The following is a 63,702-nucleotide window of genomic DNA, read 5'->3' as shown; positions in this document are numbered from 1 at the left end:
TCACGACCGCCACATGGATAGCCATTCACTAACCAAGTCTTGGTATAAGCATCAAACCCTCTTTTGTTGTTAGCCCATTCCACGGTACAATCGAAGTTTGTCTCAAAAACATTCACACAAAATTGGAAGTTATAGTCTTGGCCCGGAACGAGTGTGTGGAATCCGAGATTGTTGTCTTTAGACTTGCAATGCACCACTATGTTGTCGGGGGTTCTATTCATAACGTGAATCACTTTCTCTAACTTGCTCTCTAAACAGGCGTTGCTCAAAGAGACAACACACATAGTGAAGACAAGAAAGAGGAATTGATGTTTGGACATGTTTGCAATGGTATGATAGAATGAGATTGATTTGTGTGTTTTATTTTTTGTTTGTTTCTACTCCTTTTTATAGAATATGTTTGATTGAAATGATTATTGCATTATTGGGATTAATAAAGGGAATCTGTACTTATTTGGTAAAAATTATGAAAATGTGATATGCATCGTTGGAAAGAAATCAGAAATCAAGGAATTAAAATTATAAATTGATCCTAATTAATTATAATCTACCAAAAATAGAGTCAAGATCTTTTGTAATTAGTCTGCCGGAAGAATAAAACTAATAAATGTGTGATTTATTGTTATAATTAATCTCTAATTAAGATATGTTTGGAATACTAAACAATCTTCATGATTTGTGATATAAAAGACATATATAGAATCATAGTATATATATGCTCCATATAAATATATAGAATAAATGTAAAACAACTAATGTAGCAATACTCCACTAAATCATGAATCGGAATCTACTTAATAAAACTAATATATAGTTTTATATGGAGTATATTCCACTAAATCATGAATCGAAATCCACTATTAATTTTAAATTGTATATTCTCCAAATCATCTGAAGATTTTGTTATAATTATCAAAAGGATGGTATATAATCCATAAAACTGAAATGATTTGAATCATAATATATTTTGCAAAGATAATTAAAATTTAAAGTCTTGGCATAAAATATTACACAGAAATGTTATACATATGTGCATACGCAAATAAAAAAAAACCGAGTTCCACATGTCTATAGTATAAAGGAATACTAGTATTACTTTAAATTTTATTCATCAAGTATACACATTTTGTGACATAAAATGAATTACATAAATCATACTTAGTATATAAAATCATCAAAATTGGTCAAGACGCTAATATATTTGTTAGAAGGAACAACATCTAAAAAGAATGGAGAAGAAAAATCCGACGGAGCAAGACGCTAGCCTTCTCCACCGTTGCGTATCTAAGCCCTGAATTTGCTAACTATTTTTAACTCAGGGAATTTGTACATAATTTTGGATTCAATTTGTTCAAACTCATATCTTTAAATAGAGATTTGTTGAGGCATTTTAGGCCAATTCTGAATATTCCTTATTCAATTCATCTTCCAATATCTTTATAATAATATCTATATCTAAAACCTGGCTCACAGAGCTTGATGGCTCTATGAAATCTTTCAAATGGCTCCACTAAGGTTTCCTCATCAATCCTACACACGTAAAATTAAGATGTCAATCCACTATCTAGTCGTAAAGTCGATAAAATAAAATGTTTAAACTGATCGAATAGGGAGTCAATCGTATCTAGAGCATAAAACATCAACATAAATAAATTCGTGCACGGGCCATATTCATCAAGAGGCGCATCAAAGTCATAGCTGGTAGCTATAAACGGACCACCAATAGTCCAAGTAATTTATCATGAGTTTCATATATAGTCAGCATGTTTAAAGAAAAAAACAATTTACTACCATATAACAATTTAAGAGCCTCCTTTTCTAACATCTTTGGCAATGGAAAAGGCCAGGTCTTCAGACTTCATATGGTCGGTATGGAACCGGACCTCCGAATTCAGTAAACATGTAGAACAATATGCAAGACATTATTTCTAATTTCTAAAATACAACCCCATTATATACATGTTTGTGTGTACATTTATGATAGGAGAATTAATTGGGAGCGGGGCCGGGCATTAAAAGACAAAGGAGAATTTGAAAAAGTCTCATATTTTAGCTAATCAATAACAATTAAATCAAATATTAATTTATGGTTTAATTAGCAAATATGAATATGCGTTTCAAGTTAGCAGTCAATATAGAAATCGTGTGCAATCATTCCACCCGGCAATATTAAATGGCCATAAGTATCATTATGAATTGTGTAATTATTTATTAATATTGTAAAATAGAAGGCAATGAACCGTTTTTTCTAACATTCCATTTTCTATATTGATGATGACATATCTTTTAAATATTAAAATTCATCCCCTAACTTGTAAATATTTTAAAATAAAGTCAAAACTCGCCTTTTATATAGATGTATAGATGGATAGATATATGTTGGTCAAAGATAGAGATATTTCATTAACACTGTTTCAACTAATTTTTTCTTTATTAACAAGTGATTCTTTTCTTTATTAACAAGTGATTCGTGAAATTAAGGTGTTGGATTCGAGTAAGAAATTAATCTTCGGATTATGTTATCAAAGTAACATATGAAATTCGAAATGATCAAAGGACAATCACCCAGACAAGAAAAAAATAATTCCTTGTTGAACATGATCGAATCTCTGAGTAAAGAATGGAGGTGAGAATGAAAACCCCTTGTTTCGATCTTACGTTTTATAAATTAGTCTACAGGTTAATTTATAACTCCAATAATTATTACAATAAGACTAAAAGGAGACGTAGAAGAAAATAGAATGCATGTCATCAAATTCAAGTTAGTATCTTTCGAGACCCACGAGGAGAGTAACTTTAAGAAATGAAGAATGATTTCCGAAATTCTTGGAAAGCAATAGAGGTGAATTTTCTTATCCTACATGCTACTGTGGATAAAAATTACTCCCTTCGTTCCGTTTAAGATGACACGCTTTATTTAAAACTAATATATACAAGTGGGATTCCTATTCCTCTAACTTTTTTCCACTCACTTTTTTTAACATTTCTTAAAACCCGTGCCAGCCATAAATGAGACTCCTAATGGGGAACGAAGGGAGTAACTATGAAACGACTTACTGGACCGTGCGAATTTCAAGTCACCTCGGTTAAGCACACCCCTACCTATGATACCGTGTGAATTTCAAGTTATTCTTTCACAAACGCGCAGTGCATTTTAAAAACACATAAATTATCAAATTTATCAATATTACATAAGACAAGTTTTTGTTCTTCTCAATTAAAATTTATCAAATTGCAACTACAATGTCATTTCTCTTTTTTCTTAACATTTCTTAAATGAGACTCCTAATGGGGGACGGAGGGAGTAACTATGAAACGACTTATTGGACCATGCGAATTTTAAGTCACCTCGGTTAAGCACACCCCTACCTATGATACCGTGCGAATTTCAAGTTATTCTTTCACAAACGCAGTGCATTTTAAAAATACATAAATTATCAAATTTATCAATATTATATAAGACGAGTTTTTGTTCTTCTCAATTAAAATTTATCAAATTGCAGCGTTTCATTTTTTAGTTTTTTTAATAGTTTAATTAAGTTTTTAATTGTAATAAGGGAGGGATTTCTTAATGGTCTAATTATCATTAAAACCCCTAATTATTTCCTGAAAAGGAAATGACTTTAGTCAAGTGTGAAAACTTACCCTGCTCACGCGATGGATCAGTTGTTTGGCCGAGGTGCCGAAGAAGATGAAGATTAGACAAGTTGTGGCAACGGCCCAGACGGGGGTTAACAGGAGGGCCCGTTCTTCGTTATCGCCGGCCAATAAATTGACTCTAAATCACATAGAGACGTGCATTTCAGTTTTTCTAATTTATAGTAATAAAAACTTAAATATAAAATAAAATACACAATTTTAGAATTAATTTTGAATTGTTTTAGTTAACTCATACATCGTCGCAAATGCATTGTTTTATGCTTATATTCACATATATAGCTTAACTCTATGAAAACTCAACTCTGATTGCAACTTAAAAAACACTAATTATTGAAAACATGACATGTTTAAGAATAAATTTTAAATATGTTGCTTCCTGTTATGATTATAATATTTTAGATAAACGCTAATAAATTAAATAATTAATGTGTAGTATTTAATTTGCATTGTGTTCGTGAAAAATTGACTTGAAATTTGCTAGGTGCGTGACTTGAAATTTGCCTGACTTGAAATTTGCACGGTGCGTGACTTGAAATTTGCACGACTTGAAATCTGCACGGTACGTGACTTGAAATTTGCACGGTACGTGACTTGAAATCTGCACGGTACCATATGTATAAGGTTAAACCCTAGTAATTGAATAATTGAATAATACACGAGATAAGTGGAGCTCAATATCTTTTCTCTCACAACTACATCTCTCTCCCTGTTTCTTCTTCCTACAAACACAAGTCACAATTCTTACAACAAACTCCAATAGTTCATTTAATAGCCAAATACAATGTTATAAACCACATTTGTAGTTGACAGAATATGACAAAAAACGTCTTACATGTGTATATATAACATCAAATCACTTTTCATCAAGGCTTCGCCATTTTCGAAAATTCTAATCAGTCAAACATCTACAAAATCAAAAAGCCGTTCATCTCTATGAGATCTATTGTTGGTGATTGCTATTATTGCAGATAGACTTGGTGATGTTTGTTTAGACCGTTTTCTTTTGCTCAATTAATCTGTTCAGTTGTCGGATATCTATTTTTTGGGGAGTAAGGCTATATTTAGAATTGTTTATTGTCGATGTATAGCCTTGATGTTGTTACTTAAGCATGCCAAGATGAGAGGCTAACTAGTATATATTCCATAAACCAAAAGTCACTATGACAACTCAAATCTATCAAATGTACAAAATCTAACAACAAAACACGCTCAAGCAACAAAACTAAACTTCGCTCAATGCCGAGTCTCCCGGACTGACGCTTTGGGCGTCCAGCTGGTCTCCTAGACTGACGCTTTGGGCGTCCGACTTCGTCCCTGAGCTAGCATCTTCGCCGGTCTCTTCTAGAACCGGCAACACCTCCACATATTCCTCTTCAACTGTGATCTCTACCTCCGCATCTTCTTCAACTGTGATCTCTACCTCCGCATCCTCTTCAACCGTGATCTCTACCTCCGCATCCTCTGGTGGTGTGTCACTGATGAGATGTGGAGGCATAGACACCGTAGGCGGTGACTGATGGGACGTGGAGGCATCCGCAGTCCCTCACATCGTATTTCAACTATCTCTTCATCACTATGTACAACCTCCGTACAAGTGGGCGGGGGCAGTGATTGTTGCAACGTGGGGGCATCTGTTGGCTCTTCAAGCACTGTGCTTTTATGCTTTGACCCCATCTGCAAATTCATTAAAGACCGCATTAGATAAAGATTTACGGTAGGTCAGTAGCAGTATTAGTTACAAAACTGAAAGTGATTGCAAAACCTGAATAACAAGGGCATAGAAGGGAAGAGTGTTGTAGCTGCCAAGGACTTGTACTATCACCCTGCATTAAATTCATTGAACACGTTACTTAAATTCATAGAAGGGAAGAGTGTTAAAAATATGTTAGATGATGTAGAAATGCTAATAACTATATTATATATACTTACGCTACAATAATCCTGATAATAAACCCAACGTCATACGGTACAAGAACACAGTTATCGATCCCATATTTGCCACTGCAAAAATACGAAACGTTATTATTTCAATTAAATAATTTGTTGTCAGAAAAGGAAAAAGTATAGTAGTAATGAATTAGTAGACGATTACTTACTATGACCCATATTGTGAAAGATATATTAAAGGTGTTCTGTCATAAAAACAATAATCAATTAAGTATTAATCAACCTCTAATAATTACTACTATTAGTTAAGAAACTTGAAGCTATATTTACCGTAAATAGGATGAAACGGAGAAATGTCATCACGAGCTGGGGGCGATTGAACCAGAAGAGTTGGTTGATTGTTGAAGAGTCAAGATGGCCTGAAGCCACTTTTTCCACTATGGTTTCCACTTTTGCTCCGACAATCAGCATTGCCTGCATTATTACAAACATAATACTAATATTAGTACTTGTCATCATTTCTATTCCTAAAATAGAAAATTGTTTTTGAGAAAATTAATAATATACTCACAAGTAGAGGTAGAAATGGGAACTCTGCCATATGAAGAAACACCCTCCTATAACAATTAGTAATTAGATTAACTAATGATATACTACTCATTTAAATCATAAATAATGTACTATTGAACTTACCAAGTAGATTACCAAACATGAATATGACCACCAGCATATACATGATTGGGCTGTTAACAAATAAATAAAATATTATTAGTAAATCAAAAAGGAAATTAATTATATAGTATATTTTAATGGTGATTAATATGATTTCCTTGACTTACTGTATACCGATGACTGCTTTGAAATCATCTTCAAGTGATTGTTGAACATGCTTCTGAAAATTGGCTGAGTCATCTGCTGCCTGCCACAATCAAAATTAGGTAAATTATAGTACTCCATGCATTCCATGCATTTATTATCTGTTACACAATCACGAAAAGAAGCAAATACGTAAAATAATCAATTGCGTTAGTATATAAATTGACTCTAAATCACATAGAGACGAGCATTTCAGTTTTTCTAATTTATAGTAATAAAAACTTAAATATAAAATAAAATACACAATTTTAGAATTAATATTGAATTGTTTTAGTTAACTCATACATCGTCGCAAATGCATTGTTTTGTGTTTATATTCACATATATAGCTTAACTCTATAAAAACTCAACTCTGATTGCAATTTAAAAAACACTAATTATTGAAAACATGACATGTTTAAGAATAAATTTTAAATATGTTGCTTCCTGTTATGATTATAATATTTTAGATAAACGCTAATAATTAAATAATTAATGTGTAGTATTTAATTTGCATTGCGTTCGTGAAAAAATGACTTGAAATTTGCACGGTGCGTGACTTGAAATTTGCACGACTTGAAATTTGCACGGTGCGTGACTTGAAATTTGCACGACTTGAAATCTGCACGGTACGTGACTTGAAATTTGCACGGTACCATATGTATAAGGTTAAACCCTAGTAATTGAATAATTGAATAATACACGAGATAAGTGGAGCTCAATATCTTTTCTCTCACAACTACATCTCTCTCCCTGTTTCTTCTTCCTACAAACACAAGTCACAATTCTAGCAACAAACTCCAATAGTTCATTTAATAGCCAAATACAATGTTATAAACCACATTTGTAGTTGACAGAATATGACAAAAAGCGTCTTACATGTGTATATATAACATCAAATCACTTTTCATCAAGGCTTCGCCATTTTCGAAAATTCTAATCAACCAAACGTCTACAAAATCAAAAAGCCATTCATCTCTACCGCTCTCAGGAAGTCTATCAACATCAGGGATGACAAATATCTTTGTCCAACTGTGCTCATCTTCCATCAACCTGATTATAATGCACCCATTGGTGGTTGAAATATCGCTTATACAAAGGCTATCCCGCAAAACACAGAGTGACCTACTAAAGTAAATCCCACAATCCCGCAAAACACAGAGGACCCACAAAGGCAATCCTGTAGTAGTAGGAGGAGGTGCAGGGAAGGTGCTAAAAAGTTCCGTTTCAAGATCAAAGCAACGAATCCATATGCCAGAGCCTCTTCTTGTTTCCTTGACGGTCCAACAAAGATTCCCATTCACGAGTACCCCTCCAACATCGTTATATAACTTGAGCGAGCCACCAAAGGGAACTTTCACTCATATTATACGCTTATGTGACATTTTTAATGCATTAAAAGAGTTGATGTGTAATTGTAAATATACTACCACACTTTAATAAGTGTTTTCGTTGTTGATGTCACAAACATGTAAATCAATAAATGGAAGTGTCATGTACAAACGTAAGATTAAGATAATTTATTGTCAATTTAGGGATGATTTCTTTTGCGGCCTAAATTTTTCAAAATTGTGATATATGTTTTCATTTATGTTATAAGTTTACTATAGTATGGTGAAATGTATATTAAACTACAAGTTAGTGTATTTTTTTAATATAAAGTGTGTTTAATACTCCTCCGTCCAATTAAATATGAAACATTTGAGAATCGACATAAGATTTTATGTAGTGTTATTTTGTGAGAGTAGAGTAAGAGAGATGAAAAAGTAGAGATAGAGTTGTTTCTATTTTAGGAAATGTTTCATTTTTAACGGGACAATAAAAAAACGAAAACGTTCCATTTTTAACTGGACAGATAAAGTATATAATAAGAAAAACTATTTAGTTAATAAATTTAATTTAAATTATTGATATAATGTTGTGTGATTTATGTGTAATTTAAATAAATATGTAGGTGTAATTGAAAAGGTATAAAAAGTAGGTGGATATGAAATATTCTTTTAGATTTGAGTTTGGTGTAAATGAATAGAGTAAAATTACTTTTGCTATTAACATATGGAGGTGGATCCTCTGTAAATAACAGATGATGTTGTGCTTGAAACCCTAACACAGCAGATGATGTTGTGCTTGAAACGCATCATAAAACGAATGGAACGCATACAATGCATATTTTAGTTTTATTTCCTTTTCCCCTTTATTCACCTGAAGCAAAACTAAATCAAATCACACCGCCTGGGCCCGCTCTCTCACATACAATAAAAATCACCCCTACGCAGACCACCGCTGGGCCAATACTAAAATTACATAAAACTAAGTATTATTGATATAAAAATATATTATCATAACAAATATTATGAAAAGAATTTTATTCAGCATAAAGATCAACAATGAATATTTATTAAGTTGAAAAATAGAACTCCCCCTTCCCCAAAAAGTTGAAAAGTTATAAATAGTACGAATTTTAATATGCAATTGGTGAAATGAGTATTGGTAGATTGTGGAATCCATATTATAAATGATGTATATGATTATTATTTTGAAAACTTTCCATATTTAGACTTTATATAATTTTAGAGGACGACCCAAAATGATTAAACTAGTCTATTTTATTGAAACGGGTGAAGTATAAGGGTTAGTTGATTTATAGAAATTAAGATATGACTATTTTAGAAAAAATATTCAAAGTTTAAATGAAAAAACTAGAATAGATTATTTTATCTTTCTGAATATTATACGGAGTAAAATATGTTGGCAATTGAAACTAAAAATATAACACATAACTGTCCCACATCGGTGTTAAGAGAAAACTGAAACTAGTGTATAAATCTCATGGGCTCCTCCTCCTACCACCAATTGGTTTTAGGATATAACCCATGGATTTCTATCATGGTATCTGAGCGGGTCGCCGACTGTGGGTCAAATTTAACTGACCCAGGCAGTATATCTGGGCCGAAATCGAAAAAATGACTGACCCAACAGGTATATCTGGACTTTATAATTTGGGCCAAGTGGTCCAACCGATTTTAAAAAAATTTGGCCAATTGTTCAATCGATTAGAAAAAAAGTCTAACACCTCCAAGGTTCACCTTGAAGGGTTTGAGGAAGGGTGTTGACAATTGAAACTAAAAATATAACATATAACTGTCTCACATCGGTATCAAGAGAAAACTTCCTCCTATCACTAATTGGTTTTCGGTTTCTATCAAAATAGATAAAATAGATAAAAAAAAAACATCCTCCTATCACTAATTGATTTTAGGTTTCTATCAAAATAGATAAAATAGATAAGAAAAAACTTCCTCCTATCACTGATTGATTTTAGGTTTCTATCAAAATAGATAAAATAGATATATGTATAACTAGGGGCGAACTCACGTTTGGGGGCACGGGTTTCCATGGAACCCCCAACCATTTGAAATAAGACTATATATATTATATGCATTTGCAAGTTAATAAAGTAACATGTAGCGGATCTAGTCTCCATAGGCGGCTTTTATCCTACAGATCGGCGGTTATATCCCCGTGGCAGCGTTTTTTAGTGGTGTTTGTTTGGTGATTATTTTTGCGTTTTATGGTGTTTGTTTGGTGATTAATTATTAATTTCTTTTAGTTCTTTTTTGAATTTCTTTTAGTTCTTTTTTGCATTATATGGTGTTTGTTTGGTGATTAATTATTAATTTTTCACACTAATCATATGTATTGTAATTAAGTCTCGCATAGCTACTTTTGTTTGATAATTAAAATTTTAATTTCTCACATGAGTAGAATCATTTGCCTAGTTATTAAAGCCATAAATTTTTTGCATAGATACAACATTTGTTTTGTAATTTGTTTATATACGTATATATTTTTAATTTCTCACACAGTCATGATAATAGATTTTATTATAGATAAATTAACTTATTTATCCAATGCTCATATTTAATTCATTTATAGAGTATAATTTTTTGGTTTTTTACCCTAGTAAATTTGAATAAATTTTATTTTATTTCTAATCTGTGTAAATCTTGTTATTGTATGATCATAATTATGCTCCATATACATAATCCTTTTCTCTCAAATTTCATCGCATGTATCTTTAATTTATACTTACTATTGTCCATTCTCAAATTATTCGTTATACACGTAGTGTTTATGTCAGGATTGTTTAGGGTGCATTGACACTAAAAACATGTAGTAGTTGGATCTCCCCATATAAAAATTCTGCGTCCACCATTGTGTATAACGTGATAGTAAATTTGGATATATACTATTACAAATTTTTAATCCATGCACCTGAATTTTGAATTTCATATACCATGGTCCATGATAATGGAGTACTGAAGTAGTACTTGTTTTTACATAATATATTCAAATATTATTGTATGTGAGATACTTGTTTTTACATAATATATTCAAATATTATTGTATGTGAGAGAGCGGGGCCAGGCGGTGGTGTGATATGATTTAGTTTTGCTTCAGGTAAATAGAGGGGAAAAGGAAATAAAACTAAAATATGCATTGTCTGCGTTTCATTCGTTTTATGCTGCGTTTCAAGCACATCATCCTCTGCTGTGTTATTTACCACAGCACAGGATCCACCTCCATTATACCTAAAAATGAGTTTGAGTTTAGTGAGATGACCTTAGAATTATGTTCAATTAAGCATTAAAAATCAATAAATGGTTTTTTTTCCCCTCTATAATTAAATCAATGGGATGAATTCTTGAATCATCTCACCAGCTCTCCGAATTGCAACATGTTCAACATTTACCTAGTTGTTTTTGAATAGCAATGAATTGGAGCCTACAATAAACATGCGATTCTTACTTACAAAAATGAATTGGACATTGGAAATGGAACATTGATTCATCTAGGGCTCATCTTCCCCGATACTTTTAATCCTATATTTTATTACATCAACGCACACGAGAGTAGCTATTGTTCAATAAACCACACAAATTTTGCACACGGACAAGTATTTATATTTAACAAATATTTGTAATTTGAATGTCACTATAATAGTATACGTATTATTAATGTCACTATAATATTCTCCATATTTTGCAAAAAAAGAACAGAAAATAAGCAGGGCCGTATCTATTTAAAGTCATCACTATCATCTTTTTAGTTGAGCTCAAAACGACATCATTTTTTTCATTTAATCCTTGTTTCATTTATAGTCGAGCAAGAGAAATTTCTTTTGCATTTGGACTTGTCTATTTTAAATGATAGACTCCAAATCGAATAACGATCTTTTGGGAACTAACAATTATTTTATATTCCCTCCGTTCCAACTAAGTTGAGACAAAATTTTTGGACACGGATATTAAGAAATTGTATTGAAAAGTAAGAGAGAAGAATAAAGCAGGAGAAATAAAGAGAGAGTAAAGTAGGTGATGGAATAAAGTAAGAGTGATTAGATGTTTTGTTTTTTATTAAAAAGGAAAATGACTTAATTTAGTTGGAACATCACAAAAAAGAATACGATTCAACTTCGTTGGGATGAATGGAGTATATTTTTTTACTCACTTTAATCCAATTATTTCTTGAGGAAGCTATTTAATTGAGCCCAGTTGAATTAATGCAATTCATATTCTATTTGAGCCCAAGAACAATTTTGGAGCCCAATAAATCAAATAAATTTTGTTGAGCCCAAATCCTCATTTTTCTCCAAGAGTTTTCAGAAATAGAGTGAAGTTGGGGGAGAATTAGCATGCCTTCACGAACCGTTGAACAATTCAAACGAGTTGGACTCAATTTAATGGAAGGGTTATCTCCATGGAAATATTTAAATGCGAAGTAAGAAATTTAAGTTCAGAAAATTAAGCTATTGAGATGGGCTTTTTCAACTAAAGTATTTTCATGTATTTGATTTAATATAGGTATTTAATTTCCAACTTATAGTATTAAAAATTCAAATCAATAAGATGATTGCAAAAAGTACTATATGATTGGTTATTTTAAAAATAAAATTGACCAGTTTTTTTTTCAAACAATCTACACTCTAAACAAATAGAAAGTGTTATAGTACTTGTTTGATAGTTTTTCAAGATTAAAATTGAGATTAGAATCGTGACAAAATTAAGACAAAAGACAAAATAAATTAACATTCTATTTTTTTATTTGATCAAAATATTAAAAGTAAGATAATTTTATTAAAACATTAAATTATAGGTTTAACATAAGTACTACTATCAATCTACCAACCGCAACCTCAATATTAATATAACAATTCTATAGAAATATCCATATTCTACACATGTACCTTTATTAGGATTACCCAAACAAAATTAGGGTTTGGAAACTAATTAGGCCATGCTTGGTATAATGGAATGGAATTAGGCCATGTGTTTTTGTGTGTATGTTCTGTGTGAGTGTGTTGCTATGTGTTTAGGGGTGGGTCGATACGATATATCGTATCGAAAACGTTGTATCGTGTATCGTATCGAAAATATCGATATGAAATAATTTCATATCGTTATCGTATCGATATTTCGATATATCGTATCGAAATTCGATATATCGTTAAATATCGATATATATCGAAAATTTCAATATATATCGATATATATCGAAAATATAATATCGATATATATCGAAAATATCGATATATCGAAAATTTTCGATATATATCGTATTTTCGATATAAAACGATATATCGCGATATAAGGAAATTCATATCGTTATCGTATCGAAAGTTTTCGATACAATATCGTATCGTATCGAAAATTACGATATATCGAAAATTCGATAATTTTTCGATATTTTTCAATACGATACGAGCGATATATCATTTTTTCGGTATTTTTCTCCAGCCCTAGTCTCAGTTGCGCCAAATCCGACCAAAAAAGTAAGTTAGCTTAACTGAGAATACTATCAATATTATTAATTGGACAATCAAAATTTAAATAATTAACCAAACTAAATTTATCTCACGCTTTCTTTTTTTATGATAGATGATGTTAAATTTCTAATATCTTGTCCCACATCGGCTTGGTGATGATCCTATCTCTTCTATATAAGTATGGATAACCCTCCCTCTTATAAGGCCTTTTAAGGGGTGAGTGGCCCATTTCTAATATGGTATCAGAGCAGGGCCCAAGTCGATGATGGTTTATCTCTTATTCTCTTCTCTTGCCTACCCACGTGATGGAAGTCCGATGTGTCATTCCGGCCCACACGTGAGGGGGCGTGTTAAATTTCTAATATCTTGTCCCACATCGGCTTGGTGATGATCCTATCTCTTCTATATAAGTATGGATAACCCCCCCTTATAAGGCCTTTTAAGGGGTGAGTGACCCATTTCTAATAGATGATGTGAGTAATATAGTAAGTATCCAAATTTGTATTGAATTAATGTGAAACCAGATTTATTACCATCTACATATTTAAAAATGTGACGATTTTTAAATCAATAACTTATTTTCGTCTATTTAACAAAGCCAATAGGGTGAATTATTGAATCATATCACCCTATCTGAAATCTAAACATGTCGAAGATTTATTTGGTTGTGTTTGTAATAACAAACATTTTGAGGTCATTTGTTGTTCATGGCTGCGCCTTCAGTACTAAGAAGCGCCACGTTCATATCATAAATCTTCTCCCACAAAATTCCTTGCCTCTGACGGTGCATTGTAAATCTCGTGATGACGATTTTTGGTATCACAATATTACTGAAGGTCAAGACTATAACTGGAGTTTCTGCCCTAATATTTGGGGTACCACTTTCTTTCTTTGTGATTTTTGGTGGGCTCCGAAGCAATTTTCTCTCTATGTTTTTAAAGGTGATCAGTATCATCTTCAAAAATCATTAAATGTGTGGGTGGCAAAGAGTGATGGTATTTACTTTGCAAATGATCTCTTAGAGTCGTCTTTGAAGCAATATGTTTCGTGGTAGCTTTACTAGTGATTAAATTGTATTCCAATTTATCTTATACGCATTACTGTTATTAATCTTGAGATTTTTTGAGATTCAAATTAAATTACTCCACAGTTAAATACTCCATCTTTTTAATTTCTCACTCTTTTATCTTTTTTCTAATCTATAACCGTCCAACGGAAGAATACAGTTGTATGCAATTATCTCAATTAACGTCCAATGAAGATTTTCATTAAAGAGTACACCCCATTTAAGGTTGTCAAAATACCTTAAATGGGTCGATACAATCGATACAAACATGGGTCGCGTCCCGACCCATAGCCACCTAACCTGGCTCTGATACAGTTTTTTATGACAGAATAGGGCAATTGTGAATCGAGAAACAAAAGAACGTAAATGGACACAGATTTACGTGGTTCAGATATTATTCAGAGTGTTTTCGGATTATGGCTACAGATTGGATCTGATTGGATTTCAGATCACAAAATTATGTGCTCTACTCCCATATAAATAGGCACACATGACAGACTGGGCCTAGGAAACATAATCCTATCCCAATTAGGAAACCTAATCCTATACAGATTCAAGGCATACTAACAAGAGGGACTGTTTTCCACGTGTCGGTCCCAACGGTGCATACTTGGCACTCATATTGGCACGATGGTAATGGATTCTTTTTGTACTCGTCAACGAAGTGGTTTTTTGACGCGAACCCTAACCACCTTACATCGGTCAGTCGTTCCGCTCACACTAAATCCAAAATTCTCAACTGCAAGATGATCTTTTAAGGTAGTTTGTCGAGGAGAAGGGAGCATGATATAGTTACGTGTGACTGGATTGCACAAGATAAGATCATCATGATTGACGCCACGTAGAATTGCAGCATCCGCATTCGAACATAAACGGTAAAATTTAAAGATTGTACCATGATAAACTTGATCATAATAACTTAGATATCCCACATTAATCACCATATCGCTAGACAACACACATTAGAGAAACTCATTTTATAAACATACTAATAATTAATTCATCAATCTGTTTTTCATCAGAAAGTATATAGCAAGAAAAGCTACACCAAGTCATAAATAAAACCCAAGAACTACAAATAATATCTAAGCAAAAGAGGTATACTCTCTCAAGTTCCTCACCATTTATGCATTTCACAATCAAACATGAAAGAAACTACAAAGTCACAACTCAAAACGAGCTTACATTCTCCATTGCAAAACTCTTGAGAGAGACAAAGCTCGGGGCATACACGATTGTAGAGGGGAACATTAGAAGATCCTCTCGAGACACAATGTCGTAGTCAAAAGTTTTCATCTTATTGGAATAGCAGAATAGCGTGCCATCCTCCCATTCCATCAAGGCGTCGCCATTTTCGAATATTCTAATCGGCCAAACATCAACAAAACCAAAAAGCCATTCATCTCTACCGCTCTCACAAAGTCTATCAACATCAGGGATGACAAATATCTTTGTCCAATTGTGCTCGTATTCCTCCATCAACCAGATTATAATGCACCCATCAGTGGTTGAAATATCGATTACGCAAAGGCAATCCCGCAAAATAAGATCTACAAGAAGCATGGATACTATAGTCTTACAACAGTGTGAAAAAATGATAAAATAAGCATCAATTTACTGCGAAATAAGTTAGCACAATATTTTATTCTTGAGTATTGGTCGGGCTGACCCAAGAAAGAAGCAAGCCCGATCCAGAATTTTGTTCACACATTCGATTTCATGTTGGGCCATGACGGCTCAATTATACTCATTGGGCCGGACCAACACTTCTTCATGTAAAGCCCATTTATTAGGATCAAGTCATACTACTAAATTCAATTTTTCATAAAATTTATACTATATATTAAATAAAAAATAAAAATTATTGTAAACCAAAATTTAGAATATGTGTATTTATGGATGAAAATATAAAATAAATAAAATTGGTCGAGCACGTCGGTTGGTCTCAGTTGGGCCAAATCAAAAATTTGTTATTCGCAAATTTTGATCGACTAGCTTAATTGATCAGAAAACTATCAATATTATTAATTGTACAATCAAAATTAAATAATTAACAAAACAAGCAAACTAAATTTATCTCAAGTTTCCTTTTTTCTCATCTGATACCTTATGCTGAGTTGGGACATTTAATGATAGAAGATGGGATAATACTTTCTCCAAATTTGTATTGAATTAATGTGAAACAAGATTTTTTAGCATCTAAATATTTCGAATTATGATAAATTTTAGTAATAAATAACTCATTTTCTCCTATATAATGAAGCCAATAGGGTGAATTATTGAATCGTCTCACCCTATCAGAATTTGAACATGTTGAAGATTTATTTTGTAGTGTTTTGTAATAGCAAACGTTTTGCAGCCATTTGGTTCATGGTTGCATCTTCCGTACTAAGAAGCGCAATCTTAAATCTTCTCCCGAAAAATTCCCTATCTCTGGCGGCATTGTGCATCTCACGATGACGATTTTTGTGATTCAAATTAAATTACTCCACAATTAGATACTCCATCTTTATAATTTCTCACTCTTTTTTCGTTTTGCTCATATATAACCGTCCAAAGGAAAAATGCAGTTGTATGCAATATCTTAATTAACGTCCAATGAAGATTTCCATTAAAGAGTACACCCCTTTAAGGTCGTCGAAAAACCTTAGTGGGCCCAGAGGGAACTTTTCTCCACGTGTCAATCCCAACGGTGCATACTTGGCACTCATATTGGCACGATGGTAATGGATTTTTCTTGTACCCGTCAATGAAGTGGTTTTTTGATGAAAACCCTAACCACCTTATATAGGCCGACGTTCCGCTCACACCAAATCCAAAATTCTCAACTGCAAGCTAATCTTTTGAGGTAATTTGTCGAGGAGAAGGGAGCTTGATATATATAGTCACATGTGACTGGATTGCAAAGGATAAGATCACCATGATTGCCGCCACGTAGAAAGATAAAACCATTAGCTGAACTACGAATTGACTCACCAAAGGGGAGTTCGAAGTCGAACACTACATCCTCATCAGAATTGCAGCATCCGTATTCGAACATGAACGGCAAAATTTAAAGATTGTACCATGATAAACTTGATCGTAACAACTTAGATATCCGACATTAATCACCATACCGCTAGACAACACACATTAGTGAAACTAATTTAATAAACATACTAATAATATATTCATCGATCTGTTTTTCATCAGAATGTATATAGGAAGAAAAGCTACACCAGATCATAAATAAAACCCAAGAATCTACAAATAGTATCTTAGCAAAAGAGGTACAATCTCTCAAGTTTCTCACCGTTTATGCATTTCACAATCAGACAAGAAAGAAACTACAGAATCACAACTCAAAATGAGCATGCATTTTCCATAGCAAAACTCTTGAGAGAGACAAAGCTCGGGGCATACACGAATGTAGAGGGGAACGGTGCACGATCCTCTTGAGACACAATGTCGTAGTCAAAAGTTTTCGTTTCAATGGAATAGCAGAATAGCGTGCCATCCTTGCATTCCATCAAGACGTCGCCATTTTCGAAAATTCTGATCGGCCAAACATCAACATCAGGGATGACAAATATCTTTGTCCAACCATGCTCGTATTCCTCCATCAACCAGATTATAATGCACCCATCAGTGGTTGAAATATCAGTTACACAAAGGCAATCCCGCAAAACACAGAGTGACCTACTGGAGTAAACACCTGTACTACTAGGAAGAGGAGGTGCGGGGAAGGTGCTAAAAAGTTCCGTTTCAAGATCAAAGCAACAAATCCATTCACCAGAGCCTCTTCTTGTTTCCTCGACGATCCAATGAAGATTCCCATTCACAAGTACCCCTCCAACATCTTCCCATAACCTGAGCGAGTCACCAAAGGGAACTTTTCTCCACGATCCAGTTCCAACAGTGTATACTTGGCACTCATAATTGCACTCCTCCTCCGATGATTTTTCAACGAAAATCCTGACCACCTTATATTGGCCGGTCATTCTGCTCACTCCAAATCCAAAATTTTCCATGTCAATCTGGACATCTGGGGTGGTTTGTCGTGGACAAGGGAGCATGATATAGTCAGATGTGATCGGATTGCACAGGATAAGATCACCAAAAGCAAAGTCTTTTAGAAAGAACAAACCATTGACTGAACTATGAATCATTTCATCGAAAGGGAGTTCGAAGCTGAAGGTCACGTCCCACTCTTGCTCCTCATCAAGCTCTTCCACAATTTCAACCATTTTGAATGACCGTGGTTGTGTTTCAACTGCAAACCCCGGGACTGATCTCGATATGTGTGCATTCACAAATTCAGGAGTAGCGAGCAGACCGAGCCATGGCTTACAAACACACTTGCACGCCATAACATCTAGAGTGGGGACTCTTGAGAGGATATCTAATACGATTTCTGATGGAAGATATTTGAAGAAATCTTCGCCCATTTTGGAATTACCCGCAATTTTCTTCATCTCAAAGCTCAATAACACCTTCATCATTAAAATTGAATTTAGTATATTTGGTTTGTGGCTGATAACAAATTTGAAACAGAATTACAAATCGATTTTAAGTTATAATTATACATACACAAAAATCTGCAGCAACATAATCTTAAAATCACAGCATCAAAATGCAGGATTACAACAAAATTGAACATAAGCCTAAAACCCTAATTTAACAAGACTGAATTCTTCAAAATCATTAAGGCCTAAAACAAGATCTATAAGAAACAAAACATATGGATGCTATATTCTAACAAAGCCACCAAAAAATGCATCAATTTACAGCGAAATCTTTAACAAGACAGAATTCATCAAAATCATTAAGGCCTGAAAAAGCAAAACAATTTACGGAGAAATCTTAAAAAACAAGGGCATGCAGCTAGAAAACGAGCCAAAATAGAGAGATTGAAAAATGTTGAGTGATGAATAAGAAAGTTCATTTACCTTCCGGTGGAAATGCGGTGGAGACGGCGAATCTTCAGAGTGGCGTCGCTGAGGTCTAAATGTGTTTTGAGATTTGAAATAATAAAAGTGTTAAGAAAGTGATTGTATTTATAAGTGGTTTTTTTTCCAGAGAATCAATAGTGGACCCACTCAAAAACCTGACATGTTTGGTCGGAAGGAAACCTTTTTTAACAACCTGATTCAGAGAAGTTTAGAAATACATAATAAAATTAGAGAGATTAAAATAACCTTGTTCTCAAGGTTGATGACTTGTAGTGTTATATCTAAGACAACAAAGGAAAATGCATTGTTGATGGAATACCGGTTGTAGGAATACGACAAGAAGCATCTGCATTCGAGACTAGATCATCAGGTATGTGCGTCATAGACTCATAGACGCCGATATAGTAAGTTGGAGGAACATCAAGCCACCTGTCACATATTATGTACTCATAATAATAATGACTATTCGCCGGTCTTTTAACTGCAACATTAAATTTAAAGGTTATATTATTTTGACGGACTCGATCGTAATAACTTAGATATCTGATATTACCTACCATATCGCGCGATAGACCAACACGCGTAATTCTTTTCAATTGATGATGTTCATACCTCTACTACACGGTACTATTATATGCTAGCAAAGGATAATATGCCTGGGCGTAGCTCAGTTGGTTCCGAAAGGTTAGATTTGCCCAAATTTAAAAAAGGATAAAATATTAATAGCAACATTCCATATATGATATTTCTTTGCATCACATATGGGTGCAATTAATTTAGTCCTAATCCCCAATCCATTCAACAAAATATAATTTGGTAAATTAGGTATGGCTAATAAATTTTTTTGGCAAAGTACTAAATCATTTTAGGTTATACATATACAAAATTTTGCAGCAATAAAATATTTACTACATTATACTATCAAAATATAGAGAAAAATGAAAGTCCAATCTGGAATTTTGTTCATACAGGGGAGTGCTCAAATCCATAACCCAATTTATGTCAAATATCCATTTTGATCTCATCCCTTTATTTTATCAATCTAACGGCCAAGACACATGCTCCTTTTATTAATAAAACTATTATTTTAATTCAAGAAAGGGTAGATTTGGTATGAGAAATTTAGTTAGTTTCCTTCCATGATTTACGTTATATATGCTTCCTAAATTCAAGGCTACCAAGATTTGATTTTCTTAATTAATTATCTTAATCTAAACCACATCTTTCTACAATAAAATTGTTATTGCATTTATAATTGAAAGCTTAGAAAATTTTATTTTTTAAGATATACTACTTACTTTTTTTAATTTAGCAATTCATACATCAAAGCTGTGACGACTTACATTATTGATAACATAAGTTTACATTATTTAAGATAACAAACTGTAATACATGATGAATACATTATAATGTAACATAATCTGTTAAATAATGTACCATGTTCCACAAATAATGTCAACACAGAAAACAATATCTACATTACATTTGCAATACTAAACACAGTACAAAATCATGCTACACTGTTCATGTTCTCCTAAAATAGAGTACATCATCCCTATTTCGACGACCTTCGTCCCCTACATCTTCTATATTCATCTCTTCAAAGTAATCATCAAAGTTATCTTCATAATCTACTCTTGTCCTCTTCCATCCTCTTCCATCCTGTTCATGTTCTCCTAAAATAGAGTACATCATCCCTATTTCGACGACCTTCGTCCCCTACATCTTCTATATTCATCTCTTCAAAGTAATCATCAAAGTTATCTTCATAATCTACTCTTGTCCTCTTCCATCCTGTTCAAAAGTTAATAATAAAAGTGAGACTATTATCGCATATTGAACAATGTACGTCATATATGTGTTAAAATAAAGACATGCTGAAAATGAATCTGTATTAATGTATCAAACTGGGGTAAATAATGTAAATTATAGACTTAAAAAATGAACACAACAATTCACAATAATGTAGTACAAACATGGCGACTAATGTACGCACCCCGTTTACATTATTGCTATTAATAGTATACATTAGTGTATAAAGACTGCTGTAATGTACTAATTGTGGGTAATAATGTAATGTGCAACACAAACACTTTGCATAACATAACTCATACGCATGATTACAGTGTTGATAAACATGCAATACATTATTATCGGTTGTCTATTGGATAATGTATCGAACGGTGGTTAATAATGAAACAAAGGGCATGCAGAGAATGTCAACACACAACTTAATCCAGGGCGCATCCTAAGTTACATTACTAACAACGATACGATACATTATTTCATGCTTTCTAGTTGATAATGTAACTCATTCTTGTTGATAATGTAACACACGATATTAATTTTGCTCTAAATACATAACTCCCACCAAACAGACAATACACAATTAAACAAAACACCACAACTCATGCCCACCGTCACTTCACAACATCAAAACCATGGACTAGTTCAAACAAATAACCAAAAGCAAACAAACAAACAAAAGCTACCCAAAGTTATATTGAATAATGTAAATTACCTTATTCCCGACAAAAACCAAAGCTTTAACTACAAAATTATTAATTTTCACGAAAATTCTAGAATTCGTAATCAATTTAAATATAAAATTGAACCCTTCAATTCGGGCAATCTATACAATAATGTATACGGGAGTTGGTTGATAGAATCAAGTGTGTATATTACCTTAAAATCGCCGTACTGTGCAATCCCGAAATGTAGATTTCTGGGCAACGACAGTCGCAGAAGTCAATTGATATTGCCGCCGCCGTGTTTAGAGGATTGCTACACTTTGCCGGTCGTCGAAAGGTTTTTTTTCCGATTTCAATGACCGAATGCCGCCTCCAGATTTTCAGAAGACGAAGAGTCGACGGAACTAGGGTTGAAAATCGAGAGAGAATGTTGAAATTAGGTTTTCTTCGATTGTGAAAAATGTGATACAGAAATCAGGAGAGAGAGTGGTATGTGGAATGTTGATTGATATGAACGTGTAAATTAAATGGCGAAAATGTCTCTCCTTCCGTTATTAAACTGAATTATGATTATGATGTTCCAATTTTACCCTCATAATGTAGCCAGAGCCTCTTAATAATGTAACACGGAGTATGACCTGTAGAATACATCTCATCCGCCCATAATCTTGATCTAAAGGTTATTATTAAATTTGAACTTAACACTAAGGAGCCATTAGGACCATAGTGTACCCTACATTCGAATTATACTCATTGGGCCAGACCAACACTTATTCATGTAATGCCCATTTATTAGGATCAAGTCATACTACTAAATTCAAGTTTTCTTAAAATTTATACTAAGTATATATTAAATAAAAATAAAAATAATTGAAAAAACATGTAGAATATGTGTATTTATAGATGAAAATACAAAATAAATAAAATTGGTCGAGCACGTCGGTTGGTCTCAGTTGGGCCAAATCCAAAATTTTTGCGAATAACAAATTTTGATCGACTAGCTTAATTGAGAAAATTATCAATATTACTAATTGTACAATCAAAATTTAAATAATTAACAAAACAAGCAAACTAAATTTATCTCAATTTTCCTTTTTCTCATCTGATACCTTATGCTGACTTGGGACATTTAATGATAGATGATGGGATAATACAGTATCCAAATTTGTATTGATTTAATGTGAAATAAGATTTTTGTAGCATCTAAATATTTCGAACTGTGATAAATTTTAGTAATAAATAACTAATTTTCGCCTATATAATGAATCCAATAGTGTGAATTATTTAATCATCCCACCCTATCTAATTTTAACATGTTGAAGATTTATTTTGTTGTTTTTGTAATAGCAAACATTTTTCAGCCATTTGATGTTCATGGTTGCATCTTCCGTACTAAGAAGCGCAACGTTCATGTCTTAAATCTTCTCCCGAAAAATTCCCTTCCTCTGACGGTGCATTGTGCATCTCACGATGACGATTTTTGTGATTCAAATTAAATTACTCCACAATTAAATAATCCATCTTCATATTTCTCACTCTTTTATCATTTTCTCATCTATAACCGTCCAAAGGAAAAATGCAGTTGTATGCAATATCTCAATTAACGCCCAATGAAGATTTCCATTAAAGAGTACACCCCCTTTAAGGTCATCGAAAAACCTTAGTGGGCCCGGAGGGAAGTTTTCTCCACGTGTCAATCCCAACGGTGCATACTTGGCACTCATATTGGCACGATGGTAATGGATTCATTTTGTACTCGTCAACGAAGTGGTTTTCTTATGAAAACCCTAACCACCTTTGATAGGCAGTCGTTCCGCTCACACTAAATCCAAAATTCCTAACTGCAAGTTGATCTTTTAAGGTAGTTTGCCGAGGAGAAGGGAGCATGATATAGTTACGTGTGACTGGATTGCACAAGATAAGATCATCATGATTGATGCCACGTAGAAAGATCAAACCATTAGTTGAATGATGGATTGACTCATCAAAGGGGAGTTCGAAGTTGAACACTACGTCCTCATCAAAATTGCAGCATCCGCATTCGAACATGATCGGTTAAATTTAAAGATAGTACCATGATAAACTCGATCATAATAACTTAGATTAGGGATGGCAATTTTTGATCCGACACTAATCCGCACGAAGACGAAGTTAACCCGACACGAACCGCACATTTAGAATTTGGGTCCTTATAAGGTCGACCCAGTAAGAACCCGAAAATTTTGGGTTGGGTTAGGTCGGATTTGGGTCGGGTTGGATTATCCGTTAAGAAAAAAAAATTATTTTAATTATTTTTATTAATTAAAATAATATATTAAATTTTAATTTTAATTATTTTTATTAATTAAAAAATATTTTATTTTAATTTTATTAATAAAAATATGATTAATACTATTATTAATTATTTTTTTATGATAAAAAAATATTACTGCATACTTAAATTTTTTTTAAAAATAATTATTTAAATTATTTTAACTTTTTATTTAGGTTCAATTTTAATATACTTCAATTTTATTATTTGGACTAAAAAATTATTTAAACTAATTATTTTAATTTTGTAATATCTTATTTTACCGTGTAATATCAAATTTTAATTATATAATATCATATGTCGATTGTTATCGTATAGCGTTGAACTATATTGTAATTTACTATCATTAAAAGATGACCGATATTTTTTTGGATGACACGAAATCCGCACGAATCCAACACGAATCTGTTGGGTTGTACCTGATAAGAACCAGGATGATTTCGGGTTAGGTTGGGTTGGGACCCGATATGGTTGGGTCGATATTGGGTTGACCCGATAGCGACCCAATCCGCACGATTTGCTAGCTCTAACTTAGATGTACGACATTAATTACCATATCGCTAGACAACATACATTAGCGCAACTAATTTAATAAACATACTAATAATTTATTCATCAATTTGTTTTTCATCAGAATATAGCAAGAAAATTAAAGCGACACCAGATCATAAATAAAACCAAGAAGCTACAAATAATATATTAGTATAAGAGGTACACTCTCTCAAGTTCCTCTCCATTTATGCATTTCACAATCAGACATGAAAGAAACTACAAAGTCAAAACTCAAAATGACCATGCATTCTCCATAGCAAAACTCTTGAGAGAGACAAAGCTCGGGGCATACACGAATGTAGAGGGGAACGGTGCACGATACTCTTGAGACACAATGTCGTAGTCAAAAGTTTTTGTTTTATTGGAATAGCAGAATAGCGTGCCATCCTCGCATTCCATCAAGACGTCGCCATTTTCGAAAATTCTAATCGGCCAAACTTCAACAATAGGAAGCCTATCAACATCAGGGATGACAAATATCTTTGTCCAACCGTGCTCATTTTCCTCCATCAACCAGATTATAATGCACCCATCAGTGTTTGAAATATCGCTTACACAAAGGCAATCACGCAAAACACACAGTGACCTACCTGTACTACTAGAAAGAGGAGGTGCAGGGAAGTTGCTAAAAAGTTCCGTTTCAAGATCAAAGCAACAAATCCATTCACCAGAGCCTCTTCTTGTTTCCTTGGCGGTCCAATGAAGATTCCCATTCACAAGTACCCCTCCAACATCGTCACATAACCTGAGCGAGTCACCAAAGGGAACTTTTCTCCACGATCCAGTTCCAACCGTGTATACTTGGCACCCATATTTGCACTCCTCCTCCAATGATTTTTCACCGAAAATCCTAACCACCTTATATTTTCTGGTCATTCTACTCACTCCAAATCCAAAATTCTCGATGTTAATCTTGACATTTAGGGTGGTTTGTCGTGGACAAGGGAGCATGATATAGTCACGTGTGATCGGATTGCACAGGATAAGATCACCAAAAGCAAATTCTTTTAGAAAGAACAAACTATTGACTGAACTACGAATTATTTCATCAAAAAATTATGTAGTGTGTGCGGTACAAGGAATTGGAATTAGAATTCTACGGAATTGAATTTGAAAGATTTGAATTATAATTCAATTCCAAATCTTTTGTTCGGTAAAATGATAATTGATGAGAAATTGAATACAAAAAAAATATGTAGTATGTGTATGTGTGTGTGTGTCTGTGATGGTATGTGTTATGTGTGTGGGCAGGTGTGTGTGTGGGCGATGCGTGTATGTGTGGGGGCTGCTGTGTATATGTGCAGGAATGTGTAGGTGTGTATCGTTTGTGTGTGTATTTGCAGGTGTGTGTGTGTGTGTGTGTGACTGTGTGTGCAGTGTGTGTGTGTGTGTGTGTGTGCAGGTGTAAGTGTGTGTGGTGTGTGTGTATGTGTGAGTGTGTGTGTGTGTGTATGTGCAGGTGTGTGTGTGTGTGTCTGTGTGTGTGTTTGTGTGTGTGTGTGTGCAGGGGTGTGTGTGTGCAGGTGTGAGTGTGTGTGTGTGTGTGTGCAGGTGTGAGTGTGTGTGTGTGTGTGTGCAGGTGTGAGTGTGTGTGTGTGTGTCTGTGCAGGTGTGTGTGTGTGTGCGCGCAGGGGTGTGTGTGTATGTGCAGGGGTGTGTGTGTATGTAGCAGTGTGAAAGTGCAATTTTATTACTAATTGAAATTCCAATTGTCTACTCCTCATTTGGAATTCAAATTGTGGATTTGAGCGGAATTGAAATTGTAATTCAATTCCAAATCCAAATATTTTGTGGTACCGAACATTGGATTTGGAATTAGAAGCTCCAATTCCAATTCCGCATGTTCAATTCCGTAATACCAACGGAGCCTAACACATTCCACAAGATTGAATTCATCAAAATCATTATGGCCTAAAACAAGATCTACCAGAAGCAAAATGAATGGATACTATAATCTTACAACAATGCGAAAAATTGATAAATTAAGCATCAATTTACTGCCAAATAAGTTAGCACAATATTTTATTCTTAGTATCGGTCGGGCTGACCTGAGAAAAAACAAGCCCAATCCGGAATTTTGTTCACACATTCGAATTATACTCATTGGACCGGACCAACACTTCATGTGAAGCCCATTTATTAGGATCAAATCATACTACAAAATTCAATTTTTCTTAAAATTTATACTAAGTATACACTCCTATTAAATAAAAAAATAAAAATAATGGAAGAACAAAATTTAGAATATGTGTATTTATAGATGAAAATATTAAATAAATAAAATTGGTCGAGCACGTCGGTTGGTCTCAATTGGGCCAAATCCAAAATTTGCGAATAACAAATTTTGATCGACTAGCTTAATTGAGAAAACTATCAATATTATTAATTGTACAATCAAAATTTAAATATTTAACAAAACAAGCAAACTAAATTTATCTCAAGTTTCCTTTTTTTCTCATCTGATACCTTATGCTGAGTTGGGACATTTAATGATAGATGATGTGATAATACAGTATCCAAGTTTCTATTGAATTAATGAAAATAAGATTTTTTTAGCATCTAAATATTTCAAATTGTGATAAATTTTAGTAATAAATAACTCATTTTCGCCTATATAATGAATCCAATAGGGTGAATTATTATTGAATCATCTCACCCTATCTGAATTTGAACATGTTGAAGATTTATTAACTGTGAAGTATCGGTCGAGCTTCGCAAGCCAACTAAGAGCATCCGTGTCGTAAAAATGAAAGTTTAAGGCATTATTGATGAAATATAGTTGTAGGAATAAGACCGGAGGCATCTGAAGCTCAATGCCCGCATAGAACAAGTTCAAAACAACCGTGAATTCTTTCATCAAGAGCCGAATCCAACGAGCAGACATGAGCAATAGGCTTCGCCACTGCCTTCTCCAAACTATTGACACGCAAGAGTATGGTACGAAGGAACGTGTCAATCCCTAAACGATGGTAATGGATTCTTTTTGTACTCGTCAATGAAGTGGTTTTATGATGAAAACCCTAACCACCTTATATAGGCCGTTGTTCCGTTCACACTAAATCCAAAATTCTCAATTGCAAGTTGATCTTTTAAGGTAGTTTGTCGAGGAGAAGAGAGCTTGATATAGTCACGTGTGACTGGATTGCAAAGTTTAAGACCACCATGATTGGCGCCACGTAGAAAGATAAAACCATTAGCTACATCAAAGGGGAGTTAGAAGTCGAACGCTACATTCTCATCAGAATTGCAGCATCCGCATTCAAACATGAACGGTTAAATTTAAAGATTATACCATGATAAACTCAATCATAATAACTTAAATATCCGACATTAATCACCATATTGCTAGACAACACACACTAATTTAATAAACATACTAATAATACTATATTCATCAATCTGTTTTTCATCAGAATATAGCAAGAAAATTAAAGCTACACCAGATCATAAATAAAACCCAAGAAGTTACAAATAATATCTTAGCAAAAGAGGTACAATCTCTCAAGTTCCTCTCCGTTTATGCATTTCACAATCAGACATGAAAGAAACTACAAAGTCACAACTCAGAACGAGCTTACATTCTCCATCGCAAAACTCTTGAGAGAGACAAAGCTCGGGGCATACACGATTGTAGAGGGGAAAATTAGACGATCCTCTCGAGACACAATGCCGTAGTCAAAAGTTTTCGTCTTATTGGAATAGCAGAATAGCGTGCCATTCTCCCATTGCATCAAGACGTCGCCATTTTCGAAAATTATAATCGGCCAAACATCAACTAATCCAAAAAGCCGTTCCTCTCTCTCAGGAAGCCTATCAACATCAGGGATGACAAATATCTTTGTCCAACTCTGCTCATCTTCCATCAACCAGATTATAATGCGCCCATTGGTGGTTGAAATATCGCTTACACAAAGGCAATCCCACAAAACACAGAGTGACCTACTCGAGTAAAAACCTGAACTACTAGGAAGAGGAGGTGTTGGGAAGGTGCGAAAAAGCTCTGCTTCAATATCAAAGCAACAAATCCATACACCAGAGCCTCTTCTTGTTTCCTTGACGGTCCAATGAAGATTCCCATTCACAAGCACCCCTCCAACATCGTCACATAACCTGAGGGAGTCACTAAAGGGAACTTTTCTCCACGATCCAGTTCCAACAGTGTATACTTGGCACTCATATTCGTACTCCTCTGCTGGTTTTTCACCGAAAATCCTAACCACCTTATATTGGCCGGTCATTCTGCTCACCCAGAATCCAAAATTCTCCATGTCAATCTCAACTTTTAGGGAGGTTCGTCGCGGAGAAGGGAGCTTGATATAGTCACGTGTGATCGGATTGCACAGGATTAGATCACCACGAGCAAAGTCTTTTAGAAAGATCAAACCATTAGTTGAACTATGTATTTCATCAAAAGGGAGCTTGAAGTTGAAGGTCACGTCCCAACGATGCTCCTCATCCACAAATTCAACCATTTTGTATGACTGTGCGCGTGTTTCAACTGCAATCCCCGGGACTGATCTCGACATGTGTGAATTCACAAATTCCGGAGAAGCGAGCAGACCGAGCCAAGGCTTACAAACACACTTGCACGCCATAGCTTCTCGAGTCGGGACTCTTGAGAGGATATCTAATACGATTTCTGATGGAAGATATTTGAAGAAATTTTCGCCCATTTTGGAATTACCCGCAGTTTTCATCATCTCTCAGCTTAATAACACCTTCATCATTAACAAAAATATTAATCTTAAACTCCTATTGCTATAAAATTGAATTTAGTAAATTTGGTTTGGCTGTTAAAAAATTTGAAACAAATTACAAATCGGTTTTAAGTTATAATTATATATACACAAAAATCTGCAGCAACATAATCTTAATATCGCAGCATCAAAATGCAGGATTACAACAAAATTGAATATAAGCCTAAAACCCTAATTTAACAAAACTGAATTCATCAAAATCATTAAGGCCTAAAACAAGATCTACAGGAAGGAAAACATATGGATGCTATATTCTAACAACGCCGCCAAAAAAAGCATCAATTTACGGAGAAGTCTCAAAAACAATGGCATGCTGCTAGAAATCGAGCTAAAATAGAGAGATTGAAAAATGTAGAGTGATGAATAAGAAAGTTCATTTACCTTCCGATGGAAATGCGGTGGAGACGGCGGATCTTCAGAGTGGCGCCGCTGAGGTCGAAATGAGTTTTGAGATTTGAAACATTAAATGAGTCTGACGATGTTAAGAAAGTGATTGTATTTATAAGTGGTTTTTTTTTTCAGAGAATACACAGTGGACCCACTCAAACCCTGACATGTTTGGTCGGAAGGAAACATTTTTTAACAACCTAATTAAGAGAAGTTTAGAAATACATAATAAAATTAGAGAGATTAAAATAACCTTGAGGCAAGGTTGATGACTTTAGTGTTTTTGGAGGACGGTGACGAGTAGGGTTATACCTAAGACATCAACGGAAATACTTTCCTGCAACCAAATGCTACTTGTACTCGTCATGTGGATCGTATGAATCCAGTAGCGTTTTTATCTCACGAGAGCGAAGGGTATCATTGTTTGAGAGTTTGAATCCACATAGGGTTTGGACCAAATAAGGCAATTATGGTGAAATCCATATTATTGATCATGAAGTATTTGTGGGCCCTCACAAGCCAATCAAGGGAATTTGTATCGTCGAACAAAGAAAAATGCATTGTTGATGGAATACCGGTTGTGGGAATACGACAGGAAGCATCTGCATTCGAGACTAGATTAGCAGGTATGTGCGTCATAGACTATTCAATGTCGGTGTAGTCTCCTCAAGTTGGAGGAAGATCAAGCCAACACACGTAATTATTTTCAATTGATGGTGTTCATACTTCTACTACACGGTACTATTATATGTTAGCAAAGGATAATGCCAGGGTGTAGCTCAGTTGGTTCCGGAAGGTTAGATTTGCCCCAATTTAAACAAAGCATAAAAATATTAATAGTAACATTCCATATATGATAATTTCTTTGCATCACATATGGGTGTAATTAATCTAGTCCTAATCCCCAGTCCATTCCACAAAATATAATTTGTTAAAACTGGTATGGCTAATAACAATTTTTGCAAAGTACTAAATCATTTTAGATTTATACATATACAAAATTTTGCAGCAATAAATTATTTACTACATTATACTTTCAAAATATAGAAACACAAATCCTAACATTATACTATCAAAATATAGAAACACAAATCCTAATGACATTACAAAATCGAATATAAGCCTAAAACCCTAACGCATTCCAAAAGACTGAATTCATCAAAATCATTACTCCCTCCGTCCCAGATAATTCGGGACACTTTGACCCGGCACGAGTTTTAAGAAATCTAATGGAATGTGAGTAGGAATGAGTTAGTGGAATATGAGGTCCACTACTAAAAATGGTAAAAGTGAAGTGGGACAAATTATGTAGGACGGCCCGAAATGGAATACTGAGTCGAATTATCTGGGACGGAGGGAGTATGTCCTAAAACAAGATCTACAAGAAGCAAAATGCATGGATACTATAGTCTTACGACAGTGCGAAAAAAAATGATAAAATAAGCATCAATTTACTGCGAAATAAGTTAGCACAGTATTTTATTCTTGAGTATCGGTCAGGCTGACACGAGAAAGAAGCAAGCCAGATCCGGAATTTTGTTGGGCCATGACGGCTTAATTATACTCATTGGGCCGGACCAGCACTTATTCATGTAAAGCCCATTTATTAGGATCAAGGCATACTACTAAATTCAAATTTCCTTAAAATTTATACTATATATTAAATAAAAAATAAAAATAATTGACAAACAAAATGTAGAGTATGTGTATTTATACATGAAAATATAAAATAAATAAAATTGGTCGAGCACGTCGGTTGGTCTCAGTTGGGCCAAATCCAAAATTTGCGAATAACAAATTTTGATCGACTAGCTTAATTGAGAAAACTATCAATATTATTAATTGTACAATCAAAATTTAAATAATTAACAAAACAAGCAAACTAAATTTATCTCAAGTTTCCTTTTTTCTCATCTGATACCTTGCTGAGTTGGGACATTTAATGATAGATGATGGGATAATACAGTATCCAAATTTGTATTGAATTAATGTAAATAAGATTTTTTAGCATCTAAATATTTCAAATTGTGATAAATTTTAGTAATAAATTAATAACTCATTTTCGCCTATATAAGAATCCAATAGGGTGAATTATTATTGAATCATCTCACCCTATCTGAATTTGAACATGTTGAAGATTTATTTAGTTGTGTTTGTAATAGCAAACATTTGGCAGCCATTTGATGTTCATGGTTGCATCTTCAACGTTCATGTCTTAAATCTTCTCCCGAAACATTCCCTACCTCTGACGGTGCATTGTGCATCTCACGATGACGATTTTTGTGATTCAAATTAAATTACTCCACAATTAAATAATCCATCTTCATAATTTCTCACTCTTTTATCTTTTTGCTCATCTATAACGGTCCAAAGGAAAAATGCAGTTGTATGCAATATCTCAATTAACGTCCAATGAAGATTTCCATTAAAGAGTATACCCCCTTTAAGGTCGTCGAAAAATCTTAGTGGGCCCAGAGGGAACTTTTCTCCACGTGTCAATCCCAACGGTGCATGCTTGGCACTCATATTGGCACGATGGTAATGGATTTTTTTGTACTCGTCAATGAAGTTGTTTTTACCCTAACCACCTTATATTGGCCGGTCGTTCCGCTGACACCAAATCCAAAATTCTCAACTGCAAGCTAATCTTTTGAGGTAATTTGTGGAGGAGAAAGGATCTTGATATAGTCACGTGTGACTGGATTGCAAAGGATAAGATCACCATGATTGACGCCACGTAGAAAGATAAAACCATTCGCTGAATTACGGATTGACTCACCAAAGGGGAGTTCGAAGTTGAACGCTACATCCTCATCAGAATTGCAGCATCCGCATTCGAACATGAACGGTTAAATTTAAAGATTGTATCATGATAAACTCGATCGTAACAACTTAGATATCCGACATTAATCACCATATCTCTAGACTAGACAATACACATTAGTGAAACTAATGTAATAAACATACTAATAATATATTCGTCGATCAGTTTTTCATCAGAATGTATATAGCAAGAAAAGCTACACCAGATCATAAATAAAACCCAAGAAGTTACAAATAATATCTTAGCAAAGTTCCTCACCCGTTTATGCATTTTACAATCAGACTAGAAAGAAACTACAAAGTCACAACTCAAAATGAGCATGCATTCTCCATAGCAAAACTCTTGAGAGAGACAAAGCTCGGGGCATACACGAATGTAGAGGGGAACGGTGCACGATCCTCTTGAGACACAATGTCGTAGTCAAAAGTTTTCGTTTCAATGGAATAGCAGAATAGCGTGCCATCCTTGCATTCCATCAAGACGTCGCCATTTTCGAAAATTCTAATCGGCCAAACATCAACATCAGGAAGCCTATCAACATCAGGGATGACAAATATCTTTGTCCAACTGTGCTCGTATTCCTCCATCAACCAGATTATAATGCACCCATCAGTGGTTGAAATATCGGTTACACAAAGGCAATCCCGCAAAACACAGAGTGACCTACTGGAGTAAACACCTGTACTACTAGGAAGAGGAGGTGCGGGGAAGGTGCTAAAAAGTTCCGTTTCAAGATCAAAGCAACAAATCCATTCACCAGAGCCTCTTCTTGTTTCCTCGACGGTCCAATGAAGATTCCCATTCACAAGTACCCCTCCAACATCTTCACATAACCTGAGCGAGTCACCAAAGGGAACTTTTCTCCACGATCCAGTTCCAACAGTGTATACTTGGCACTCATAATTGCACTCCTCCTCCGATGATTTTTCAACGAAAATCCTGACCACCTTATATTGGCCGGTCATTCTGCTCACTCCAAATCCAAAATTCTCCATGTCAATCTGGACATCTGGGGTGGTTTGTCGTGGACAAGGGAGCATGATATAGTCAGATGTGATCGGATTGCACAGGATAAGATCACCAAAAGCAAAGTCTTTTAGAAAGAACAAACCATTGACTGAACTGTGAATCATTTCATCGAAAGGGAGTTCGAAGCTGAAGGTCACGTCCCACTCTTGCTCCTCATCAAGCTCTTCCACAATTTCAACCATTTTGAATGACCGTGGTTGTGTTTCAACTGCAAACCCCGGGACTGATCTCGATATGTGTGCATTCACAAATTCAGGAGTAGCGAGCAGACCGAGCCATGGCTTACAAACACACTTGCACGCCATAACATCTAGAGTGGGGACTCTTGAGAGGATATCTAATACGACTTCTGATGGAAGATATTTGAAGAAATCTTCACCCATTTTGGAATTACCCGCAATTTTCTTCATCTCAAAGCTCAATAACACCTTCATCATTAAAATTGAATTTAGTATATTTGGTTTGTGGCTGATAACAAATTTGAAACAGAATTACAAATCGATTTTAATTTATAATTATATATACACAAAAATCTCCAGCATCAAAATGCAGGATTACAACAAAATTGAATATAAGCTTAAAACCCTAATTTAACAAGACTGAATTCATCAAAATCATTAAGGCCTAAAACAAGATCTACAAGAAGCAAAACATATGGATGCTATATTCTAACAACGCCACCAAAAAAACATCTATTTACAGCGAAAACTTTAACAAGACAGAATTCATCAAAAATCAATAAGGCCTAAAAAAGCAAAACAATTTACAGCGAAATCTAAAAAAACAAGGGCATGTAGCTAGAAAACGAGCTAAAATAGAGAGATTGAAAAAATGTTGAGTGATGAATAAGAAAGTTCATTTACCTTCCGGTGGAAATGCGGTGGAGACGGCGAATCTTCAAGTGGCGCCGCAGAGGTCTAAATATGGTTTGAGATTTGCAATAATAAATGTTTCTGACGATGTTAAGAAAGTGATTTTATATATAAGTGTTTTTCTTTTCAGAGAATCCATAGTGGACCCACTCAAATGTCAAACCCTTCACATGTTTGGTCCGAAAGAAACATTTTTTACCAACTTAATTAAGAGAAGTTTAGAAATACTATAATAAAATTAGAGAGATTAAAATAACCTTGTCCTCAAGGTTGATGACTTGTAGTGTTTTTGGAGGACCGTGACAAGTAGGGTTATATCTAAGACTGTAATGGAAATACTTTTCCTGCAACCAAATGCAACTTGTACTCGTCATATGTGATCGTACGAATCCGGTAGCGATTTTATCTCACGAGAGCGAAGGGTATCATTGTTTGAGAGTTTGAATCTACATAAGGTTTGGACCAAATAAGGCATGATGGTGAAATCCACATTATAGATCATGAAGTATATGTAGGCCCTCACAAGCATTGTTGATGGAATACCGGTTGTGGGAATACGACAGGAAGCATCTGCATTCGTTCGAGACTAGATCACCAGGTATGTGCGTTATAGACTCTTAGATGTCGGTGTAGTCTCCTCAAGTTGGAGGAAGATCAAGCCAACACACGTAATTATTTTCAATTGATGATGTTCATACTTCTACTACACGGTACTATTACATGTTAGCAAAGGATAATGCCAGGGTGTAGCTCAGTTGGTTCCGGAAGGTTAGATTTGCCCCACTGTAAACAAAGGATAAAATATTAATAGTAACATTCCATATATGATATTTCTTTGCATCACATATGAGTGTAATTAATTTAGTCCTAATCCCAAATCCATTCCACAAAATATAATTTGGTAAATTAAGAATGGCTAATAACAATTTTTGCAAAGTACTAAATCATTTTAGGTTATACATATACAAAATTTTGTAGCAATAAAATATTTACTATACATTGTACTATCAAAATATAGAAACACGAATCCTAATGATACTATTACAAAATCGAATATAAGCCTAAAACCCTAACGCATTCCACAAGATTAAATTCATCAAAATCATTATGGCCTAAAAAAAGATCTACAAAAAGCAAAATGCGTGGATACTATAATCTTACAAGTTACAACAATGCGAAAAAATGATAAAATAAACATCAATTTACTGCGAAATATTTTATTCTGAGTATCGGTCGGGCTGACCCGATAAAAAAGAAAGTCCAATCCAGAATTTTGTTCACACATTCGATTTCATGTTGGGCCATGGCGGCTCAATTATACTAATTGGGCCGGACCAATACTTATTCACGTAAAGTCCATTTAGTAGGATCAAGGCATACTGATAAATTCAATTTTTCTTAAAATTTATACTATAGTATTAAATAAAAAATAAAAATAATTGAAAAACAAAATGTGGAATACATGTATTTATAGATGAAAATATAAAATAAATAAAATTGGTCGAGAACATCGCGTCGGTTGGTCTAAGTTGGGCCGAATCCAAAATTTGCGAATAACAAATTTTGATCGACTAGCTTAATTGACAAAACTATCAATATTATTAATTGTACAATCAAAATTTAAATAATTAACAAAACAAGCAAACTAAATTTATCTCAAAATTTTCCTTTTTTCTCATCTGATACCTTATGCTGAGTTGGGACATTTAATGATAAGATGATGGGAGTAATACAATATCCAGATTTGTATTGAATTAATGTGAAATTAGATTTTTTAGCATCTAAATATTTCGAATTGTGATAAATTTTAGTTATAAATAACTAATTTTCGCCTATATAATGAAGCCAATAGGGTGAATTATTGAATCATTTCACCCTATCTAAATTTGAACATGTTGAAGATATATTTTGTTGTGTTTGTAATAGCAAACATTTTGCAGCCATTTGATGTTCATGGTTGCATCTTCCGTACTAAGAAGCGCAACATTCATGTCTTAAATCTTCTCCCGAAAAATTCCCTTCCTCTGACGGTGCATTGTGCATCTCACGATGACGATTTTGGCTTTCATAATATTACTGAAGGTCAAGACTATCACTGGAGTTTCTGCCCTAATATTTGGGGTACTACTTTTTTTAATTGTCAGTTTTCGTGGGCTCCGAAGCAAATTTCTCTCTATGTTTATAAGAGTGACCAGTCCACTCTTAAAAAATCACTAAATGTATGGGCGGCAAAGAGTGATGGTATTTACTTTGCAAACGATCTCTCACCGTCGTCTTTGAAGCAATATGTCACATGGTAGCTTTACTAGTGATTAATTTGTATTCTAATCAATCTTATACTATTATTCATCTTAGATTTTTAGTACTTATTTGAATACACATTAACGAGAGTTTATTTAGCATTATTTGCCGTATTACTAGCGATTAATTTGTATTCCAGTATATCTTGTTTCTTGCTCAACACATCTGAATACTCCATTAATATTAATTATTTTGTTTGAGGCTTTGCATAGCCTTCTTGATAAAGATATGAAGAAGAAGAAGAAGAAAAAGAAGAAAATAAAAAGGCTTATATAGCAAAAGCTCCATTGATATCATTGTTTCTAATAGGCGTCGCCAGAGACATCAATTGTGTAAAAATCAATATTTATAATGCAACATCAATATTTATGGTCTTTTTAGTTATATTATTCATGCAACTCCTCTATGATTTATAATGCAACATCAATATTTATGGTCTTTTAAGCTATAGTATTATTCATACCACTCTATAATTTATTATGCCAGCCTGTGTGAAATATTTTCACAATAAAAGTTATTGTAATGTAAAACTCAATTTTGGCCTTTAATTTTCAAGCTCGAGATGCAAGACATCAACAGTTAAAAGATCTAGTCTTGTAAGATACAAATAACAATCACCAAAACTAAGGGTACAATTGTGCAAATAAAATTGATACTTTTTAGAAGTATTGATTTCAACGAAATGGCATTAAATACACTATCTTTTATTAATTTTTTTTATTTTTATGGTTGGTCATAATGTGGTCATTTAGCACTACTCTTTAAATAAAGGATAATAAATTAATAGCAACATTCCATTTATGATATTTCTTTGCATCACATATGGGTGCAATTAATTTCGTCCTAATCCCAAATCCATTCCACAAAATATAATTTGGTAAATTAGGTATGGCTAATAAAATTTTTTGCAAAGTACTAAATCATTTTAGGTTATACATATACAAAATTTTGCAGCAATAAAATATTTACTACATTATACTATCAAAATATAGAAACACAAATCCTAATGATACTAGTACAAAATCGAATATAAGCCTAAAATCCTAACGCATTCTACAAGATGGAATTCATCAAAATCATCATGGCCTAAAACAGGTTCTACAAGAAGCAAAATGCATTGTTACTATAGTCTTACAACAATGCGAATAAATGATAAAATAAGGATCAATTTACTGCGCAATAAATTAGCACAATATTTTATTATGAAGTATCGGTCGGGCTGGGCCGAGAAAAAAGCAAAGCTCGATCCGGAATTTTGTTCACACATTCAATTTCATGTTGGGCCATGACGCTCAATTATACTCATTGGGCCGGACCAACACTTCTTCATGTAAAGCCCATTTATTACAGTGTCCACAGTGGGAGGGCCGCGGCCCCCCACTACTAGAGGCGCATGGAGGCGCGGGGGGGGGGGTTTGACCAACTGAGGGGCGCAAGCTCGGCCCTTGTGCGCGAGGCGCGACCCTCCACTGCAGGGGGCCGAGAGTCGTGGCCCTTGGGCATTCCGATTTTATTTTTATTTTTTTTCAAAATTTTTTTATATATATCTTTTCCATCCAATTTTCACTTCACACTCATTTTTACACTCTAAATTTCCTTTTATACAATTTTCATACTATCAAAAATGCAAGGTGGAGGTGATGATTCCCCCGACTATAGAGACTCGGGATGCGGAAACTTTCCATCTTCCCAACCGTGAAGATCGAGTCCCACCCTCCCTCGAAATCATATGTGGAGTCCGCAATCGCCCTCGCCGGGGCAACATACACCCCAATACCGGGGTCAGTCCTCCTCTCATCAGCAGAGGAACGTGGGTCGTACCCAATCGGGGTTGGGTGACTACTAGACCAATATGGACTCGATCAACAACTCTTCTCAGCAATTCCAATCCTCCCAATTCCAATACACCGAATCTCCTCTGTCTGAATCGGATAGATTCACATGGGAACAGTTGATGGGGACACCAGAGACCCCGACATCTGGTAGCGTGGATATGGAGAGAGGGGGCAGTGGGAGAGGCGGCGGTGGTGGGGGGCGAAGCCAAGGCCGTGGGTGAGGCGCCGGCAGCGACGGGGAGCAGGGGCCGGCGGAAGTTGCGGGCGAAGCGGTGGAGGTATTCTACATCCCGGAGGAATCCATTGCTGTAGCCGGGGCCTGGGAGGCGGTCATGACGAATGCCCTCATTGGTACGGATCAGACCGACGTTTGCTTCTGGGAGCGCGTCCTAGGGGTGTACAACAGATTCAAACCACCAGGCACCGTCGAGCGTACACATAGCCAGATCTGGAAGAAGTTCAGCAGGATCAGTAGAACGGTGAAGAGGTTCAGTGGCATATACGAGATCCAACTCCGCATTGCTGAGAGCGGCCGCAGCGAAGCCGACGTACGGGCGTTGTCGCATCAGTTGTTTAATACTGTAAAGTGGCCCAAGTTCACCTACTGGGATGAATACCTCGTTCTGCGGGACTTCCCAAAATTCAAGGCCATCATTGAGGAAGAGGAGCGTGCTCCTGGTGCGAAACAGACAAGACTCGGCGTAGCCAGCATCTACAGCAGTAGTAGCAACTCACGTGCCTTCGACCTGAACGACGATGCTTTGGAAGAGGCCCCCTCGTCACTCTCCAGGCGCCCACGTCTGCAGGGCCAGCGTGTCTGGGAAGCTAGATCCGCCTCCCAAGTCTCTGCTACGAGCATGTCTGCAATCGGCTCAACACCGAGGGCGGCGTTGGCTCATACCCTAGAGGTGCAGATGATGAAGCAACTTCAGGATAACTTGTCCTTGTACGAGAAGTCGACTGACCCGGAGACCAAGAGGATGTACTACGACCTCATACTGAGACTGAGGTCGAAGTTAGGGTGGGGCAAAGGGTCGGAGACGGGACACGCAAGCGGCAGTGGTGACGGTGGAGGCGGCAACAAAGGTGTTGAAGAAGATGTGCCGGATTCTGATGACGCCACTCCGTACGCGGCGGTGGCGTCATTTTTTTAGTGTTTTTATAAAATTTTCGTTTTATAATTTTCCCCTATATATAATACGACAAAAGTTTGGTTTCAATTCACGCATTATTAAATTATGTAATTTTTTTTAATTATTATATTCTATTAATTTTTATTCTCGTTAAATTAAAACATATAAAAAAATTCAAAAAATTAATTTTAATTTGGAGCTAGGAGGCCATCATTGTGGTGGCCATGTTTTTAAGGGAAGGGCCAAGTTTATTGGGCATTGCCCAAGTTTTGGTGACTTGGGCATGCCAAGGGGGGCCAACATTGTGGACACCTTAGGATCAAGTCATACCACTAAATTCAAATTTTCATAAAATTTATACTATATATTAATTAAAATATAAAAATAATTGAAAAACAAAATTTAGAATATGTGTAGTTATAGATGAAAATATAAAATAAATAAAATTGATCGAGCACGTCGGTTGGTCTCAGTTGGGCCAAATCGAAAATTTGTGGAAAACAAATTTTGATCGACTAGCTTAATTGTGAAAACTATCAATATTATTAATTGTACAATCAAAATTTAAATAATTAACTAAACAAGCAAACTAAATTTATCTCAATTTTACTTTTTTCTCATCTGACACCTTATGCTGAGTTGGGACATTTAATGATAGATGATGGGATAATACAGTATCCAAATTTGTATTGAATTAATGTAAATAAGATTTTTTAGCATCTAAATATTTCAAATTGTGATAAATTTTAGTAATAAATAACTCATTTTCGCCTATATAATGAATCCAATAGGGTGAATTATTATTGAATCATCTCACCCTATCTGAATTTGAACATGTTGAAGATTTATTTTGTCGTGTTTGTAATAGCAAACATTTTGCGGCCATTTGATGTTCATGGTTGCATCTTCCGTACTAAGAAGTGCAACGTTCATGTCTTAAATCTTCTCCCGAAACATTCCCTACCTCTGACGGTGCATTGTGCATCTCACGATGACGATTTTTGTGATTCAAATTAAATTACTCCACAATTAAATAATCCATCTTCATAGTTTCTCACTCTTTTATCTTTTTGCTCATCTATAACGGTCCAAAGGAAAAATGCAGTTGTATGCAATATCTCAATTAACGTCCAATGAAGATTTCCATTAAAGAGTATACCCCCTTTAAGGTCGTCGAAAAATCTTAGTGGGCCCAGAGGGAACTTTTCTCCACGTGTCAATCCCAACGGTGCATACTTGGCACTCATATTGGCACGATGGTAATGGATTCATTTTGTACTCGTCAACAAAGTGGTTTTCTTATGAAAACCCTAACCACCTTTAATAGGCTGTCGTTCCGCTCACACTAAATCCAAAATTCCCAACTGCAAGTTGATCTTTTAAGGTAGTTTGCCGAGGAGAAGGGAGCATGATATAGTTACGTGTGACTGGATTGCACAAGATAAGATCATCATGATTGATGCCACGTAGAAAGATCAAACCATTAATTAGTTGAATGATGGATTGACTCATCAAAGGGGAGTTCGAAGTTGAACACTACGTCCTCATCAGAATTGCAGCATCCGCATTCGAACATGATCGGTTAAATTTAAAGATAGTACCATGATAAACTCGATCATAATAACTTAGATTAGGGCTGGCAATTTTTGATCCGACACTAATCCGCACGAAAACGAAGTTAACCCGACACGAACCGCACATTTAGAATTTGGGTCCTTATAAGGTCGACCCAATAAGAACCCGAAAATTTTGGGTTGGGTTAGGTCGGATTTGGGTCGGGTTGGATTATCCGTTAAGAAAAAAAAATTATTTTTATTATTTTTATTAATTAAAATAATATCTTAAATTTAAATTTTAATTATTTTTATTAATTAAAAAATATTATATTTTAATTGTATTAATAAAAATATGATTAATACTATTATTAATTATTTTTTTATGATAAAAAAATATTACTGCATACTTAAATTTTATTAAAAAATAATTATTTAAATTATTTTAACTTTATTATTTAGATTCAATTTTAATATACTTCAATCTTATTATTTGGACTCAAAAATTATTTAAACTAATTATTTTAATTTTGTAATATCTTATTTTACCGTGTAATATCAAATTTTAATTATATAATATCATATGTCGGTCGTTATCGTATAGCGTTGAACTATATTGTAATTTACTATCGTTAAAAAATGACCGATATTTTTTTGGATGACACGAAATCCGCACGAATCCAACATGACTGATATTTTTTTGGATGACACGAAATCCGCACGAATCCAACACGAATCTGTTGGGTTGTACCTGATAAGAACCAGGATGATTTCGGGTTAGGTTGGGTTGGGACCCGATATGGTTGGGTCGATATTGGGTTGACCCGATAGCGACCCAATCCGCACGATTTGCTAGCTCTAACTTAGATGTACGACATTAATTACCATATCGCTAGACAACATACATTAGCGCAACTAATTTAATAAACATACTAATAATTTATTCATCAATTTGTTTTTCATCAGAATATAGCAAGAAAATTAAAGCGACACCAGATCATAAATAAAACCAAGAAGCTACAAATAATATATTAGCATAAGAGGTACACTCTCTCAAGTTCCTCTCCATTTATGCATTTCACAATCAGACATGAAAGAAACTACAAAGTCAAAACTCAAAATGACCATGCATTCTCCATAGCAAAACTCTTGAGAGAGACAAAGCTCGGGGCATACACGAATGTAGAGGGGAACGGTGCACGATACTCTCGAGACACAATGTCGTAGTCAAAAGTTTTTGTTTTATTGGAATAGTAGAATAGCGTGCCATCCTCGCATTCCATCAAGACGTCGCCATTTTCGAAAATTCTAATCGGCCAAACATCAACAATAGGAAGCCTATCAACATCAGGGATGACAAATATCTTTGTCCAACTGTGCTCATTTTCCTCCATCAACCAGATTATAATGCACCCATCAGTGGTTGAAATATCGCTTACACAAAGGCAATCACGCAAAACACAGAGGGACCTACCTGTACTACTAGGAAGAGGAGGTGCAGGGAAGGTGCTAAAAAGATCCGTTTCAAGATCAAAGCAACAAATCCATTCACCAGAGCCTCTTCTTGTTTCCTTGGCGGTCCAATGAAGATTCCCATTCACGAGTACCTCTCCAACATCGTCACATAACCTGAGCGAGTCACCAAAGGGAACTTTTCTCCACGATCCAGTTCCAACCGTGGATACTTGGCACCCATATTTGCACTCCTCCTCCAATGATTTTTCACCGGAAATCCTAACCACCTTATATTTTCTGGTCATTCTACTCACTCCAAATCCAAAATTCTCGATGTTAATCTTGACATTTAGGGTGGTTTGTCGTGGACAAGGGAGCATGATATAGTCACGTGTGATCGGATTGCACAGGATAAGATCACCAAAAGCAAATTCTTTTAGAAAGAACAAACCATTGACTGAACTACGAATTATTTCATCGAAAGGGAGTTTGAAGCTGAAGGTCACGTCCAAACGATGCTCCTCATCAAGCTCTTCCACAATTTCAACCATTTTGAATGACCGTGAGCGTGTTTCAACTGCAAACCCCGGGACTGATCTCGATAGATGTAAATTCACAAATTCAGGAGTAGCGAGCAGACCGCGCCATGGCTTACAAACACACTTGCACGCCATTGCTTCTCGAGTCGGGACTCTTGAGAGGATATCTAATACGATTTCTGATGGAAGATATTTGAAGAAATCTTCGCCCATTTTGGAATTACCCGCAGTTTTTATCATCTCTCAGCTTAATTACACCTTCATCATTAAAATTGAATTTAGTAAATTTGGTTTGGCTTATAACAAATTTGAAACAGAATTGCAAATCGGTTTCATGTTATAATTATATATACACAAAAATCTGGAGCAACAGAATCTTAAAATCATAGCATCAAAAATGCAGGATTACAGCAAAATTGAATCTACTAAAACCCTAATTTAACAGGACAGAATGCATCAAAAATTATTAAGGCCTAAAAAAGCAAAACAATTTATGGCGAAATCTCAAAAACAAGGGCATGTAGCTAGAAAACGAGCTAAAATAGAGAGATTGAAAAGTGGTGAGTGATGAATAAGAAAATTCATTTACCTTCCGATGGAAATGCGGTGGAGACGGCGGATCTTCAGAGTGGCGCCGCTGAGGTCGAAATGTGTTTTGAGATTTGAAATAATAAATGTGTCTGACCATGTTAAGAAAGTGATTGTATTTAAGTGGTTTTTTTTCAGAGAATCAATTGTGGACCCACTTAAACGTCAAACCCCTGACATAGAAGTTTAGAAATACTTACTAAATAAAATAAGAGAGATTAAAATAACCTTGTCCTCGAGGTTTGAGCCGAGTTCACGAAAGTATAGTGCGATTGATACCATCATGCTTGGATATCGGAATACTCTTTCTGATATCCATGATGACTTGTACGGTTTTTGGAGGACAGTGACGAGTAGGGTTATATCTAAGACCGCAGCGGAAATACTTTCCTGCAACCAAATGCTATTTGTACTCGTCATGTGTGACCATATAAATCCAGTAGTGAGTTTATCTCACGAGAGCGAACGGTATCATTGCCTGAGAGTTTGAAACCACACTTATGTCGGCCCTCACAATCCAATCAAGGGTATTTGTATCGTCGAACAAAGGAAAATGCATTGTTGATGGAATACCAGTTGTGAGAACACGATAGGAAGCATCTGCATTCGAGACTAGATCACCGGGTATGTGCATCATAGACTCATATATGCCGGTGTAGTCTCCTCAAGTTGGAAGAACATCAAGCCACCTGTCACATATTATGTACTCGTAATAATGATGACTATTCGCCGGTCTTTTAACTGCAACATTAAATTTAAAGGTTATATTATGATGACGGACTCGATCATAATAACTTAGATATCTGATATTAACTACCATATCGCGCGATAGACCAACACGCGTAATTCTTTTCAATTGATGATGTTCATACTTCTAGATGGTTAGATTTGCCCCAGTGCAAACAAAGGATAAAATATTAATAGTAACATTCCATATATGATATTTCTTTGCATCACATATGGCTGTAATTAATTTAGTCCTAATCCCCAATCCATTCCACAAATATAATTTGGTAAATTTGGTTTGGCTAATAATAATTTTTGCAAAGTACTAAATCATTTTAGGTTATATATATTCAAAATTTTGCAGCAATAAAATATTTACTATACATTATACTATCAAAATATAGAAACACGAATCCCATTGATACTATTACAAAATCGAATCTAAGCCTAAAACCCTAATTGATAAGAAATTGAATTCAAAAAATTATGTAGTGTGTGCGGTACATGGAATTGGAATTAGAATTCTACGGAATTGAATTTGAAAGATTTGAATTATAATTCAATTCCAAATCTTTTGTTTGGTAAAATGATAATCGATGAGAAATTGAATACAAAAAAAATATGCAGTATGTGTATGTGTGTATGTCTGTGATGGTATGTGTTATGTGTGTGGGCAGGTGTGTGTGTGGGCGGTGCGTGTATGTGTGCAGGAATGTGTAGGTGTGTGTCGTGTGTGTGTGTGTATTTGCAGGGGTGTGTGTGTGTGTGTGTGTGACGGTGTGCGCAGTGCGTGTGTGTGTGTGCAGGGGTGTGTGTGCAGGTGTAAGTGTGTGTGGTGTGTGTGCAGGTGTGAGTGTGTGTGTGTATGTGCAGGTGTGTGTGTGTGTTTGTGTGTGTGTGTGTGTGTGTGCGGGTGTGTGCAGGTGTGAGTGTGTGTGTATGTGCGGGGGTGTGTTTGTGTGTGTGTGTGTGCAGGGGTGTGGGGTGTGTGTGTGTGTGTGTGCAGGTGTGTGTGTGTGTGTGTGTGCGGTGTGTGTGTGTGTGTGTGTGTGTGTGTGTGTGTGTGCGCGTGCGGGGTGTGGGTGTGTGTGTGTGTGTGTGTGCAGGTGTGTGTGTGTGTGTATGTGCAGGTGTGTGTGTATATGTGCAGGGGTGTGTGTGTGTAGCAATGTGAAAGTGCAATTTTATTACTACTTGAAATTCCAATTATCTACTCCTCATTTGGAATTCAAATTGTGGATTTGAGCGGAATTGAAATTGTAATTCAATTCCAAATCCAAATATTTTGTGGTACCAAACATTGAATTTGGAATTGGAAGCTCCAATTCCAATTCCGCATGTTCAATTCCGTGATACCGAACCGAGCCTAACACATTCCACAAGATTGAATTTATCAAAATCATTATGGCCTAAAACAAGATCTACAAGAAGCAAAATGCATGGATACTATAATCTTGCAACAATGCGAAAAAATGATAAAATAAGCATCAATTTACTACCAAATAAGTTAGCACAATATTTTATTCTGAGTATCGGTCAGGCTGACCCGAGAAAAAACAAGCCCAATCTGGAATTTTGTTCACACATTCGAATTATACTCATTGGACCGGACCAACACTTCATGTGAAGCCCATTTATTAGGATCAAATCATACTACTAAATTCAATTTTTCTTAAAATTTATACTAAGTATATACTCCTATTAAATAAAAAATAAAAATAATGGAAGAACAAAATTTAGAATATGTGTATTTATAGATGAAAATATAAAATAAATAAAATTGGTCGAGGACGTCGGTTGGTCTCAATTGGGCCAAATCCAATAACAAATTTTGATAGACTAGCTTAATTGAGAAAACTATCAATATTATTAATTGTACAATCAAAATTTAAAGAATTAACCAAACAAGCAAACTAAATTTATCTCAATTTTCCTTTTTTCTCATCTGACACCTTATGCTGAGTTGGCACATTTAATGATAAGATGATGGGAGTAATACAATATCCAGATTTGTATTGAATTAATGTGAAATTAGATTATTTAGCATCTAAATATTTCGAATTGTGATAAATTTTAGAAATAAATAACTCATTTTCGCTTATATAATGAAGCCAATAGGGTGAATTATTGAATCATCTCACCTATCTAATTTGAACATGTTGAAGATTTATTTTGTTGTGTTTGTAATAGCAAACATTTTGCAGCCATTCGATGTTCATGGCTGCATCTTCCGTACTAAGAAGCGCAACGTTCATATCTTAAATCTTCTCCCGAAAAATTCCCTGCCTCTGACGGTACATTGTGCATCTCACGATGACGATTTTGGCTTTCATAATATTACTGAAGGTCAAGACTATCACTGGAGTTTCTGCCCTAATATTTGGGGTACTACTTTCTTTAATTGTCAGTTTTCGTGGGCTCCGAAGCAAATTTCTCTCTATGTTTATAAGGGTGATCAATCCACTCTTCAAAAATCACTAAATGTATGGGCGGCAAAGAGTGATGGTATTTACTTTGCAAACGATCTCTCACAGTCGTCTTTGAAGCAATATGTCACATGGTAGCTTTACTAGTGATTAATTTGTACTCTAATAAATCTTATACTATTATTCATCTTAGATTTTTAGTACTTATTTGAATACTCATTAACGAGAGTTTATTTAGCATTATTTGTCGTATTACTAGTGATTAATTTGTATTCTAATAAATCTTATACTATTATTCATCTTTGATTTTTAGTACTTATTTGAATACTCATTAACGAGAGTTTATTTAGCATTATTTGTCGTATTACTAGTGATTAATTTGTATTCCTGTATATCCTGTTTCTTGCTCAACACATTTGAATACTCCAATATTAATTATTTTGTTTGAGGCTTTGCATAGCCTTCTTGATAAAGATATGAAGAAGAAAAAGAAGGAAAAAAGAAGGCTTATAGCAAAAGCTCCATTGATATCATTGTTTCTAATAGATTTTCATGAACAAAACATTGAACAACTGCCTTCTCCAAACTAAGCAAAAAAGGAAGGCAAGAAACAATGTTCAGAGAGTTACAAGACAATCCTACAAAAGAGGCATACGGTTTAACGACTATCATAGTAATCAAACTACAGTCATAACTCAAAATGAGCTAACATTCTCCATCACAAAACTCTTTAGCGAGAGAAAGCTTGAGGCATACATGGTCGTAGGGGTGTAAGTATCACGATCCTCTCGAACCACAACGTTATAGTCAAAAGTTTTCGACTTGTTGGAGTAGTAGAGTAGGTTTCCAAAATCCGATTCCATGAAGACATCACCATTTTCGAAAGCTCTTATTGGCCAAACATAATTATAATGATCACGTCTACCAAACTCACGGATAAAGTCCTTGTCCCAAATCCCCTTATCTTCAACCAAAAACCAGATTAAAATGCTCCTATCGTCTGAAAAATCGCTTAAACCGAGGCAATCCCTGAAAAAACAGAGTGACCTACCAAAGAGAAAATTTATACCGATAGGAGGAGGTGCAGAAAAGACGCTAAAAAGTTCTGTTTGAAGATCAAAGCGAAGAACCCATCTACAAGAGAAATTTGTTGTTTTGTCGACCATCCAATGAAGATTTCCATCCAGAAGCACCCCTCGAACGTCTTTATATAACTTAAGCGAGCTATCAATGCTACCAGAGGGAACTTTTCTCCACGATCCGGTTCCAACATTGTATACTTGGCACTCAATTCTGTACTCCTCATGTAGTGGTTTTTCACCGAAAAGCCTAACCACCTTATATTGGCCGGTCATCTTGCTCACTCCAAATCCAAAATTCTCAACCGCAAGCTGATCTTTTGAGGTAGTTTGTCGAGGAGAAGGGAGCTTGATATAGTCACGTGTGATTGGATTGCACTGGATAAGATCATCACGGTCGACACCACTTAGAAAGATCAAACCATTGGCTGAACTATGCATTGGCACATCAAAAGGGAGTTCGAAGTTGAAGGCTACAATTGCACGATGCTCATCATCAAAGTGGAGGCCAAGTTCATCCACAAACTCAATCACGTCGTATGACCTTGAGCGTGTTTCAACAACGATGCCAGGGACTGGTCTAGAAATATGGGAATTCACAAACTCGGGGGTAGCGAGAAGACCAAGCCATGGCTTACAAACACACTTGCAGACCGCAGCTGCTCGAGTGGGGAGTCTTGAGAGGATATTTACTACGATTTCCGATGGTAGATATTCGAAGAAATCTTGATCCATTTTGGAATTATCAGCAGTTTTCATCTCTGAACTTAATAACACCTTCATCATTAACAAAAAATGAAAACAGAGCAACATCAAAATATTATTGTGATCAAAGTAGCACACTTGCAAGTGTCATTTACAGCATCTTCGAAATCCTAATATTACAAAATTGAATTTTAGGCATAATCCCTAATTCACAAAAAAAATCTTAAGGCTAATAACAAATTTTGCAGAAACCAAAGTTATACTACTAAATTGGTTTTAGGTTAATATATATGCAAAAATTGAGTAGAGAATTACAAATCCTAATAATACGATTACAAAATTGAATATAAAATTGAGTATAAAACAAGATCTACAAGATCAAAATACATGGATACTACATTCTAAGAATAACGCCAAAAAAATGAGTAAATTAAGCATCAATTGACTGCAAAATCCAAAAAAACAAAGGCATTGTAGAGAGAAACAGAGAGATTGAAAACTATGGAGTGTAAAATAAGAAAGCTGACTGTAATGATTCACCAACGGGGGAATGCGGTGGAGACGGCGGATCTTCAGAGTGGCGCCGCCGCAGTCGCCCAAATGCAAATGTGAAGTATTCGAAAAATAGTCACAATTTTTGCGCAAAATGCGAAGGGTCGTTCATAAATACTAGGTATTATAGAAAAATAAATAAATTTTGATGTTAGTACATAATACCATCTTCATCACTAAAACTACAACTAACACAATTTTGATAATATTTAAATTTTTTAAATTCTTAATTTTTGGAACTTTACAGTTGAACCTCGATCAAGAAAATAATTACATGTTCGTACTTACTTATATAATATTTTAAAAATTCATAATTAATATTTTCTATATTTCTCTATAAAATATTAGAATTTTTAGTTCAATTCACTATATATAATAAATTAAAATTTAATAGTATATGATAATATTAATACTAACTAAATGTACGATTTTAATTTTTTTTTAAAATTACTCCCTCTGTCCCAGATAATTCGTCTCAATTTTCCATTTCGATCCGTCTCACATAATTTGTCCCACTTCACTTTTACCATTTTTGGTAATGGACCTCATATTCCACTAACTCTTTCCTACTCACATTTTATATAAAACTAGTATATAAAGGTAGAACTCACGTTCCACTAACTTTTTCAACGCACTTTCCATTACAATTCTTAAAACCCGTGCCCGGTCAAAGTGACCCGAATTATCCGGGACGGAGGGAGTATAATTCTTATTTTAATTTTTTACTTTCCAAAATTTTACTTTATTTAAAATTCTTAAAATTTGAAACTTAAGAAGAACGCATGTAAAAAGTTTCAGAGTGTACAAATAAGAAAAAAGGAAAGAGAAAAAAAACAATGAGTATGATATAGAATAAGTTGACTTAATATTTGCACTATCAACAAATTAGCAAGTAAATCCAAGGACAATTAATTCAAAAGGCAAGAAACTGAATTTTGAAAAGAAGTTCATAAAAATAACATTAGGGCATATTAGTCCTGATATATAATTATGGAATAAAAATATAAAGGTAGTATGAGTACCCAAAACATAATTTCAAGGTCAAAAAAGGTTATACCGTTAATGGATCGTTGCCTTTAAGATTTAATACTTGATCTGATTAATTAATTGAATATATATGAAACAAGAATTGCACTATCTGAATCTAAGATATGTGTTAAAATTATAGTTAAAAATTAATAAATGATTTATTTTCGTATATATAACGAAATCAATAGGTGAATTGTTGAATTATCTCACCCTCTCTCAATTTCAACATGTTCAAGATTCACTTGGTTGTTTTTGTAATAGCAATCATTTTGCAGCCATTTGCATCACATGGATGTTACTTGGAACTACGCGAGGATAATTGGGTTCGTATTGTGAATCTTCTCCCAAAAAATTCCAAACCTTTGAGGTTGCACTGTGCAGTCGGTGATGACGATTTAGGATTTCACAATATTATTGTAGGTCAAGAATTTAAATGGAATTTCTGCCCTAATATTTTTGGTACTACTTTATACTTCTGTCACTTTTGGTGGGATACGAAACAAATAGCTTTTGATGTTTACAAGAGTGAAGATCCTAATATTACTAAGTCTTTCAATGTGTTTGCAATGAAGAGCGATGGTATTTATTTGGCACACGATAACTCCGAATCATCTTTGAAGAAATATATTTCGTGGCGGTAGCTTTAATCGAATTGTATTTCTATTAGTAACGAGAATTTGTCTGCAATATTACTAGTGGTTAAATTGTATTCCAATTTATTGTCATGCACATTTGAATACTCCAATATTTATTTACTTTGATGCGAATTTAAAATGGTCCATGGAATTCAAAGAAATGAAGAAGATTGCAAAAAATGAATGCTAAGGCAAATTTCGTTAAGACAAACAACATTGCTAAGACAATCAACATTGCTTTGCTTGCCCATTAAATGATATCATATATTAAGGTTGAACTCAAATCTAAAAAGTATAAAGACAAGTGTAAATAAGTTGTAGGACTATAATCACTAAGAAAATGGCTAAGATATTTTTAATGGGATTAAAAAAGTTAATTATTTTTTTAAAAATACCACACAAGCTTTAAAAAGTGACATACTTTCAAAAAATTTCAACACGTGTAATTTTTTCTCCATTTTTTACGTCCTAAAAATACTTAAAAAGTTTTTTTATAGTGAATGCTCCTAAAATTTAAATTGAATAATTTAATTTTTATATAAATCAATATTTTAGGTCCTAATTTTGTATTGGGCCTAGCCCGTCGTCTGTGTGCCTATTTATATGCAAGTACGGCGCATAACTCTGTAATCTGAAAACACTCTGAATAATATCGGTTCTCCGTTCGCAACATTGGTGAACCACGTAAATCTGTGTCTTCTTTCCGTTTCTGTTTATCTCAATTATACAATTGCTCTATTCTATCACAACAAACTTATAAAAATGAGTGAACTACAAAAATAGTCCCTGGACTATGCGTTTATCTCGCCAGACAACCCTGGACTTTAAAAATATCCCCAGACAACCCTGGACTAAGCGTTTATTTCAAAATTGGTCCTTTTTCACTGTTTCGTACCGAAACTACCCTTTTAAAGGTTTGGGCAATTTCGGTAGTTCAAAAATTTGACTTTTTTCAGATGTTAGTACATTAATTGATTGTTGCAGGCTGTCTCATCTATTAAATACCCTTCTCATTCTCTCTCTCACCTTCTCTCCTCCATCTCTCTTCTCTTCTTCTTCTTCTTCCCCTTCCTTCTGCAAAAGTCGACGCAAAATCTCGACTTCAAATGGAATGTTGCGAAAAAAGGACAAGGTTTATTTTCAGTGGTGTTATCCGAATTGTGTGGATTTTGACTTGGTTGGGCAAATTTGGATAATTTAAGCAAGTAGGTTTGATAGATAGATTGCAGTTCGTGAGTTTTGGGGAAATTTGTGATTCGCTTGAATTTTATTTGATTATTTCAAAAAAATCCATTGTCTGTTTTCTTGCTTTTCCATCCGTCACCCTTGTAAGATGTGAGTTGGTGGATTTGAATCCATTAATATCAAGACAAGACAGTGCCTTTTTTTGGATGAATTCTCAAATTTGTAAGTAAGTTGGTACTTGGTAATAATTTTTAGTAAAATTTTAATATTTTCATAAGTATTAGTAGTATATTTCAAAATGAAAACAACAATGGGTTAATGAAATTACCAAGACTACATAAAATTATCCTTTTTCACTGTTTCGTACCGAAACTACCCTTTTAAAGGTTTGGGCAATTTCGGTAGTTCAAAAATTTGACTTTTTTCAGATGTTAGTACATTAATTGATTGTTGCAGGCTGTCTCATCTATTAAATACCCTTCTCATTCTCTCTCTCACCTTCTCTCCTCCATCTCTCTTCTCTTCTTCTTCTTCTTCCCCTTCCTTCTGCAAAAGTCGACGCAAAATCTCGACTTCAAATGGAATGTTGCGAAAAAAGGACAAGGTTTATTTTCAGTGGTGTTATCCGAATTGTGTGGATTTTGACTTGGTTGGGCAAATTTGGATAATTTAAGCAAGTAGGTTTGATAGATAGATTGCAGTTCGTGAGTTTTGGGGAAATTTGTGATTCGCTTGAATTTTATTTGATTATTTCAAAAAAATCCATTGTCTGTTTTCTTGCTTTTCCATCCGTCACCCTTGTAAGATGTGAGTTGGTGGATTTGAATCCATTAATATCAAGACAAGACAGTGCCTTTTTTTGGATGAATTCTCAAATTTGTAAGTAAGTTGGTACTTGGTAATAATTTTTAGTAAAATTTTAATATTTTCATAAGTATTAGTAGTATATTTCAAAATGAAAACAACAATGGGTTAATGAAATTACCAAGACTACATAAAATTAAACCGGCCATTTTCAAAAGCCTAAAATGTACAGTACTCTGCCAGGAACTACATCTGATATTTCTTTGAAACCCAATATGATATTATTTTTTGGACTACATCTGATATTACTATCAGGTATAGGTATCCAATATGAAATTATTTTATGTTTATTTCGCCGTATACTAGATATGTTATTATTTCAGTAACTTTTCTTAGTACTCCTTATTTCAACAAGATTCATTTCATATTCTTTTCATACCCATCGAAGAAAACTCATTCAACAATGGTTAATTTTATTGTCAAATTTAGAAATAAATTATTCAAATCACAATTTCTGAAACAACATTGAAACTTAAAAAACTAATACTCTGTACTTAGAACACACAAATCAAAATCAAAGTACATTGATTTGAACACTACAATTCTTCGGCAAGTTCATGCGCTACTACAATCTTCACCAAACTTTTTTCCCACAAACTACAATCTACTTGTCACAACCAGTCTCGCCTCCTCCATCACACGAATTTGTAACAGATAGCGAAGACATGAAGGCAAAGAATTGAGTCAAGATTTTGCGTCGACTTTTCTGAAGGAAGGAAGGAAGGGGAGGAAGAAGAAGGGAAGAGAGATGGAGGAGAGAAGGCGAGAGAGAGAATGAGAGGATTATTTAATAGATGAGAGAAGTATGAGAGAGAGAGATAAAAAATCAGACAACCTGCACAATCAATTAATGTGCTGACATGCTGAAAAAGTCAAATTTTGGAAATGACGAATTACCCAAACCCCTAAAAGGGTATTTTCGGTACAAAACAGTGAAAAAGGACCAATTTTGAGATAAACGCTTAGTCCAGGGTTGTCTGGAGATATTTTTAAAGTCCAGGGTTGTCTGACGAGATAAACGCATAGTCCAGTCTATAAAAATTTATGGAATTCTTTAAAATCAAAACCATGAAGTCAATAAAGAATTCCTCAAAGAGTCAATTCCAAAGAGCAGACATGAGCAGTAAGTTACGCCACTGCCTTCTCCAAACTATCAACACGCAACCGTTTGACCGAAGGAACGTGTTTCAACCATCACTCACCGCACACCAACTATTATTGAGTAAAGACAATTGAATGCAAAACTAAAAAGAACCAAGAAGAAAAAGAAAGACAAGAACTGCAATTTAAATGAAAGAAAATACTAACTAGCAACATCAATGCAAGTCTTCATTATGAAATCCTAATATTACAATATTGAATTTAGGCCTAATCCCTAATCCATTCCACAAAAAATAATTTGGTACATTTGGCATGTATAACAACAATTTCTGCAAAGCACAATACCAAATGGTTTTAGGCCTAATCCCAAGAAACTAACTAGTAATACTATTATCTTGGCAAAAGAGGTAGCATTCATGCATTTCACCATCACACATGAAAGAAACTACAGAGTCACAACTCAAAATGAGCTTACATTCTCCGTCGCAAAACTCTTGAGAGAGACAAAGCTCGGGGCATACATGATCGTAGAGGTGAACGGTTCACGACCGTCTAGAGACATGATCTCGCAGTCAAACTTTCTCCTCTTGTGGGAGTAGAAGAATATCATGCCATCGTCCCATTCTATCAATGCATCGCCATTTTTTAAAATTATAATCGGCCAAACATTACCTAAACCAGCAGATCGTTCAAGTCCGGTGATGAAAAATATCTTTGTCCAACTGTTGTCATCTCCCTTCAACATCCATATTATAACATGCCCATCATTTGGATTGTCGTTCTCATCGCGCCCATTGTGTGAAATGTCGCTTACACAAAGGCAACCCCTCAAAACACAGAGTGACCTACCGTAGAGAAAATCTCTACCACGAGGAGGAGGTGCAGCGAAGGTGCTAAAAAGTTCCATTTCAAGATCAAAGCAAGAAATCCATCTACAAAAGCCTCTTGTTGTTTTCGCTACCATCCAATAAAGATTTCCATTTAGATGTACCCCTCCAATGTCGTCACAAACCCTGAGCGGCTTACCAAAGGGAACATTTCTCCACGATCCGGTTCCAACTGTGTAGACTTGGCAAGAATTTCTGAAACCCTCTCGTCGTTGTGGTGTTTCAGCGAAAATCCTGACCACCTTATATTGTCCAGTCGTTCCACTCACTCCAAATCCAAAATTATCCATGGCATTCGGAACTTTTGGAGAGGTTTGTTGAGGAAAAGGGAGCTTGAGATAGTCACGTGTGACTGGATTGCACAGGATAAGATCATCATTACGATCAAATTCTCTTAGAAAGATCAAACCATTAGCAGAACTACGAATTGGTCCACCAAAAGGGAGACGGAAGTTGAAGGTTACGTCCCAACGATGCTCCTTATCAAAATCATTAGGCATACTATGAATTGGTCCATCAAAACAGAGTAAGAAGAGGTAGTCTACACCACATGGAATTGGTTCATCAAAGTTGAGGTCAAGCTCGTCCCCAAATTCAATGATATCGTAACACTTTGAGTGTGTTTCAATAGCAATGGTCGGGACTGATCTAGACATATGCAAATTCACAAACTCAGGAGTAGTGAGCATACCGAGCCATGGCTTACAAACACACTTGCAGGCCATAGCTGCTCGAGTGGGGAGTCTTGAGAAGATATTTAATACGATGATTTCTGACGGTAGATATTTGAAGAAATCTTCACCCATTTTGGAATTATCAGCAGTTTTCATCTCTCAACTTAATAACACCCTTCATCATTCACAAAAAAGTGAAGTCAGAGCAGCAACAGCTAAATATTAATCTGGTTTTGCAAGTGTGATTTACAACATCAAAATGTAGGTCTCTATAAAAACAGAATTTAGGCAAATTTGATGACATACTAAATTTTGCAGAAAGTGAAGTAGATATTATGTAATACTAAATCGGTTTTAGGTTACAATTATACATAAACAAAAATCTGCAGCAACAAAGTATTAACATTATAAAATATTAACATTATAACATCAAAATGCAGGATTACAACAAAATTGGATAAAACCCTAACGCATTCCAAGATATTTAACTCAACAAATTTATTAGCGCTAAAACAAAATCTACAACAAGCAAAATACAAGGATCCTGTAGTTTTACAAAAAAAGAGTAAAATAATGTTCAATTTGCAGCGAAATCCCAAAAACAAAGGTATAGCAGATAGGAAATGAGCTAAAAACAGAGCAATAGAAAGTGAGGAGTGTTGGATAAGAAAGTTCATTCACCTTCTGGTGGAAAATGTGGTGGAGACGGCGGTTGGTGAGAGCGGCGCCGCTGCAGTCGTCTCCGTGTGTGAAAAAATGGTTCGAAATGTTTTGAGATTTTAAACAACGCTTTTTCCGCCACTTTAAATGAAAAAAAAAAAATGAATTTTTTTATAGATAAATGCTTTCTAAATATGACGCAAATTTTAATAAATATGACGCGAAATTTAATATAGACTTTTGTTATGGGTATAAAAAAGGGGGAGTTGAAGAAGTTGTATAGAATTATCCAAAATATAATTTCAAAGTCAAACAGGATATGCCGTTTGTGGATGGTTGCCTTTTAAGATTTAATACTTGATCTAATTAAATATACCACCAGCGAATTAAAAAGTATTTTCATTGTTGGTATTACCACCAAATAATATACTATTGGTTAATTTGTTTTTTAAATATACCATCAGCGAATTAAAAAGTAATATTTTCATTGTTGGTATCATAAAGATTTAAATTGAATAATTTTATTTATATATAAATCAGTATTGCTCACCGACCCAAACTATTATCGAGTAAAGATATTTGAACCCAAAACTAACAAGAACCAAGCGAAAAAAAGAAGTCAAGAACTGTAATTTAACTTAAAGAAAACAATATTCGAAGAGGTCCAAGACGATCCTACAAAAGAGGCCTACGGTTTAAAACCAATCATAACGATCAAACTACAGTCACAACTCAAAATGAGCTAACATTCTCCATCACAAAACTCTTGAGCGAGAGAAAGCTTGAGGCATACATAGTCGTAAGGGTGTAAGTTTTCGACTTGTTGTAGTAGTAGAATAGATCTCCATCAAAAGTTCCCGAAGTGTTGGAGTAGTAGAATAGATCTCCATCTGCTTCAACGAAGGCATCACCGTTTTCGAAAACTCTTATTGGCCAAACATGAAGATAATGATCAAAGTAATAACCAAATCCGGGGATGATAATTAGTTCCTTTACGAAACACTGATCATCTTCATTCATCAACCAGATTACAATACTCCCAGTCCCATCATCTGAAAGATCGCTTACACAGAGGCAATCCCTCAAAACACAGAGTGTCTTACCAAAGAGAACATCTGGATAGAAATAAGGAGGTGTAGGAAAGGAGCTATAAACTTCTGTTTCAAGATCAAAGCAAGAAATCCATCTACCAGAGCCATTTGTTGCTTTCTCGACCGTCCAATAAAGATTTCCATTCAGAAATACCCCTCCAACCGTTTCATATAACCAGAGCGAGCTATCAGGGGGGACTTTTCTCCACGATCCGGTTCCTACAGTGTATACTTGACACTCATTTTTGTACTCCTTCTGTAGTGATGTGCCACCGAAAATCCTAACGACCTTATATTGGCCGGTCATCCTGCTCACTCCAAATCCAAAAGTCTCCACATAAATCAGATCTTTTGGGGAAGTTTGCCGAGGACAAGGGAGCTTGATATAATCATTTGTGATTGGATTGCACAGGATAAGATCATCATGGTCGTCGCCACATAGAAAGATCAAACCATTAGCTGAACTATGCATTGGCTCATCAAAAGGGAGTTCGAAGTAGAAGTCTACATTCAAACGATGCTGCTCATCAAAGTTGAGGTCAATTTCATCCACAAATTGAATGACGTTGTATGTCTTTGCGTGTGTTTCAACAGCAAGGCCCGGGACTGATCTAGATATATGGGAATTCACAAACTCAGGGGTAGCAAGAAGAACAAGCCATGGCTTACAAACACACTTGCAGGCCATAGCGTCTAGAGTGTGGAGTCTTGAGAGGATATCTACTATGATTTCTGATGGTAGGTATTGGAAGAAATCTTCGCCCATTTTGGAATTACCCGCAGTTTATTAACCCCTTGATCACTAGTAAAAAAAGTAAAACAGAGCAACACCAAAATATTAATCTGACGTAGAATACTAAAAATCGGTTTTAGTTTTAGGTTATGTATATACACAAATTTGCAGCAACAAAATATTTACACAAATCCTGATGATACAATTGAAAATTTGAATTTAAGCCTAAAACCCTAACGCATTCCACAAGATTGAGTTCATGAAATTAATTATGGCCTAAAAACAATACATGAATGCTCTATTCTTACAACAACGCCAGAAAATGAGTAAAATAAGCATAAATTTACACCAAAAAGAAGGGCATATTAGCTAGAAAATGAGCTCAATCAGAGATATCGAAAACAATCGAGTGCTGAATAAGAAAGTGCGTTCACCTTCCGGCGGAGACGGGGTTGCTTCAGAGTGGCGCCGCTGAAGTCGAAATGTGATGACATTTTTTTAGTAATAAATATATCTGACAATTTTTAAGAGGAAGAATCGAAGACAAAAAAAAATGTGATTCAAGTGTTTTGATAAAGAAAACAGTTGAATATATGGTGGAGCGAAAAATTAAAAACTCCTGCCTGATCTTTCATTTTCGCACATCTTTTATTTTCGCACGTAAATGATAAGAGTACTTGATCTTTATTTTATATAATTTTTGGTACATATAAATTATATATTTGATATCTGATGCAATTTTCACTCCAAAATACCCTTTAAACAAATTCATTTTTCCATTTATGTTATAAAAGATATTTTGGGCATTGACAAAACTAGTATCAAAAGTGATATTATAATATCTTCTCTCATTCTCCTCACTCTTTATACTATTATTATTAATCAATATTAATATTATTATTTTGATGTTAAAAATTAATAATTAATTTAATTTTTAATATCATTTAAATATACTTAATAATAATTATAGTTATAATTATAATTAATTAATATATTAATATTATTGTATAATATTAAAAACTAGCAGTAATGAATAAATAATAATAATTATTTTATATTAAATTAATAACTAATCAATATAATCTTCATCAAAATTTAAAATTGTGAATTGTATTTATAATGATAAAGAGTTGAATAATTTTAGTTAGGTGTTTCAACCCTAAAATGAGTATAGATAATTTAATTAAAAATATTCAACCATTTAATTAATTTAAACAATTAATTTAATTAGGTGTTTTGGTATTGATTTATATTATGGATGCAATTAGATATATGTATAAAACACTAAAAAGAAAGAAGAAAAAGAATAGAAAAGAAAAAAAGAGGAAACATAAACTAAGGAGAAAAAAAGAAAGAAGAAGGGAAGATAAAATACTAAAAAGAAAGAAAAATATGAAGAAAAAAAAAGAAGGATAAACTAAAGAAGAAAAAAAGAAATAAGAAAGGAGGAAAAAAAATTCACATATTTGGTTCTATTCAATTGAAATTTCCAAAAATATCATCCATAACAAAAAAATCACATGTTTGGTATCTAGGTTATTTTGTCATGAGATACCAAAAATGATATAAAATAAAGATCAAGTCCATTTATGTGCGAAATTGAAAGATCAAGTACCATGTAGGTTCACTCAAAATTAAAAATACATAATCGTGTATTGACACATAATAAGATAAGATTAAAAATGTTAATATTTGCCAAAAAATGAAATTGATTTATCTTCCTCGAGAAGTCTAAATATATGACATACGATTCAATTAATTACTTACTCTGTTCCTGAAAATTTATCACTTATTTTCTTTTTTGTTTGTCTCTAAGAATTTTTCATCTTTCACTTTTATCATTTTTGGCAATGAACCTTACATTTCACTAACTCATTCTCACTACTCACTCTGTCCCTGAAAATTTATCACTTATTTTCTTTTTTGTTTGTCTCTAAGAATTTGTCACCTTTCACTTATATCATTTTTGGCAATGAACCTTACATTTCACTAACTCATTCTCACTCACATTTTATTTTAAAATTAATATATAATAGTAGGACTCATATGTCACTAACTTTTTCAACCCACTTTTTATTATATTTCTTAAAATTCATGTCGTATCAAATAGCGATGAATTTTGGGGAACAGAGGGAGTATTTAGTTAAGAAAAAAGAGAATTTTTGTATGAACATGATACGGTCAATAAAGCTGCCGCATACAACAAACAAGCTAAGTATCATATTCTAAACAATAATTATAACTATTCAACTTCGATTATTGCAAACCGAATTTATTTCATTATTTGTACAAGTCTCATTTAGATTGATAAGATTTGAACCAATAATAGTAAAGTGATTATTAATCGTAATTAGTGGCCCATGTGTAGCTTTTGGTAGCTTTTTCCTTCAATAAATTCATGCTAATGCACCAAACATGCAAATTAAGGAACTCGTGTATTGATAGTTAGATATATACACATAATGGCATAGGTATACGCACACACACAATGACACAAACATATATATGCGTATGTTTAATAAATGTATTATTTCATTTTTTGTTTTGAAGTTTCATTCTCATTGAAATTATGTAAGTTCAATTATGTATTGTTCTTTTATAATGAAATTATTTATTTTATTTATATAATATTATTTTAACAAGAATTTTTTTTTTTTGAAAGTAATGTGATTACTATTAAGTGCTTAAGATTTAATTGCCCTTATGCACGTATGGATGTAGAAAGATAAGCACTTGGATAGATTAGTGCTTAAGATTAGATATGTAGCCTAGATACGTAAGAGCATCCGCAGCGGTGGCGTCCGTCCGTGCCAGCGGCACAGTGCTGCTCTTAGCTAAGAGCGCGTCCGTGCCGCTGAGCAGCCCTACGTGGCGTATTCTTATTGGCCAACGGCTAAATTCGATTTTTTTTTTTTTTTTTTTTTAAATTCGAAATTTATTTAAAAAAATGTTTTTAAATAAAAAAAAATATTTTTCCACTTCCCAAAAAATTATATCCGTTTTCTACCCACTTTTAATTTATTTTTCAATTTTTTTCCCCCAAAATTCACATTTTCATCTATAAATACCCTCACTTCAACACAAAAAATTCCCGTAACATTTTAATTATAGGAATTTTTAATTTGTAGGATTTTAATTATGTACTATTTTTTTATTTTCTAGAATTTTAATTATGTATTTTTATGTTTTAGGATTTTAATTATGTAATTTTTATTTTTTAGGATTTTAATTATGTAATTTTTATTTTTTAATATATTTTTTATAATGTAAAAATGTTTTAGTAATTGAAATATTTAAATTGAATAATAGAATAGTGGGACCCTTGAGCTTGTCCTTAGCTAAGAGCACGGATGTGGGTGTTGTGCTCTTAGCTAAGGACAAGGAGTAAAGTGGGTCCGGGCCCACCTCCGTGCTCTTAGCTAAGAGCACGTGGGGATGCTCTAATGCTCTTAATCTTTTGTAAATTAAATACTACTCTCTCCGTTCCAAGATAAGTGACTTGTATTCCTTTTTGGGGTGTCCCACTATAAGTGACCTATTTCCATTTTTAGCAAAAAGTCATCTCTCTTACTTTATTCTCCACATACTTTATTCTCTCTTCTCTCCTTTACTTTTCCCTCTCTCATACTTTACTCTCTCCACTTTAACTTATTTAAATACCATTCCTTAAATCCCATGTCAAAAAAAGTAGGTCACTTATCTTGGGACGGAGGGAGTAGTTCACATTGAAAATTGATGACCATAGGTAAGGGTAAGAGTGTAAGAGTACCATATGTCTCGTCACGTGATCGTGCCTCCATTACACCAAAATCTAAAATCCAATAAATACACGTATAAATTTAAAAAACTAATATCACACTTATTCCTATATGAGACAAAAAAAATTGAGAAACAATATTTGACGTACAAGAAATTATATACACGTACGGTTTAATTCTTTCATAATTACGAATATTCAACACTCTTTTGCGTGTTTAATACTTTCATAAATATAGTACTACTCAAATTATTAGATAATTCTCAACTCTTGACATGACATTTCCGACTAACCTATTCTCGGCCCCCCCATGCAAAAACAAATCCTCAATAAAAATCATCCACATTTTATATGTATATATAAATCCCTAGTTTAATTCTTCATCATCATTCCTAAAAATTCTCTAAAAGCAAAAACAAATTAAAAAATGAAAAAGTTTAAAAATTACTCTACCATGGTTTCGTTTTCTTCTTATTCTTCATCTTCGTCGTTCAGAACTCTAATCTTCATTGCTCTCCTTCTCATTAATACATGGAGTTCTTGCATTGCGACTAGGCCGGGGGCCATCTTGATTGTGAAGGAGAGTGATCATTCTTCAATGGCTTCAAATTATTTTCAAGAAAAGGCAAAGCGACGCAGTGAGGAGTTGTACTTTGCTGCTTCCAAAAGGTGTACCCATCACCACTCTTTACCTCAAGATTGAAAATATATAGAGGATGATATCCTTGTTTAAACTTATTTTTTCAAAAACATCACACATGGGTGATATCATAATTCATATATAGGGTCTTAATTGGAAATGTAATAAAGCTTGGATTTGAGCTTGTTGTAGTGGAATATTTATAATTATTTTTCGTAGTCAAAGCGTTCGTGTCGTTAGCTATCTACTTGATGGATATATAGGTCAAATTAATTTGTTGTTTATTTTTTTGGGATACATGAAATTTGGTTATTGCAGTTGTGGATTGCCTGTTAATTCCAACTTATGGGCCATATAATTCTATTTACTAGAATAGGCCCAAACTTCCCATATAGATTTTTCTTTTAATAAGTTTCCATATATTGCATTATAAATATATCGTATATTTATGAGATTCTCTACCTTATAGGCAGAAGTTATGCTTGAGTAAATGAATCGATATTGGTGTTTTTATGATTTTCCATTCAAAATAACACTGGTTATTAAACGTACGAGGATTATTTATAGTACGCCGCTAGAGAAAAAAACTGCAAAATCATTTGTGCTGAAAGCTGCTGACGTCATTAGATAACTATTGGAGTACTAATTTTTGTGTTTCGGTCCGTCACCTAGAGTCACATTTCTTAGCGGCACTAGTTTTAAGAAATATTAAGAAAAATGAGTGAGAAAAAAGTTTGTGGCATAAGATTCACACTCATATATATTAGTTTTAAACTAAATGTGAGTAGAATAAGTTATAAGTTGAAGGTAAGACCTTATTATCATTTATAGTAAAAGTGAATCGGAACTCCTATTCACGGGCTAAAATGGAAAAACGTGACTCCTATTAGCGGAGAAAGGAGTATATATATCAAAACACTAATTCTAGGATTTAGTAAAGACGTTTCCCTCTAACTAATAAATCAAAGTTTCAAGGCAAAAGAATGGGACTGGAGCGCACCGGGCCTGGCGAGTTGGAAGTGGCGGTGGAGAGGCCCGAGATGCGCTCGGCGACGCTGGAGAGGCCTGAGGCCACACGCACAGTTGTGAGCACAATGCCAGACCCCAACTCCATTTTAAAAAAAAT

General features: G+C 34.4%; 9 protein-coding genes across 9 annotated transcripts; 1 reads left to right on the top strand and 8 right to left on the bottom strand.

The window, feature by feature from the left end:
* Window positions 1–17,635: 17,635 nt before the first annotated feature.
* Window positions 17,636–18,721, bottom strand: LOC125190027 (F-box protein At3g07870-like). Its single transcript, XM_048087228.1, has one exon. It carries the CDS (start codon window positions 18,719–18,721, stop codon window positions 17,636–17,638), a length of 1,086 nt encoding a protein of 361 aa, XP_047943185.1.
* Window positions 18,722–19,052: 331 nt separating this feature from the next.
* Window positions 19,053–25,435, bottom strand: LOC125190026 (F-box protein At3g07870-like). The gene is made up of 3 exons (XM_048087227.1): window positions 24,801–25,435; window positions 19,545–19,654; window positions 19,053–19,105 (listed from the first exon to the last, which is right to left on the bottom strand). The coding sequence occupies exons 1-3, from the start codon at window positions 25,433–25,435 to the stop codon at window positions 19,053–19,055; spliced, it is 798 nt and encodes a 265-aa protein (XP_047943184.1).
* A 2,687-nt stretch (window positions 25,436–28,122) lies between these two features.
* Window positions 28,123–29,232, bottom strand: LOC125190025 (F-box protein At3g07870-like). Its single transcript, XM_048087226.1, has one exon. The coding sequence runs from the start codon at window positions 29,230–29,232 to the stop codon at window positions 28,123–28,125; it is 1,110 nt and encodes a 369-aa protein (XP_047943183.1).
* Window positions 29,233–32,835: 3,603 nt separating this feature from the next.
* On the bottom strand, window positions 32,836–33,939 carry LOC125190024 (F-box protein At3g07870-like). The gene has a single exon (XM_048087224.1). It carries the CDS (start codon window positions 33,937–33,939, stop codon window positions 32,836–32,838), a length of 1,104 nt encoding a protein of 367 aa, XP_047943181.1.
* Window positions 33,940–38,896: 4,957 nt separating this feature from the next.
* LOC125190023 lies at window positions 38,897–39,718 on the top strand. The gene has a single exon (XM_048087223.1). The coding sequence runs from the start codon at window positions 38,897–38,899 to the stop codon at window positions 39,716–39,718; it is 822 nt and encodes a 273-aa protein (XP_047943180.1).
* A 2,647-nt stretch (window positions 39,719–42,365) lies between these two features.
* LOC125190022 (F-box protein At3g07870-like) lies at window positions 42,366–43,379 on the bottom strand. The gene has a single exon (XM_048087222.1). The coding sequence runs from the start codon at window positions 43,377–43,379 to the stop codon at window positions 42,366–42,368; it is 1,014 nt and encodes a 337-aa protein (XP_047943179.1).
* Window positions 43,380–47,478: 4,099 nt separating this feature from the next.
* Window positions 47,479–49,387, bottom strand: LOC125187646 (F-box protein CPR1-like). The gene is made up of 2 exons (XM_048084275.1): window positions 49,309–49,387; window positions 47,479–48,840 (listed from the first exon to the last, which is right to left on the bottom strand). Exon 2 carries the CDS (start codon window positions 48,820–48,822, stop codon window positions 47,680–47,682), a length of 1,143 nt encoding a protein of 380 aa, XP_047940232.1. The 5' UTR covers window positions 48,823–48,840; window positions 49,309–49,387; the 3' UTR covers window positions 47,479–47,679.
* Window positions 49,388–54,346: 4,959 nt separating this feature from the next.
* On the bottom strand, window positions 54,347–56,462 carry LOC125191126 (F-box protein At3g07870-like). The gene is made up of 2 exons (XM_048088598.1): window positions 56,377–56,462; window positions 54,347–55,870 (listed from the first exon to the last, which is right to left on the bottom strand). The coding sequence occupies exon 2, from the start codon at window positions 55,849–55,851 to the stop codon at window positions 54,595–54,597; it is 1,257 nt and encodes a 418-aa protein (XP_047944555.1). The 5' UTR covers window positions 55,852–55,870; window positions 56,377–56,462; the 3' UTR covers window positions 54,347–54,594.
* A 512-nt stretch (window positions 56,463–56,974) lies between these two features.
* LOC125186173 (putative F-box/kelch-repeat protein At1g12170) lies at window positions 56,975–58,662 on the bottom strand. Its single transcript, XM_048082515.1, has 2 exons — window positions 58,614–58,662; window positions 56,975–58,248 (listed from the first exon to the last, which is right to left on the bottom strand). Exon 2 carries the CDS (start codon window positions 58,210–58,212, stop codon window positions 57,088–57,090), a length of 1,125 nt encoding a protein of 374 aa, XP_047938472.1. The 5' UTR covers window positions 58,213–58,248; window positions 58,614–58,662; the 3' UTR covers window positions 56,975–57,087.
* Window positions 58,663–63,702: the final 5,040 nt, after the last annotated feature.

This window comes from Salvia hispanica, chromosome 5 (genome assembly GCF_023119035.1).
Source record: "Salvia hispanica cultivar TCC Black 2014 chromosome 5, UniMelb_Shisp_WGS_1.0, whole genome shotgun sequence".
NCBI lineage: Eukaryota > Viridiplantae > Streptophyta > Magnoliopsida > Lamiales > Lamiaceae > Salvia > Salvia hispanica.
This window is presented reverse-complemented; position numbering and strand designations above follow the sequence as displayed.

What these genes read in the sequence shown, in the direction of transcription:
- LOC125191126 (XM_048088598.1), bottom strand. Translation starts at nt 55,851, where the DNA reads ATGAAAACTGCTGATAATTCCAAAATGGGTGAAGATTTCTTCAAATAT.
- LOC125190027 (XM_048087228.1), bottom strand. Translation starts at nt 18,721, where the DNA reads ATGGGCGAAGATTTCTTCAAATATCTTCCATCAGAAATCGTATTAGAT.
- LOC125186173 (XM_048082515.1), bottom strand. Translation starts at nt 58,212, where the DNA reads ATGGGCGAAGATTTCTTCCAATACCTACCATCAGAAATCATAGTAGAT.
- LOC125187646 (XM_048084275.1), bottom strand. Translation starts at nt 48,822, where the DNA reads ATGAAAACTGCTGATAATTCCAAAATGGATCAAGATTTCTTCGAATAT.
- LOC125190024 (XM_048087224.1), bottom strand. Translation starts at nt 33,939, where the DNA reads ATGGGTGAAGATTTCTTCAAATATCTTCCATCAGAAGTCGTATTAGAT.
- LOC125190025 (XM_048087226.1), bottom strand. Translation starts at nt 29,232, where the DNA reads ATGGGCGAAAATTTCTTCAAATATCTTCCATCAGAAATCGTATTAGAT.
- LOC125190022 (XM_048087222.1), bottom strand. Translation starts at nt 43,379, where the DNA reads ATGGCGTGCAAGTGTGTTTGTAAGCCATGGCGCGGTCTGCTCGCTACT.
- LOC125190023 (XM_048087223.1), top strand. Translation starts at nt 38,897, where the DNA reads ATGACGAATGCCCTCATTGGTACGGATCAGACCGACGTTTGCTTCTGG.
- LOC125190026 (XM_048087227.1), bottom strand. Translation starts at nt 25,435, where the DNA reads ATGACCAGAAAATATAAGGTGGTTAGGATTTTCGGTGAAAAATCATTG. An exon ending in TTTGCTATGGAGAATGCATG is followed by an intron (nt 19,655 to 24,800) that starts GTCATTTTGAGT and finishes AATATGTGACAG; the next exon opens with GTGGCTTGATGTTCCTCCAA. An exon ending in TTGTCGTATTCCTACAACCG is followed by an intron (nt 19,106 to 19,544) that starts GTATTCCATCAA and finishes TTGCTTTTTCAG; the next exon opens with GCCTTAATGATTTTGATGAA.